Source organism: Nicotiana attenuata, unplaced genomic scaffold (assembly GCF_001879085.1).
Source record: "Nicotiana attenuata strain UT unplaced genomic scaffold, NIATTr2, whole genome shotgun sequence".
Classification (NCBI taxonomy): Eukaryota; Viridiplantae; Streptophyta; class Magnoliopsida; order Solanales; family Solanaceae; genus Nicotiana; species Nicotiana attenuata.
The window spans coordinates 62,941-135,029 of record NW_017671833.1 but is presented as its reverse complement, the minus strand read 5'-3'; the positions used below and the strand labels follow the sequence as shown (position 1 = coordinate 135,029).

Sequence of the window (72,089 nt, the reverse complement as noted above, 5' to 3'; positions counted from 1 at the left end):
ATGGGGGTGGCGATTGGCGACAGTCCTCGAGTCATCGAGGGTTTCTTGGCTCGGGAGCCATTACTTGTAAACTTGGTGTTGCCTCATTGAGGGCTTACGATTTCGGAGTTTTCCGACCCGGGGGTCATGTGAACTTGAGTTTTTCGATGCTAGTCCCCGAGTGTTCGGGATGTTTTTGGCTCTGGAGGTGTTTTGTGATCTTTGAGTTGCCTCATCGATGGCTTACGAGTTTGGAGATCCGACCCGGGGGTCGCATTGTTTCGAGTTGTAGATGCCAGTCCCCGAGTGTTCGGGACGTTTTTGACAGAGTAGCCGTTTTTGCAAAAATATTGAGCTTCTTTGAAGCGCAAATGCTTTTTTGAGTATACATGTCTTTGCTGTTGAGGGCTCAGTAATTATATGCGGGCACGGTTTGTTCGACCGCTTGGCCCGGTACATTGTTTTCCTATCGAGACCCTCTTCAGCGCATCCTGACTTCTCTGAGTAAGTGACCTTCCAGTGGGATGCCCCCCGGTATTCGAGGTTGATTGCAAAAGAATCCTTGAGTACTTGTTGAGTTTCCCTTAGGTAGCATATAAATGTTGCTTCGTTAAAAACCTTGCCGGTAAAACCCTTATTAGGATAGAACCCGGTCGAAGGAAAAGAGTGCAACGCATGCTTTTGTAACCTAAGACCTTCGAGTTGGAAAAAGCTTCAGCTATTTCGACCGGATACCTGCACTTAGGTTAGTATAAGATGTAATTGACAAAGGGAGGTGATCATACCTTAGTGCTGACGACGCTTTGGCCCCCGATATGTTTCGATCGTTTGCTACGAGGATGCGGTACGGTCCTTTGCTTTATTCCGTCGGATTTAGCCGAGGGTGTATCTTGTTTTCGCTATTTTACTGTTTGCTTATCCTTTGGCTCTTTCAAAGGTGGAGGTACTGGTATCAGCGCTACGTCGTGTACCGCGAACATTTCTCTTGCCACATGTTGTTCCCTGTAGACGGTTTTTATCCCATCCTTTATCGGGAACTTCATCATTTGATGAAGGGTTGATGGTATCGCTATCATGCAGTGTATCCATGGCCTTCCGAGCAAGGCATTGTATCTCATGTCTCCTTCGATGATATGGAATTTGGCATTTTGGGTTGCGCTAGCCACGTTGACTGGGAGGGTGATTTCCCCTTTTGTTGTTTCGCTCGCCATGTTGAACCCGTTGAGGACTCGAGAGGCGGGCACGATTTGGTCAAGCAGCCCGAGCTGCTCTACCAGCCTCGATCTGATAATGTTGACCGAGCTACCTGGATCCACAAGTACACCTTTAATTTGAAATGTATTTACAAGGAAAAAGATTACCAGTCATCGTTGTGAGGTTGAGACAAGGTCTCGATTTCCTCGTCGTTGAACGTGAGAGAATCCTCGGGTATGTAACCTCGAGTTCGCTTTTCTCTGGTGATGGATATTTGTGTCCTACTGATCGTGGGTTCCTGTGGGGCATCGATGCCTTCCAGGATCATGTGATAACATGTTGTGGCTCATTTGTTTCGTTCTTCTTGGTCGCCTCTCTTTCCCGGAACTGGTTTTTGCCGGGTCGCTGAGGAATTCTCGGAGATGACCTTTGCTCAGTAGTCGGGCTACCTCTTCCCGGAGTTAATGGCAATCTTCGGTTCTGTGACCCTGCGTGTTGTGGAATTCACACACCAAGTTATGATTTCTTTGCGACGGGTCTGATTGTACAGGCCTTGGCCACCTGGTGTCTCTGATTTTACTGATGGCGAATACGATGTCCGAAACATCAACATTGAAGTTGTATTCCGACATGCGGGGTGCCTCTGTCGGCCCTGCGCGCCTATCGAACCCTACTCTGCTGACGAGTCCTCGAGGGTTCTCCCCTCGGCCCGTTCTTCGATCATTCCGGGGTATGTCACGCCTCGGGACGTTCCTCCTGTCCTCGGTGTATGGCTGGTACCTTTCTTTTTTTGGCTTTGTTCCTTCGCCAGAAGCCTGCAAGGATATACCGAGCTCGAGGGGGCTCCAAGTTGGTCTTCTTTGACCCTGATCATTGATTGTTATCGGATGTGGACGTCCGACCAAGTCACGATCGGGTATTCGACTAGGTTCTGCTTCAGCTGTTTCGAAGCCACCGAGCTTCGTTCATTCAGACCTGCACTGCCCAGTCGTCGGAGACCGGTGGCAGTTCCATTCGTTCCATTTAAAAGCGAGATATGAACTCTTGCAGCATCCCATTCTCCCTCTACTTGATTTTGAAGACGTCGAATTTCCTTGTTGCTACTTTGATGGCACCACCATGTGCCTATATGAAAGAATCTGCCAGCATGGCAAATGAATCTATCGAGTTTGAGGCCAGGTTGTGATACCATATCATTGCCCCTTTTGAAAGCGTTTCTCCGAACTTCTTCAGTAGTACGGACTCGATCTCGTCGTCCTTTAGGTCGTTGCCCTTCACTGCACAAGTGTAAGCAGTAACATGTCCATTGGGGTCTGAGGTTCGTTGTATTTCGGAAGGTCGGGCATCCTGAACTTCTTTGGAATGGGTTTTGGAGCAGCTTCATGTGGGAGTGACTTTTGTACGAACTTCTTTGAATCCACACCTTTCAGGATCGGGGGTGCGCCCAGAATCTGGTCGACCCTGGAATTGTAGGTCTCGACCTTTTTGTCGTTGGCTTCTATCTTCTTCTCGCCCGACTTGATCCTCCTTGTAAGGTCCTCGAGAATCTTTACGATGGCGGGGTCAGCCGCCGACCCGTTGTTGCTCGATCTCTCTGGTACCTGCTCGACCAGAGGAGTCGTCCCCGGTGCTATCGTGCTGGGAGTTTTCTGGTGACTTTGCAGCTGAGCGATCGCCAGCTATTGTGCCTGTAACATTTCAAAAATAACATGAAGGCTAACCTCCTGTTCCTCCCCGACCGGGGTTTTCTGAGCTTCTTGTTGGTCTCCTTGGCGCACGCTCCTGTTAGTGTGGGAGCTTATATCGATGTGTTGGGCATCGCGCGAGACCATGTTGATACCCAATTTTTTCTTATATATTTTTAATATGCAAAAGCATTTGCATGCATATACAAGTATGTCCAAATGTTTTACAATTTTTTCTTAATTTTTAAAGATTTTTTAATCAATTTATTGCCCTATTTTATCCAGAAAAAATCCAATAATTATTCCCAAAATTATCATTTTGGTAGTTCATTTATTGGATTCTCATATTTATGCAAAAATATAGCTAAGATAATTTTTACATATTTTTACAAATTTATTTAGTATTTTTAAAGCTAAATTGCATATAATTGCAATATTAGCCTCTTTAGATTTAATTACGTTTATATCTATAAAAATTAAGTCCAGTATTTTTAATTTTGATAATTATGTACTATTAGTCATTTTAGTACCTTTAATTTATTTACAGAAATTATTTTACTATTTTTATAAATCAAATAGGGAAAAGTGGCTATTTAAATGCTAGCCCATTTTCATTTCAATTTTAGCCTGATTTGGCACCCCAATTAAACCCAATCTGAGGCCCAATTACCCTGACCCAATCCCCGTTTAATCTGACCCAAGCCCGTCTTCATAACCCACCCACTCGCCCGCTTTAATCCAAGCCGTTGATCATTCAGATCAACGGCCAACAACAATCCTTACCTTTTTTAATTCAAACGACCCCTAACCCTAACCCCATTTCATACACTCTGCCGCCTCTGAATCCCCTTCTCTCTAAAACCCCTCTCAAACCCTAGCCGCCGCCCTCAACTACAACCCTAAAATCTCCCAAATCAATGGCATCCAAGGTCATCGGAGGCCTATATCCACCTCCTATAGCTTCTACATGCCCGATTATCATGGTTTCAAGGCTATATCCTGGAAAGGTTTGGTCCAGACCTTGGTCGTTTTCAGTTTATGACTGTTCTCCGGTCGTCTATGACCTTTCTCCGACCAGCCATGGCTATTCGAGTCTGACTCTTGACTCTCTTGCTTAGATCGATGGTTTTCAAAGTCTTTCTCACCACTTGGGGTTCCTCTGAAACCCTAACCTTTAAGGTTCTTCCGATTTCTTTTAGATCTATTTTAGATCTGTGTTTTCTCTAAACTTCTAAACGTTTTTCTCAAAGTTTCTTCTAAAACTCTACCTTCAAAACCCCTTATCTTTTTCAATTAGGGTTTTAGCTAAGTTATTTCGAAGCTTTCTCTGATTTTTGACATGTTCTGTTGTGTTTCCTTGTGTCGTTCTTCTACTGGAGTTTGCATGTTAAAAGCCTTAATTTCTTTTGAGGTTTCTGAATCTATTTTTTGTTAATAGTTGTTTGATTTATTTGTTTTTCATCCCTAGACTCGATTGGGGTTGAAAACCCTAAGTTTGGGTTCATTCGAGTTTCTGAGACTATTTGTTGTGTGATTTACTTGTTCGTCATCTTTGATTTCGATTGGTTCCAAAAACCCTAATTTCTTTGGGGCCTATTCGAGCTTCTGAAGCTGCTTGTGCAACTCATCTGTTTGAAGTTGCTCGACTGGATTTGAAATCTTTTTGTTTCAGCATTTATTTCTTTATGTGATTTTGACTTCCTTCTATCATTGAAACTCGACTATACTTTTTCAGAAGGGCCTTTTTACTTGACCCTTTGCATGCTTCTGATACTCCCTCTTTTCTTTATTACTAAGTTAATGAAGTTGACCTATGTGACTACCATGTTTCGATAGTTCACTGTCTACTGACTATGTGATTGTTATTGCATGTTGCGTCCCTTTGCCATAGTTTGGCCTCGCATGCCTAATGTTTATGCACTCTATTTATCTGCTGAATTCCCCTCTTAAATGACCTTCAATTTCTGACTGATTTCAAACCATCCCTTGTGAAATTCTGATTGCACTCGTGTCAAGTAATTGATTCTTTCCTTGTTTCGCCTTACTGATTTCTCTGTTTCTTGGTCTAATTTGGATACTTTCCTTTGAACCTTCGATCCCTACTTTTCTACTCAATTTGATTAATTCCCTTACCTTGGTTACATTGGTATTTGATTCTTACCGGCATTTCCTTGATTAGAATCTGATGAACCTAGTCTCTATTACATATTGTGTACTTGTACTATGCTGAAAATATTTCCTTATTTGTTATATTCAGCCTTATGTGATTTCCTTTCTTATTTAGTATTTGCATGTTACCGTTTAAATTTAACTCCTTAATTAAAGGAAGTACTTATACTGATTTGATTTTAATTAGCACATAGTTCCATAATTACTGCTAAACTATGATTCTTGCCTTATTTTCTACCTGTTTTCAAACTATAAGTACCTTGCTCTCTCATTAACACAAACACACGAACACTCTTAATTCTGAACTCACACTTACACTCAAACGCTCTCTCTTGCTTTACTACTTGTACTGTGGCCTGTTTAGCTGGCTGAAAGCCAAAGCTATATTTCAAGTCCTGCTGCCTTTCTTTACTGCATTTTGCTTCTTTAAACTAGTATGTTCTAATTAAACTTACAGCATCAACAACAACATGGTTACTTAATGATCTTGCATTCTTGTCTGCCTACTGCTTGTATCTATTTCAGTACCTTTATGTAGCATGCTGTAATTTCTTTTCTCCTGTTCTGAATTAATGTTTTGTGAACCTTAAATCCCTATCACCAATGTGTTTGGTATGGGGCATGGCAGTATTGAACATTGCTGTCCATGACTCAAACTTGATCCCCCTGGGATCATAACCTCTATGTTTTCTCTAGTGTTGTGTGTTCTGGTGGGCTTATAGGCATGCCAGCATCTTCTATTGTTGTGCATGCCCAAAGCTGACCCTTGCCTAAGTACATAGGCTCTTTGCAATTCCCAACCCCTGAACCCCTTTTGTATGAAGTTATCAACTCTATAACTGTTTCCCTACCACCTTTTACCCCTCTCCTTTATTCCCTTAGCTCTTAGAACTCTGTTTCTGCACTTGCACTATCTTCTTAGACTTAAGTTCTGCCCCCCTCGTGTGAGCCTTGCCTTGGGACCCATGAGCTCCCTCTGAACTTAGACACATGAGGGCTGGCACTTCCACACTGCACTTGTCCCTATTCTGGATATGAAACTTGGGTGTGAGCACTGCCCAGGGTCCTATTGAGGCCCTTAGGGAACTCTGACACACTCAAGTCTGAGAAAGGCTTTGGATCAGTGGTCTTTGAGTTGGTTTATCTCATAACTCAGAGAGGAAGTCAAGAATCAGGCTTCCTCTGGTTGTAATTTTTCTTTGTACTTTTTCTGATGTAATTTATTATTCCTGGTTTGTAATAATTTGTAATGAACATTTGGGGCTGGCTAGTGAAAAGGGTTGGGTAATTATGCATGCAAGGGTAGAAAATATGTCTATAGGACTTCTTTTAATTCTGCACTTTCAAACTACATTAGAAAATATGTCTATAGGACTTCTTTTAATTCTGCACTTTCAAATCGCATTCGAAAATATGTCTATAGGACTTCTTTTAATTCTGCACTTTCAAACTGCATTAGAAATCATGTCTCTAGGACTTATACTAAATCCTGCTTGTTCAGTTTCACACCTAGATAACCTGCCTATAGGTCGTATTCGAATTCTGCACGCCACTTAAATATCATGCTTTAGGTTCTAAACGGCTATAAATAAGTATCACATTCGTAATTTTGAAATCATTAACATATAGAAATCATGCCTGCATGGATTCTTAAATAAAATCTTACTCGTTTCATTCCCATTAAATATTAGATATCCTGTTCATAGGGATTGAAAATCAGTAATAGTAGATACTATCACCTGCAGAACCTGTAACTAGTCTAATTTAATTTTGTCCCTTCTGAACCTCTTTTAATAATCTAATCCCCTTACTTAACAAGGTTTAGCAAGCATGCCTATAGGATTTCAAATAATTTATTTTGAGTTTTTACTGTCTCATCACCTTCTGAATTGAAAAGACATCATGCCTATAGGACTCCGTCTAAGCACTCAGGCAAGCCCTAGGATAAAAATTGTAAAACTAAATCCGCTTTGTTAATTGCTACAACCAGGAGGCAGGCCTGATTCGGACTTCTTATCTGAGTTATGTAATAAACTAAGCTGCCTCAACAATTAACTTCCCTCGTCTTTGTGTGCTTTAAATCAGACCTAAAAAGTATGTGCAAGTCATGCTATTTATGTGCTTTTGTTTGAGGAGGTTTACTTGAGCCTCATATGCTTATGTGTTTCCCCCTTTAATGTGCAGTCTTTATATGTTTTGTATGTCGCCTTAGAATTTTTACCTTTGAAACTTCAAATAAGCCTAATACCCCTCCCTTTTAGGATTAGTAGTCCTAAATGCCTCCGGGACTGATAGGAATGGGACGGGTAATAGCATGCAATAAGTAATCAAGACCAATCCGCACTTTTATACCTTAACGGGGTGGGAAGGGTAGATATGGATATGATGACCACGCGATAATGTCATGTGTAGCCCCTCATTGAGGAGTGATTACCGGACATTGTGTGGGGTGGTCCATATTTTTAATAAACTTAGGACCCCCCCCCCCTTTCCTTTATTCTTTATTCTTTTTCAGCATTGTAACTCCCTATTTAAAAAATGAGCTCTTTGATTGTTCTTTCAAATTTGTTTACTTTCAAACCATTATGTATTGAAATCCCCTCTTACTTGAGCCTTATCTGCTTACATGTTAATTGTACCCCAAATTCACAATAATTGTCTGGCCGGGAACCACACTAGTGGATCATGAGGGGTGCCTAACACCTTCCCCTTAGGATAATTTCAAGCCCTTACCCAATCTCTGGTTATTCAAACAAGCTTAGAGTTGAATCTCTATTGGTGTCCTAATGCACCTTAATCATTAGGTGGAGACTCTTCAAATGCAAACCCAGTTCCCAAAAGGAACGAGTTGTCCCTCCAAATGTCATAAACCCGATTTCGCGAGAAAAAGGGGGTGCGACAACCGCGTCCACGGGAATTGGTTCCAATGCATTCTCAGGGTTTCGTGGTGGTACACCAACACCTGAGACGCCAACACTATTTTCTCCATGGTATTCAAGATTGACGTTTTCACGAGCGTTTGCCGAGTTAGACATTTCGACCTGAAATCAAAGATCTTGAACAAGAAAAAGTGTGAAAGATAACTTGCTTTACGTAGCAAACCAGCAAGAAAATAATCACTATTATTTTTAGCCCCACGGTGGGCGCCAAACTTTCTACCGTGAAAATGGTAACTACGATTAAATTTGATTTTGTGGTTCTAAAAATAGGTGATCTATTTTTATGCTGGTTGTTAAGCAATGGATGCTAGCGAGAGATTAGAAGATGAGATAAGAGCTTGAAAACAAGGAGATAACCAAACCAATGGGCTGATGAGCGGGGCCTCGAGCTTGCTCATTCGGGCCTCGAGGTCGAGCCTTATACCCTGCCGTGGGCAGTCGATGGAGGGGCTAACAGTTATAATAGATTCAATTACGGCTCTTTATGATCAATGATAAGAAATAAATGAAGAACAATAAACAGAACACAATGGATAAAAGCAATAAATGGAAATAATGAGTTCAACAGAGTATGTTAGAGAGCAGAGAGAATGTTCTTGCGTATTTAGTATTGAGCATCAGATCCTCTACGTACAAAATGACAAGGATTCCCCTTTATATGTGAGGGGGAACATAATATAAAAATGCATTAATTACAAAGATATGAGGCGGGTATAGCCTCTTAATGCCCTGATACGGGTCAGAGCTAGACCTCTAGACTTTGTCAGCCCTAGTCGTGCGCCTAGAAAACTTCCCACTTTTCTACCATAACCGTCGACTTGCGACGCCTCGAGGTTGGACACCGATGACCCTGGGGATAAACCTTGACCGTAGTCTTGAGCCTTTGGAAAGCTGCTCACGAAGCGTTGTAATGACCGAAAATTGGATCCTCCGAATTTACCGTGTACACACCAATTGCCCTAAGCATTATTAAAGACGAAGAAAATTGTATCACCAATTGCCCTAAACATTATTAAAGACTTTATTTTCTGCAAATTAGTTGATTAAACTCTAGTAACATCTTTATTTCTTTTTAACGGATAACTCAAAACACCAGTTGAAAGGAAATAAACAATTGAAAATGAAAGGGACTAAAGTAATGTCTTGGAAAGATACTACAAAAAATTAAAAAATAAAATAAAAATAAAGGGAAAATCTCACTTTATACCCATTAAATTCAAATTATGTTACCCTTAAATACCCATACCTAAACTATTTACTTTTCCTACCTATGCAATAAATACTATTTACCCGCCCACATTAGATTCTTTGGAGTTGTTAGCTATTCGTTTTTTTCTTCCTTTTTAATACAGATTTTTAGTGTCGTCTTTACCTTTTAATATAGAGTGGTGGACATGGGATATTCTTTTGTAATAAGTGCAGTTTTTTTATACTTGCCTGGTGCTTATATTTTGTACTCGTAGAAGGACAAATTAGTAAAATTGCAGTTTCATTAGGAGATAATTCCATCTTGTATTACTTTTGCGTGTTAGCATACAGGGAAAAAAAATAGTAAGCAGGTGTGTTATTATAAGCAGGTGTGCTGAATCAAATCGATCCTGCACTGCAAGAATCAAATCGATCCAGCACTACTCCATTGGTCTCCAATTAAATGTAGCTAATATTATTCTTTGATGTGTAGATTGTACCTTTGATGCTGGATTTTGGAGATTTATTGTACAAAAATTTAAATCCACCATTGACGGACCTTAAAGCTTGAAACTCAGAACTTGGTTTGTTTGAGTTTTTAATTGTTTTGATCCGATCCTGTATGGGTTAGTTTGAAAAGTTGATTGGAGGTTGTAGCTAAAGTTTTAGTCAATTTGGTGGAGATTTTGTAGTAAATTTTAGAAATTTGGGTTGAAATATAGTTTAACCAGAGAAAAAGACGAATTTGTATTGTATACCCAAATAGTATAAAAATATACCATTTTAGTATACAATTCATTCCAACTATATACCCTATTAGTATAGCTATATACTATATTGGTATCATATGCTAGTTGAATTATTTTTTGGTTGTATTAGCTGCATTTAATTGGTACGATATTTGATTTTCTTTTAGTAATAGTAATATAGTACAATATCTTGAAATACCTTATTATATTAATATGTGGTACACTATTTTTTTATTTTTCTGTTTATGCATGTGTGTTATGTAATAGTAGTATAGTCATATAGTTGCCGGAAATTAACTAGTAAAACTGTATACCATGTTGGTATAGTTATATGCCATATTGGTATCATATGGTAGTTTGAACATTATTTTGGTTGTTTTAGCTGCATTTTAAGTGAATTCTATTATGAAATTATTTATATCAACATGAGTTGCAATAATGCTGGAATTTTGTGTGCCGATGGACATAAATTATGTGTATTAATAGTTTTTATAGTCATAGGCAATTGTTGGAACGACCCCATACAACTATATACCCTCTTAGTATACGAAATGAGCAAGTTGTTTTGCGAATATTTAGCTTGCAATACGAGCATGTAATTTTCTCATACTTTTATTGCGTCCTTTAATATTTTGGTAGAATAGTATAGTCGCAGATAGTTTTGCAATATTCTAGAGAAATCATATGCTCTGTTGGTATACATATATACCATATTGGTATCACATGGTACTAGAAGTCTTTTTCGCTACTTATACTTTTGTTCTATTTTTTAATATTTTATTATCATTTTTATTCTAACTAGTATATATGGAGATTTGGTTACCGTAGATTATGTTTCTTGCTCTATAACTGGTTGTATTACTGCTAATGGTAGAGTGTGTATTGATATTTATAGGGAAGGAGATCAAGGTTTGCATGGCAATCACGTGTTGATTCTTAGAATTTGATTATGTAATTTATGGTGCTCAACAGCAGTCAATGTGATATTCAGTGTATTAGATCAAGTGACAACTGATATTATTTCAGTTTAATAATTGAATTTAAAAAATGAGAAAGAAAAATAAAATAAAAGGTATATTGTACTAGTTATATTAAAAAAAGGTGAACAAATATTTACTATATCAATTATTTTTCTTATTGTATAAAAAAAGAATAATAAAAAAATAGCGAAAACGGTAAATGAAATTAGATTATGAAGAGAAAAAAAATATAAAAAAAAGAAGTTAAATGAAATTAGAAAAGGAAAAAAGAAAAAAATAAGAAGAAAACGAGAAAAAAGAAAAGCAGAAAAGAAAAAAAAGAAAAAAAAGAAGAAAAGAAGCATAGAAATAAAAAGGAATTGGAGAATAAAGAAAAAATCCCCTACAAAAACTACTATGGGTAGGAAATGTAATTAGTTTATGGGTATAAAAACAAATGAATAGACAAGGGTAAATAGTTTTATTTTTGTGGGTACCTGTGTCAAAACCCCAAAAATAAAAGAAAGAAATATACTACGTACAAATTTTCTGCCAAGGGGCCCCAATTGACAATGGAAGGCCCATTATCGCCCGATGACCCAAGAAATTTTGGCTGTTCATTTCCCCATTTGAGATTTTAACATGGCATGATACCACCACAAATCAAACCCAATCAAGAAGAATTTAACCTAAACAGCCACTCATACAATCGCTTAAATTAAAAATACTTGGTAAATATATAATATATATGTATAATCTGTGTAATAGATGTATACAATCATATATAAATAATGTATAATTTATGTATATTGATAAGAAATAGTAAACAAAAAATCCAGTGGGGTATTTGTGTAAGGATATCACAATTCAATGTGTACATGTTGTCTTGACCCTTATTAGTTTTCGCTAAACACATTTTGGTGTTAATCCAGTTAACACCCTATGATAAACCTCCAAATTCGAGTACCTATTAACCAGATCACACCCTGACCCTGCTTTATATGGTGTCACGCTTCTATTTCGATGTACTTTCCTTTCACTCTTAGTTGTTCCTTTTTTACTTTTCACGCCATAAATAGGAGATTGCGTACCTTTGCTTTCTCGAACCAGGACCGCACTTACTGCTACTTCGGAGACGACGAGGTAGACGAGGAGGTGTTCCCCGGGTTCAGGCTTCGAGAGTAGAGGTGGTGATGATAGATATGCCTTTAGTTCTCGCAAAGCTCGTACGTAATTGGGCATCCACTCAAGGCCGTTATCCTTTTTTTAGTACGCCAAAAAATCTGTGACATCTATCGAACGACCGCGAGATAAATCTCGATAGGGTGGTGATTCGACAAGTCAGCCTTTGGACCTGCTTCTTAGTAGTCAGTTGTCCAGCTATCCCATCGATAGCCTTGATATAATCTGGGTTGACTTCAATCCCTCGTTGTGACACTAAGAAACCCAAAAAAATTCCCGAGGCTATGCCAAAGGCGCATTTCTCTAGGTTTAGTTTCATCTCGTACATTCTTAGTATGTCGAAAGCTTCCTTCAAGTGGTCGATATGGTCTTCTGTCCTCACGGATTTGACCAACATATCGTCGATATACACCTCTGTGGTCTTACCGAGTTGATCTTTGAAAATTCTTGTGACCAATCTTTGATAGGGGCCCTTGCGTTCTTTAACCCAAATGGCATGACCCTGTAACAATATGTTCCTCGGTGGGTGATGAATGTGGTCTTCTCCTAGTCCTCTTCTTCCATGAGTATCTGGTTATAACGCGAGTATGCAACTAGGAAACTCAATAGTTCGTGCCCAGCCGTTGCGTCGATGAGTTGGTCGATATGTGGTAATGGAATGAATCTTTCGGGCATGCTTTGTTTAGGTCTTTGAAATCTACATACATCCTCCATTTTCCGTTTTTCTTTTTGACCACCACCACGCTGGCTATCCACTTGGGTTACTTCAACTCCCTGATGGAGCCATTTTCCAATAGCTTTTTTACCACCTCGTGGACGACATCGTTGATTGTGGGATTGAATTTTCGTCGGACCTGCCTCATAGGGGGATATAATGGGTCGACATTCAATTTCTGTGTGGCGATCTCCTTGGGGATGCCCGACATATCTACATGGCTGCAAGCAAACAAATTTGTGCTAGTTATTAAGAATTGAATAAATTTACCTGGTTCTCGGAGTTTGCGGCCGATGTAGACTTTTTTGCTGGGGTCACTGGGATCTAATTGTAGGCGGATGTAGGCCTTTTTGCTATGCTTCTTTTTCCATATCTTTCTTTTGTTGAGTTATCGTGCTATCCATGGCGAATTTCTTCAGCAAAATGGAGGACACTTATTCCTTAGTGAGGTCATTTCCCTTCATGGCGGTGACGTAATGAGTCACATGGTCTTCGGGTCGGTTGTCCAGTTGTATATCCTGAGGTATGGTGGCATTCTGAAGGTCTTTGGTATGACATGTAGGGCCGCTTCCTCGCTAAATGGCTGCTCTCAAACCTGCCGTTGTCCTTTTCGACAGTAGCTTATGGGCGCCCAGTATCTTGTCGACTCGTTCTTGGTGTTCATTCATTTGGTCTTTGAGCGTTTTGTTCTCATGCTCCATTTCTTCCATTCTTTTCAAAACAGCAGCGAGGACGGAGTCACCTGCACTGTTAGTAACATTGTGAGTTATACCGAGCATTGGAGGGTCTGGTTGATCGCCTTGTTCGTCTCCTTGTTGTACCGTGTGGGTTCTCGTGGTTTCTATAGTCGTGCATGGAGCTTGTTTGTTGAGTATGCTTACTAAGGTATTGGTCAGCCATGCTTCGAGGAGCTTTTATGGCAGGCAACGTCCCTTCTCCTGCGAACGTAGAAGCCCCTTTTCCATTTGGTTTTGTTGTGCTTCCATGAGGGGGAGGCATCCTCTCGCGCCTGGGAGAGGCAGTGGGTGTCACGTCATCGCCTAGTGTTTCATAGCTCTTGTTGATAGCGTTCATGAGGTTACCGGGGATGTCACTTGTCTCCCTCGTTCTGTTTCCTTGGTTACCTGCCATGGAAATTTCTATACGAGCAGAAAAGAGAAAATCTTTGTAGCTCGTTAGGTTAACAAGTCACGTGGGTTGTTGATCTAATGGAAACTAAAGGATTAGCTAAGAAAATTCCCACATACGACGCCAAACTGTTTGACCCAAAATTTAGATCTAGGTTTAAACAATTAGATTTTCTAGTAAAATAGAGTTAATCTTAGCCAATATTAATATCCAAAAGATGTATTAAACGATTTTGCATGGCAAGATAATAAGAGTAGGATCTAATTTGCAATAAATGATAATAAAATGTGGTATTCAATGATCCAAAAATAAAGGAGATAGCATTAAATAGTAATAAATTGCAAAGAATGACATTTAAGTAAATAAAGGCATGTGAGTCACCCGAAAAGGGTGAAGTTCTTTAGTATTTTTTCTGACAATGATGAATTATTGATGAGCCTTTGAATATTCGGATTCTCCTTGGATCGTGGGAGAAAAGTTAGACAAGATAAAAAAAAAAGTATATTTTGTATGTATATAATAAAGCAAGAATCTTCAGAGAATGTCAATGTGTTCTCTTACAAGTGGGGGGACATTGATGTCCCCCATCACTATGTTTCTTTCTATTTATAAGGAGACATATAGCACAAAACCCTAATAGTACAGATCTAGAAAATATTCCTAGGAATATTCTCTCTAAAGTCTTATCTAAATCTAGCCGTTATTACTTGTATTTAAGAGGAGTGCTCGTCCTCGACCTCGATCAATGGTTACCCCTCGACCAAATCCTTCATTCTCGCTTGATCATTCCGACCTCGAATTCGCCTCTTGCTGATGTCACACTGATGACACGTGGAGGCTCTCGAAGGCTCTCTTAATGGTGACTTGGTCTAAATACAGCTAAGTTAACTTCTAGCCCATACAGGAAGAATGACCTATCTTAAATCAACATACATAGCTGCACCATTATCTAATATTCTCCGCTACAACCGCTTTCTGGAAATAAAACAACAATAAGCTGCTAACTAAATGCTTGTCTTTTAAACTATAGAATGCATATTTTTCCACTTGGAGATCTCTATATAAATAAAGGTGGAGCCATGGTTTGAAGTTATTGGGTCTGAAATTTTAACTCTTTTATGTTACTGGATTCTAAAGTAAGAATTTCTACCTATTCAATGCATTTTTCAAGACAAATATAAGGTTTGGACTAAAGCTACTGAGTTCGGCCAAACTATTATCGAAGCTTTAGTTCCGCCCCTGTATATAATTATATATATAGCTGTTTAAATTGTTAAAAATTTCAACAACCTTAACCGACTTATTATTAGGAAGTTTGAATTTGGATTATAATCTCTTAAATTCGAAAGTCAAAAATCCATTTATATCCAATACGAACCAAGGAACGTCCGACCATACTTGTTATCGGAAACTATAACGACAAATCAAACAAAACTAAACATGGTTCCAGAAGGTGGCAGGCAGAAATAATAAAGTGTTACCCAAGTGGACTGACAGTAATTTATAATATATACACATGTTGTCCTATGATTGGTTCCAGAAGATTATCATGATCATATCATTTACGTATAGAATTGAGAAGCTCTAGTAGTGTGAAGGTAATATAGGTTTGGAAGAGAGAAAAGGGTAAAAACACACCCAAAAAAAAACAAGAGGATATATAAGCCAACTGAGGGATGAAAAGAGACATATAAGGAATTCCTCTGCAAGAAGACGAATAGACGATTATAAAAGTAGTGGGACCAACTTGTTTAACCAAAAAGTGTTAAGCTTTTTTGTTAAACTAATTAAATAAGATGATAACGGGTAAATTTTAGTTAAATATAATAAACCCTAGATCTGAAATTGGTAGATATGGATAACGTAAAATTGCTTAAAGATATTTAATGCCAAGAGGGTGTTTGATGGTAGTGTTATGAATGTGTGAGGGAGTAATGACAAGCAATAAATATGTTAAATGGCAATAATGTAAATAGAGAGAACGATTCATCCAAATATTCAATGGGGTGGATGATTCTCCCTCTGACAATGATGTAAGACAAACAAATGTGGGAATATAGAAAGCTTTCTCGGATTTGATGTGAGAAAGTTTGAGACAACAACAAATCGAATCTTTTTGTGAAGACAATGTTTGTAATTTACTTGAGAGTCAACTTTTCAAGAGAGAGCTTATCATATAAAATATTACATGCCTCCTTTCTTCTCTCTCTACTCCTACTTATATGGGACATATCCCTTACCTAACTGAAAGTACTAGTGCAGAGTATATTCTGTAGAATATTCCTCTAAATATCTTATTACTAAACTAGCCGTTTGGGCTGATTTGAGTGCTTGACCTCGACACTAGCTACTCAGCTCGCCAATATGTTACTTCTTACGCACGACCTCGGCCTAATCGGCTCTTTGTTATCCTCTCTTAGACAAGATATCCTTGATCAGATTTTGACCCATACACGACCGAATATTAAGAATGATACCATAGAAGTCGACATCAAATTGATTATAATTGTTTGTTATAATGTTATTGTATTATTTATGATCATTGTTTGTGGCAAAATAATTATTCTTTCTCTATCTGTTGAAATTTGATCGTTGTTCTGGGAAAAGCGGTTTCGAATCTTATTCGTCATAAAATTATATTGTCCCGTCCCGTCCCGTCTCGACCCACTTCAATTTAAACGGGATGGGCCAATATTAAACGTGATACGGGATGGGTCCCGTACCGTCCCGCCTGTTCTGTTGGATTTTTTGTTTTGAATTCTAGCCGTTGGGCAACGGCTTCAATTGCAAAAATAGCCGTTCCCAATGGCCAAAAACGATCAAAAATGGCCTCCACCGCCCCAAAACACCCCCCACCCCCTAACTTTTAATATAACCCCTAAATTTATTAAATTACACTTTGGCCCTATTTTCTACTATAAATACCCCACATCCTTCTTCATTTTTTCCCAATAAAAATCAATCATCCTCTCTCAAATCTTTTACATTCTATCTATATTATTCTCTCAATTTTGTTACTATCAACTATCAAGTGATAAGTTTCAAGTATTTGGGCAAATTTTTGGAGCAACTTTCAAGCTTCAAATTAAATCTCAAGTATATGGAGCAATATTTGGGCAATTTCTTCAAGTTTCAATATTTAATCACGGTGCACTCGTTCCATCTCCTAATTTTAATATATAATTTTTGCGTATCATTTTAGTGCTTAATTTTTGTGTTTACTTTACATATTTTATTTTCGTATTTTATTTTTGTGTTTAATATTTGTGTTAACTTTTTTTAATTTAATTTTGTATTTAAATTATGGCACCTAAAAATGTATTTGGCATGTTTAAAAAAAGTAGTAATAAAAATAGTAAAGGTGAAAGTAGTAGTAATCCTAATCCTGACCCTTCTCCTAAAATTAGAAAACATATAGATGAAATGACTCATGTTGATGAAACTTCATTTTCCCAACCCCCCGCATGTTGTAATGTTAATTTCGGAGAACAACAACTTTACAAAGACAATTTGGCAATGATATTTTTTTTAGGACGAAGAAAATGAGGAAGAAGAAAATGAGGAAGAAGAATTAGATGAAACACCCACTAGTCCCGCAACACAAGCTCCAACTCAGAGTCAATTTCGGTCTGCAGCTTTACCCCCTGTACCCCCTGTAAGGGGTAAGCCTAAGGCTGAACGTCCCAAAATATTAGTTGTATGGAAATTTCTTAAACATGATAAAGTCAATCATCATGCTATATGTGAAAAATGTAATCAACAATTTGCACACACAAAAAGTGATGGAATAGGGGGTTTAACCAGACATTTACTTAAGGATCACAAACCTTTATGGATACAAGCTAACATAGAAGCTGGAAAAATTATAGATCCTACCACCGGTACTAGCACTCCTAGTGGATCTGGCGGGGGTTCTAATTTTGTACAACAACAGCTTGACCCTACTTCTGGTACTGTTTTACGCGCCCCTATAACAAAGATAGAGATCGTGAGAACTTAGCAAAAATGGTGGTTGTTTGTGGCTTACCTTTTACTTTTCCTTCTCACCCTGCTTTTGTGCATTATATACGAGAAACTTTTAACCCTTCTTTTCAAGGTTTTCCTAAGACCACGGTTAGAAATGATGTTTTTAAATTTCAAACCGAATATCTTCAGTATATTCGTTGTGTATTTTTTCACTTAGATTGTAAAGTGTCTATCACATCCGATATAGGTCGTAGTCCTAATAGTTGCGATTATTTAACTGTTACATGTCATTGAGTTGATCATCACTGGAACATGCTAAAACGTAGTATGGGTTATAAATTTGTTGATTAAAAATACACTGTAGCATATACTGCAACTACTGTTCTACAAATACTTGATTTTTGTGGACTCATTGATAAAGTTTTAACTATCACCTTAGATAATGCTTCTGCTAACACAACAGCAGCAAATAGCTTAAAAATTAGACTTTGTCCAATTAATCCAGCAATTTTTCATGTTAGATGTGCATGCCATATTTTTAACTTGTTTGTAAAAGTTGGTCTTAATTTATTTTCTGATGCTTGTAGTAAAATACAACATGCTTGCGCCTATATTTTTCGTGCTAATAAAGCGATTTGAATTCGTGAATTTGCTCAACAATGTGCTAGCGCTAACCTTCCATTTAGAAAATTTCCAAAAGATGTTTGTACTAGGTTGAATTCTACTTATGAAATGCTTAAAGTTGCTTATGATTATCGGGTGCCTATTCAAAAGGTATTAAATATGCATAATGGTATCCCCGCTGATCAAATTGCTGATTCTGATTGGGATGAGATCAAAGAGCTTACTAAATTTTTAGAAATATTTTGTTATGCTACAAAATAATTTTCTGGTATATATTATCCTACTGTTACACAAATATTATGGTATATTTGTGGAATTTCTGTTGTATTTGGTAAGTATAAAATAAATCCAACTTATGCACCGGCCATTAATGAAATAATTTCAAAATTTAAAAAGTTTTTTTCCCTATTCCCGAAGTTTATTTAATTTCTATTCTACTTAACCCATCTTTAAAACTAAGAGGTGCAAAGAGACTTGTTCATAAAATTTATGAGAATTAGCAATTCAAGAAAATGAACAACCATCTCTCGAAGACTGCCAAGCTAGCATATATTCTTATGCTAGATCAATGTTTGATAAATATAAATCTATGAAAACAACAGGTTGTGAAACTGCTCCTTCTACTTCTAAGTCTAGAGCAGAAGTTTTATGAGAATATATGGATGATATAATAGGTTTTGATTCCTCTATTGATGATGAACTTGATTCTTATCTTAATCAAGGATTGGAAAGTATTAAAGACGAAGAAGTCAACGAACAACTTTTGGCATGGTGGAGGGAGCGTGGCAAGGATTTTCCAACACTTTCAATAATGGCCCAAGATATCCTGGCTATTCAAGCATCATTAGTAGCATCGGAGAGTGCTTTTAGCGCGGCAAGATTTCAAATTGGAGATCATAGACATGTATTAGCGGAGGACAGTCTAGAGATTTCCGTATTATTCAGAGATTGGATTAATTCAGAAAGAAGAAATCTTGGTTTTGAAAAATTAACCACTAGGGAAGAAGAAGAATACAATGAGATACTTAGCACTGGGAGCGATGACGGCATGGAGCTCATGGAACATCAATCAACATTGCCAATTCCAGAACAATGTTCGAGAGACATTATTGATAAGTAACAAAGAAGCTATATAGGAGCTTACAAATATTAGTATGATAATTTGTAATTGGCTACTAAGAGGCCTAGTTCAAACAGAACTGTTCCTAGAAGGTGGCTGCGTAGATTAGGTGTTCTTCAAAAGAATTATATTTTGTATGTGAGATTTGAAAGTTCTATTAATAAAGTAAAAGGCTCTAAGCGTTGAATTTTTTTTCTGATTTGTCTTAGTTACTTAATACTTTGAAATTATATTAAATAAATTATAACTCTATTATAATTACTAGAATATTTCATTACAAATCTTTTGTTTTAATATTTTATAATTCTTTACTTAGTTTTCTGATTTTCGTTTTAACATTTAAGTTTATTAAATAAGTCAAAAATCTAGCCGTTGCAAACTTTAAAAACATAGCAATTTTCAAAAAATTATACATTTTTTTAAAAAAAAATACACTTAAGGCCCGCGAACCCGTCCCGTCCTATCCGTTTGTTAGCGGGACGGGATGGGCCGACCATTTCGTCCCGTTTGTCCCATCCCGTTTCCTCTCGTCCCGCCACCGTCCCGCCTAAATGTCATTCTATCCCATCCCGTCCCGTTAATTTTGTTCCGTCCCGTCCCGTTAGACAGCCATATGTATAATTGAATGAGAATTTTTTTAATTTTTCTTAATCAAAATTCTACTTCAGCTATTGGTTCGGTCAAACTCTGTCTACCTTTCATGCTTAATGAAAATAGTTCCCTAAATAGCGGCCTCCGTGACACTAATAAAATATGAGAGTATGCATCTATTTACTCTCTACGTATTGTATAGGTTCAAATTTGGACGACCACGACCATTGCCGAGTGCGGCGAGGAACGAGGTCCTTACGATATAGCGTCCTTTGGGCGTTATAAAGGGTGACAACCAATAATGGTTAAGCGAACGCACGACGTCTACAGTGGTGTTAGCGTAGTAGGAGACAGTAGGAATATGCTTTTCGAATATTGTTTGTGTTGTACCTTTTTAGGGGTTGAAAGGGGATTGTCCCTTATAAATAGGAGGAAAACGCTCCGTAAAAGAGGAGAAAAAAGTGAATACAAAAAAAGACAACTTTGCTTACTAAATACAGATCTGAAATCCTTACATCATCTTATTTTGGTCAATTGCATTCATTGCAACATTTTTCTGCATTTGGAGTTATCATATTTATGAGTAATCATTTGGTTCCGACATACAAGGAAGCATCGTTCATCTTGTTCTTCTCTTACATCATTTAACCTAGATTTATTATAGTTGGCTGAGATTTACCTCTTCATCTTCATTGATTGATTTAACCAAAAAGGTTTCAATATCTTTTGGTCGAACAATTTGGTGCCGTCTGTGGGGAGTTCTTCAGCCAAGATCTTAGTTTCATCTAGATCATAAAAAGGGATAGTCACCTCTTCCTAGCTATGCACAAACTAACAATGGCAGGGAAAGGAGATGCAAGGCAAAAAGAAATAGTAGGTGTCAAACGAACCACCTGAACACCATCAATGAAGACAGCAGGGAAGATAACGAAAACGGGACCCCAAACACCACACCCAGGGGAGACGCTTTACCTCCCTCGCACGAAAGCGTAACTGCTCCACGCAAGAAGGAAGCCTCCACATCTACAACAGGAGAGGCACCGCCGGCAGTGAGAAGACTGCTGGAAGAATAGCTAACAAGTATTCTGAACAACATACTTGGAAAACCCGCCCAAAGGGTTAACGGAAATATTGCACACGTAGATGTCACGACGATCGTTGATGAGCAAGGTATCCCCCGTACAGGTAACACTCATATTGCTGATGATGCAGGTAATGACACGCTCGCAGCCGTTTTAAAGAAAATGGAAGAGATAGAAAATGAGAACAGGGAACTCCGTGACCAGATGAAGGAGCACCAAGAGAGGGTTGACAAAATACCGGGCGCCCCAAAGTTGTTGCCAAAACGGGACGTTGGCCGATTCATCGAACAACCATACAATAAAGAAGAGGCCCCCTACGCCATTCCAAAGACCTTCAAAATGCCACCTTACCTAAAGATATATGTCGGTGCCACCGACCCAGAAGATCATATCATCCACTACATTACAGCCGTAAAAGGTAACGGTCTTTCGAAAGAACAGGTTCCATCGGTGCTACTAAAAAAGTTCGGCGAAACCCTAACAGGGGGAGCCTTGACCAGGTACTCCCAACTACCGGCACGATCGGTAGCAACGTTTGAATAAATGGCAGACAAGTTTGTCACCGCCTATGCAGGAGCCAAAAAGGCAGAAGCCAGAGTAAATGACATATTTTCCGTTAGGCAGATGCACGACGAGGGACTCAGGAACTTCTTAGCTCGGTTCAATAGGGTAAGAATGAGCTTGCCAATTGTGTCAGAGGGAATGGTAGTAGCCTTCCAGAACGGACTAAACAGGAATGGGTCGAGAGCAACCAGAAAATTACTAAGCAGGCTCATGAAATAACCTCCAACCACTTGGGAAGAAATCCACAACTCATACTGCGCTGAAGTGAGAGCCGATGAGGATGACCTCAACGGTTGACGTTAGTTCAAATCGAAGCAAGGAGAGATCGTTGCAACAATGGTAGAAGAGATCAGTCGGGACCCCGTCTCGGCCGAGAAAGGCATCAGCCCTACATCAGGACATCTATCCCACTTCCCCCACGGCACACAGATGCTCGACATGCAGCGCCACATTGACATGAAAAAGGTATGCCTCCGCTCCTATCTGCTCACAATTTTTGTGTCTCTCCTTCAGAAATAGTGTACGCACTGGAGAAACTCGGTACCAAGGTACAATGGCCGCAAAAGATGAAGTCCGAACCAAGCACTCGAAAAGCGAATGCTCTCTGTGAATTCCACCAAGAAAGGGGTCACAAAACCGAAGATTGCATAGGACTACGACAGGAGGTAGTGAGAATGCTAAATCAGGGACACCTGAAAGAATTGCTGAGCGATCGAGGACGGGCTAACTTTGCCCGCGGATGTGAACAACCCCAGGGACCTCCAAAACTGCCTTCTCCCGCTCACACTATACAGATGATCATTGGCGGGGGCGACGACACAACAATCAATCATGTAAAGTTCACCACCACACATAAACTCAAACGGTCGATCACTCATGAACGGTATGATGACCTCGAAGATAGCATCGTCTTCGATAAGTCGGATACCGACGGTTTGTCTTTCCCTCACTACGATGCTCTTGTTATCAATTTATGTATTGCAGATACTGACGTAAAAAGAATAATGGTAGATGACGGGAGCGGCGCATGTATTATCCATCCTCGAGCGAGTCCTCGTACAGATGAGACTCGAAGATAAAATAATACCGCATTGTATAATACTAACAGGTTTTAATAATGCAGTCGAGCGGACTTCTGGAGAGATAGTGCTACCCGTCCTGGTCGGAGGAGTCACCCTGGAAACAACGTTTCACGTCATGGACCAAGATACAACCTACAACACTATCATAGGGCGCCCGTGGATACACGCCATGCGATCAGTCTTGCCCAGTCTCTATCAAGTAATCAAGTTTCCTACTCCATGGGGAGTATTCAGCATCCGGGGCAAACAACGCACCGCACAGGAATGCTATTGCATCGCCCAAGATTGCACCCACACCCACCAGCTAAAAGGGGCAAGTGCAGAAGCCTAGCAATCAGCGATGTCGGGAATCAAGCTTGATGTACGGACAAACATTATCGAGGATCCCGACATCGTGAAAGCATCCGAGTCGACAATAGAGGATCTCGATCCCATCCTACTAGATGAAAATGACAACACGAAAAAGGCTTATATCGGGCACAACCTCTCGGAACCAGGTAAGTTTCATAAATTCTTAACTGACAATGCCGATCTGTTTTCCTTCTCCCATGCAGATATGCCAGGTATCCCGAAAGACATCGCCACGCACAAACTGAATGTTAACCCCCTCTACCCGCCCGTGCGGCAAATAAAAAGGAAGTTCAACACCGCAATCAACAAAGCCATCAGCGAAGAAGTCGATAAGTTGCTCGCAAATGGCTCCATCCGAGAGTCAAAATATCCCTAGTGGGTCGCCAATGTGGTTATGGTAAAGAAGAAAAATGGAAAGTGGCGGATGTGTGTAGATTTCATAGATCTAAACAAGGCCTGCCCAAAAGACTCCTTTCCATTGCCACACATCGACCAGCTCATCGACGCAACAACAGGACACGAGTTGCTAAGATTCTTAGATGCCTACTCTGGTTACAACCAAATCCTCATGGAGGAAGAAGACCAGGAGAAAACTACTTTCATCACTCACCAAGGAACGTACTGCTATAAGGTCATGCCGTTCGGACTAAAGAATGCAGGAGCGACGTATCAGAGATTGGTCACCAAGATGTTCAAAGACCAACTCAGCAAAACAATGGAAGTCTACATTGACGACATGCTGGTTAAGTCTAAGAGGAAAGAAGATCATATCGATCATCTGAAGGAAGCCTTCGACATATTAAGGCAGTATGGCATGAAGCTAAACCCCAAAAAATGTGCCTTCGACATAACCTCAGGCAAGTTCCTCGGTTTCCTGGTATCGCAAAGAGGCATCGAGGTCAACCCAGATCATATTAAGGCCATCAAAGGAATACCGGAAATGTTAACCAGCAAGAAATAGGTACAAAAACTAACAAGTCAGATAGCCGCCCTGTCAAGATTCATCTCACGATCGTCAGATAGGTGTCATAAGTTTTTCACTGTGCTGAAGAAAGACAACGGGCTTCAGGGAATTAAGAGTGTGTCGATGCCCTGAGAAAACTGAAAACCTACTTGTCCTCACTACCATTACTCGCCAAGGCAGAACCAGGCGAATGCCTCCTTGTCTATCTAGCCGTCTCCGAAATCGCGGTAAGCGCGGTTTTGGTCCGTGAGAGCAAAGGTACGCAATCTCCGATTTACTATATCAGCAAAACTTTAGTTGATACCGAAACGAGGTATCCCCACCTCGAAAAATTGGCTCTGGCATTGGTCGTAGCTTCACGAAAGCTTAGACCATATTTTCAGTGCCACCCCATAAAGGTGGTGACGACTTTTCCCCTTAGGAGCATCTTGCATAAACTCGAGTTGTCGGGTAGATTGGCCAAATGGGCCATAGAATTGAGGGAACACAATATAACATACCAACCGCGAACTACGATAAAATCACAAGTACTCGCCGACTTCGTCGCTGACTTCAGTGCGGAAATACTGTCGGAAGTCGAACAAGAAGCGCTTCGCGTCTCTCCTGCGCAACCCGACCTTTGGGTCCTCTACACCGACGGCGCATCCAATGCGTCGGGATCTGGATTGGGACTCGTACTCGAAGTCCCAACGGGCAAAGTGATTCGCCAATCCATACGGTGCCCTGAAATGACTAACAATGAGGCCGAGTATGAGGTCGTAATTGCAGGACTAAAATTGGCCCTCAAATATGGTGCACGACGAGTCGTCCTCCACTGTGACTCTCAACTTGTCATAAACCAAGTTACTAGGACTTTCCAGATCAAGGAGCAGAGGCTACAGAAATACCAGCCCGAAATCCACAAGCTACTACCAGAATTCGATGCGGACTCGACCAAATACCACGAGCGCAAAATATCGAAGCAGACGATCTCGCCAAGCTGGCAGCAGCAACTAAAAATATCACCAAGGAGAACGTGGTCACCCTCCTCCACTCATCAATAGACCAAGCCGAGGTACATTCTATAAAATTAACTTGGGACTGGAGCAACCGCATTGTACCATATTTGCAGGAGGGAACACTCCCACAAGATAAAAAGAAGCCAAGAAGCTTCGAATACAAGCAGCCAGTTATAGCCTCATAAACCACGACCTTTACAAAAGGACGTTCGGCGGTCCCTTGGCCAAATGCCTTGGACCAAATCAAACAAGGCGTGTGCTCGAAGAGGTACACGAGGGCCACTCCGGCGCCCATACAGGTAACCGGGCGCTCGTCAGATGTCTTATTCGTGTAGGATACTACTGGCCCACTATGAAAAAAGAGGCCACAGACTACGTCAAGAAATGTGAGTAATGCCAAAAATACGCCCCTATGATACACCAGGCGGTCGAACTCTTGCACTCTGTCACTTCTCCATGGTCGTTTAGAAAATGGGGGATGGATATTGTCGGACCCCTCCCAGCAGGGCGAGGTAAGATACGCTTCCTTTTGGTTTTATCTGATTACTTTTTCAAATGGGTGGAAGCAGGTGTATTCACTCAAATACGCGAACAGGAAGTCATCGCGTTCATCAGGAAAAACATCATATGCCGATTCGGCATCCCCAAAGAAATCAGTTGCGACAACGGACCTCAGTTCACCGGGAAAAAGACGACTGAATTCTTCGAAAAATGGCATATCAAGCGGATACTCACCACACCATATCACCCCGCCGGCAACGGTCAAGTGGAGTCCTCCAACAAGACAATATTAAATATATTAAAGAAAAATCTCGAGGACGCCAAAGGGCTATGGCCGGAACTGCTACCAGAGGTGTTATGGGCCTACCGCACAACGCCAAAAACCAGCACGGGTGAGACACCGTATTCACTGGTTTACGGTACCGACACAGTCATACCCGTCGAGGTCTGTGAACCCAGCCTGAGGTACTCCAATGAGAGTGGACCGAGCAACGACAAAAATAGAATACAAGACCTGGACGAGGTTGAAGAACGAAGGGACATGGCTCACATAAGAATGATAGCCCAAAAACAACAAGCAGAAAGGTATTACAACAAAAAGGCCAAAGTACGATCACTCAAAGTCGGGGAATACGTCCTCAAAGCCAAAACACAGGCAACAAAAGACCCGAACGAAGGAAAATTAGGAACAAATTGGGACGGGCCATAAAAAATCACAGTCGCAGCAAGCAAAGGAACATTCCAGTTGGAAACAATGGAAGGAAAACTACTACAAAACAACTAGAATGTCGCCCACCTCAAATATTTCCACTTCTAACAAATGACGCCACCTAGGTCGCACTCTTTTTCCCTCACCCGAGTTTTGTCCCAATCGGGTTTTCTCGGGGAGGTTTTTAACGAGGCGACGAGGGAGACGTCTTGATGTTCAAAGTATAATTCATCGCCCAGCCTACCGATAGCATCTCCAGGCCGAGCAATGAAGGGACTAGATACAAGGATATTACTCCGTTGAATGTACCAAATCGATATGTATCTCCAACACATGAATGAAATTACTCCAACGAATGTATGAAACCGACAAGTATCTCCAATGTATGAATGAAATAGGCACACAAGATACCCCATGGCTAAGGCCGTCGCCACGAAAAGAGTTCGACACCACTCGAACCACGACGAGTTAACATTTTAACACTAGTCGAAATAAACCCCCATGGCTAAGGCCATCTCCACGAAAAGAGTTCGACACCACTCGAACCACGACGGGTTAACATTTCGACACTAAGTCGAAATAACACCCCATGGCTAAGGCCATTGCCACGAAAGTAGTTCGACTTCACTCGAACCACGATGGGATACTGCTTCGGCACCAGCTCGAAAGTAACATCCCAATGGCTAAGGCCATCGTCAAAAATAAAAAGAGTTCGACATTGATAAACTACGACGGGATACTACTTCGGTATCATCTTGAAAGTAACATCCCTAGAATCGAGTCCGTTGCTAATGAAAAAAGTTTAAATTAAACTCACAACATAACAGGGTTAGCATTTCAACAGGGATTCGGAATAACATGACCGCGGCAAAGGTCATCGTCGAATAAACCAAAAAAAAGGAAACAACTCAGAGGTACACGACAAAATAATTTTCATTACAGCAAATATATTACAAAAGTGCTCGTTTTTTACAATGGGCTCAAAGATGCCCTCACAAAAATGGTGAAGCAAAAGTAAATACAACCGAATACTACGCCACATCATTCCCTGTGGCATACACCTCATCGTACCAAGAATCGGAGGCAAGTTTGTCCGCATCATCAGAATTAATATCATTCTCGCCAGGCGTGACGGGGTCGTACCCGCATGCCTCACGAGCTGCACGGGCCTTGGCATGCACATACCGAAGCTCTGCCTCGGACGCCCTCCCATCAGCATAAAGAGCCTTATACACATCGAGCCGGGCTTCAGCGTGAACCCACAGCTTATACAAGTGGCGAGGCACGACAGGATCAGCTGAAGCATGGGATGTAAAGGGCTGCGCATTTTCAAAGAGGCCACCTGTTCATTTAACGCGGACAAGTCCACCTCTAAATCTTGAATACACCCCTCAAGTACCGCTACCTTAAGCGCAGACGCCTCCACCTCCTTGTCCCGCTCCAATTTACAAACACGGAGGGCATCTTCTAAAGCCGCTGCCTCAGAGACGGCAGTTGCCCTATCCCTTTTGGCGTAGGCCAATTCAGCGGCATTTGCGCTCAATTCACTCTTAAGGTCAACGACCTCCGCTGCCTTTGTGTCCAGTTCGGCAGTTAAATGGGCCACCTTTGCTTGGAGGTCAGCATTTTCGGCCATTAATCCCTTGTTTAGCTCAAGCTCATCTTCCCTGACCTTAAGGGCCGCCTCAAGCTCACTACAACGGGCAATGGCCTTCACAAGGTCCTCATCTCACTCTTTCAGTTCTTCGACCTTACACGCTAATTGATCCTCCTTCTACTTAAGCCCACCGCAAAACAGCTGAAAGTCGCGATCCTGAGTGAAAATATCGGCCATAGATGGTTGTCCTCCTCCTTTCCCGACGCTCGCGCTCGATCTCCATGATAAGGGTCTAATATGAAAAACAAAGTTAGAACAAAAGGATGGGCCAAGAATCGTAAAAAAGATCAAACGACGAAAAGAAAAGAGAAGCATTTACCCGTAGAGCCATGCTGGAAACGCTCCATGACAACTCTGCATCACTCATCGCTCTAAGTGCCTCACTCTCAGGAGCAGCACATAAAGTGGCAAAAACAGACGCCGCCTGTCACAGTTTGACAGTAAGTCGTAGCCCCCGGGGACGACTATGTGTCGATCAGAACCCTCCGTTCTAACCTCTACGCGAGTGTGATGCTCCAAAAATTCTCGAACATCCCCTGGGTCGACGTCCGAACCCGAGCTGTCGCCCTCAGCGCGTAAGCCCCCTCCGACAGTAGATGATGCACAACCCTCAGCGGAACGCACAGACACCCCTCCTTGGTATACCCCTTCTGTTCGGGGAGACCACCCCGCCAAGATAGCGTCCGCCATAAATGCGGGCACAGGTGCCGTCTCCGACGCACCCGTCCTGCTCTTGCCAGTATCAACAGCCACCTCTTTCCCGAGCTCTACCCTCCTCTTTTTTCTCAATGAAGGTTCGTCCCCGTAAGAGGACTCATCCACGAGGTGATAGATCGGTAAAGAGGAGGTCTCTCCCCTCACAACCATATCACGAGAGGAGTCTCCCGCCTGCACCAGCTGAGCACGACCCTCTCAGACGGATTCCTCCAAAGTAAATTGCATTATCGCTGAGGCGACGGCCGGGCGAAACGCAGGGACTGGGGCCCTCCGCCTAGAAGCTCCACAACCTGTCATCACAAAGAGTTGTATCAATAGATAATGGCAAATAGCCGAAGAGCGGTACAGAGGAAGACACTTACCGGATGAGACCTTCAGCCCAAAATGTTTCACAAAAGCAGGCCAGTCTTGGGTCTCCACTGCGTGAAGCAGTAAACGGGCTACCCAGTCCCTTATACCAGCAATAGGACGGGGTGCACGCCCCATAGCTACAAAAGAAAGCTGCAGATAAATACTAAGTTGAACACAACAAAGAAAAAAGAGAGAGTGAACAAGTTGCGACACCTACGATTATCATTCCACCGCTCCGGGAATCCAGCGGGGTCCAACACAATGTATTCAGTTCTGACGAAGAAATACTTGTGCCAAAACTTACGGCTTGCCCGGTCATCAGTCCCGACCACCAGCCCTTTGGTCCCACGGTGCCTCAAATGTACCATAGTACCCCTGTGAAAACTAGGGGAAAACAAGTGCAAGAGGTGGTGGATGTCAACTTCGCACCCCGCCAACTCCGCGTATTTTGTCAACACCAAAAATATTATATACGTGTACGGTGAAAGCTGTGCCGGGAAAACCTGATAAAAGTCGAAAGAATTCTTCCTCTAACGGGAGAATGGGGAAGGAATGGCCAATTACAAATGGGTATTGGTAAAAAACACAATACCCCGGTCTATGGACCTCCACGAAGTCCCTCCCTCCGGAAGCATCTCGACATAGGGAGGAATGCTATACTTAGTGCGGAGGGCATCTATATGGGCCTGCTCGGTTTTAGACACTACCGGAATGGGATTAGGAGCAGGATCTTTAAGAAAGTCACTTCGAGACATAGGGTGTCTCGGTAACAACTCATCTATGGTGGGAAAACTGCACCCCTCCCCCGCCATTGTGTCCTCACCGCCAGAAGGAAGCGCCATGGATAACGGGGTGGCGTCAGAAATCCCTTCACGTGACCGGTGTGTTCTAGGCATATTTATGGCGGAAGATGTGCTAATGAAACAAAAGAAACCAAGAACAATGAACGGAAGAGAGGAAGTTAAGAAATCGCAAAACAAAGCTAAAGATACGAGAAGGAATAACCAGAGGAGAAATGACCAAGAGTTTTTGAAAAAACAAACCCTTTACCTATTTATAGGGTTGGGTGGCACCAGAATCGAAGCGAAAGGCTGCCCATGGCACCAAAATCGAAGCGACAAGCCCTTAGTCTCTGTCTCGGGAAGACGCGTAATGATGACGCACGTGGAAGTGACGTCATTTCCCGATAGGACACACAACCCAGGATATTGCGAAGCGCACTGCTCTTCCGTCATTGGTCAAACCGTTATGATTCACAAACCAAATTTCTCCGCAGGTATGGGTGATGTCCGCTTATCAAGGATGCGTCGGGCCGCAGCCTCGACAAGCGGAGGGACTAACTGTATATGTCCAAATTTGGACGACCACGACCATTGCCGAGTGCGGCGAGGAACGAGGTCCTTACGATATAGCGTCCTTTGGGTGTTATAAAGGGTGACGACCAACAGTGGTTAAGCGAATGCACGACGTCTGCAGTGGTGTTAGCATAGTAGGAGACAGTATGAATATGCTTTTCGAATATTCTTTGTGGTGTACCTTTTTAGGGTTTGAAAGGCGATTGTCCATTATAAATAGGAGAAAAATGCTCTGCGAAAGAGGAGAAAAAAGTGAATACAAAAGCGACAACTTTGCTTACTAAATATAGATCTGAAATCCTTGCATCATCTTATTTTGGTCAATCGCATTCATTGCAACATTTTTCTGCATTTGGAGTTATCATATTTATGAGTAATCATTTGGTTCCAATATACAAGGAAGCATCGTTCATCTTGTTCTTCTCTTACATCATTTAATCTAGATTTTATTATACTTGGATGAGATTTACCTCTTCATCTTCGTTGATTAATTTAACCAAAAAGGTTTCAATATCTTTTAGTCAAACACGTATCATTTCTAAAAAAAATTCATCGATGGGAATTTCTTTCTTGCATTCAGTTATTGAAATGTAAATTTTGACAACGATATACAAGTAGAAATAAAATAATTGGAAGTAATCATGCAAGAAAATTACACCCACTTAGCATTCATTTCCTATTCCCAAATCACTATATTCGCTGCTTGCTTTAACTTTTTTTTAATGGAATAAAGAGGGACTATTGTAATTAAAGATGCAGACGTACGACTTATCATACTATATGGTATCTTTATATATAGGCTAACTTGTCTATTGCTTGATTATTCAACTTGCCATTTGTATGGGTCAAAATTCGACAATTACGGAAACAGATAAACGAGACTTGGGATGGAGTCATTACCATACAATGACTAACGGTCGTTGTGGCAAAGGATGACGACCAGAGGCGGGCAGTCGAAGTGAAACAGTTTCAGCAGTCCAAATTCAGAAAAAGATAGGAAGAATATGCCTTTGGAATATTCTTTATATTATACTTTCTAGGGTTTTTTTGGAAAAAGGTCTCTTATAAATAGGGAGGGTTAGAAAATAAAGGGGGGGAGGGGGGAGGGGTGGACTGCCACTTTTCAAAGAAAGAGAAAATATTGTAAAAAAGAGAGAAGTTATATACGAAAAAACTGTCTTATTCTCTCGACTCAAGCACATGTTGTTTAACTTTCATTCATAAACCTCAAGATTCTACATTCATATCTGCTGCATACCCTTTCATATCGTTAGAAAGAGGAGATGCTCAATCACACAATCATTGGGTGACAATACCTTTATACTAAAACTCTTGTCATTTCTTGTATTTATTGCATTTTAAGGTATTATATATCTCGCCAACTATATTGTATTGCATATACTATTTAGCACCCCTATACTGCTCTCACTGTATCGAAATCTCGTTCCATTTGATCTAGAGATTATTAAGTTCAACTGAAATTCATCCTATTATTCTGTTATTAATTAGTTTAGCAAATTATTTGCTCAAACAATTTGGCGCCGTCTGTGGGCAGTTTTCAGTTGAAATTATAATTCTTTCTAGATCATAAAAAAAATACCTCTTCTTCGTTTGCACCAACTAGCCATGGCAGGGAAAGGAGATGCGAGATTGAAAACGATAACAGGTGTCACTACCGACATCTTGAACACCATCAACGAAGATGGCAGGGAAGACAATGAAAACGTGACGCCAAATGTTACGCCTAGGCGTAATGCTTCTCATCCCCCCTCCCCCCGCGAAAAGGAAGCCTCCACGTCAATTACGGAAGAAGCGCCACCGGCGGTAAAAAGGCTACTGGAAGAATGGCTAACAAGCACTCTGAACAAGATTCTTGATAAACCCACCCAAAGGGAGAACAGAGATGCTGCACACGTAGAAATCACAACAGCTACCGGCGAGCTAGATGCCCCCCGAAGTGGTAACACTCACACTAATGTTGATGCAGGTAATGACGCACTCGCAGCCGTTCTAAAGAAAATGGAGGAAATGGAAAACGAAAATAAGGCGCTCCGTGACCAGATGAAGGAGCATCAAGAAAGGGTCGATAAGATACTGGGCGCCTCGAAGTTGTTACCGAAACGAGATGTTGGTCGATTCATGGAGCAACCATACAACGAAGAAGCAGTCCCCCCATGCCATTCCTAAAACCTTCAAAATACCACCGTACCTGAAGATATATGACGGTACTACAAACCCAGAAGATCATATTGTTCACTATGTCACAGCAGTAAAAGGCAACAATCTTTCAAAAGAACAAGTACCATCAGTGCTACTGAAAAAGTTCGGCGAAACCCTAACAGGAGGAGCCCTAACCTGGTACTCACAACTAGCGGCGCGGTCAATAGCAACATTCAAAGAAATGACGGATAAGTTTGTCACCGCTCATGCAGGGGCTAAGAAGGCGGAAGCTAGAGTAAACGACATATTCACCGTTAGGCAAACACCTGGCGAGGGACTCAGGGACTTCCTAGCCCGGTTCAACATGGTGAGGATGAGCCTACCAAATGTATCAGAGGGGATGGCAGTAGCGGCCTTCCAGAACAGGTTGAGCAGGAACGGGTCGAGCAACCAGAAAGCTATTAAGCAGGCTCATGAAATACCCTCCCACCGCTTGGGAAGAAATCCATAACGCCTACTGCAAGGGCCGACGAGGACGATCTCAATGGCCCGATCCAACGGCTGACGTCAGTTCAAGCAGAAACAAGGAAGGATCGTTGCAATGATGGTCGAAAGGATCAGTTGGGCCCCTGTCTCGGCCGAGAAAGGCATCAGCCTTACATCAGAACAGCCATCCCACCTCCCCCGTGGCACACGGATGGCCCTCCTCGGCATACCGCGGCACAGCAAAACGAAAGAGGTATGCCTCCGCTCTTATCTGCTCACAATTTTTATGTTTCCCCTTCAGAAATAGTGTACGCACTGGAGAAGCTCGGCACGAAGGTACAATGGCCGCAAAAGATGAAGTCCAATCTAAATACTTGGAAGTCGAACACCCTCTGCGAATTTCACCAGGAACGGGGTCACAAAATCGAGGACTGCATAGGTCTGCGGCAGGAGGTAGTGAGAATGCTAAATTAGGGACACCTGAGAGAATTGATGAGCGACCGAGGGTGAGCCAACTTTGCCTGCGGACGCGGACAACCCAAGGACCTCCAAAGCCGCCCTCTCCCGCTCGTAACATACAAATGATCATCGGTGGAGGTGACAGGACAGCAAGCAACCGTGTGAAATTCACTACTACACACAAGCTCAAACGGTCGATACTCATGAACAGTATGATGACCTCGAAGATAGTATCGTCTTCAATAAGTCGGATACCGGCGGTTTGTCTTTCCCTCATTACGATGCTCTTGTTATTACTTTACGTATTGCAGATACTGATCTAAAAAGAATAATGGTGGACGACGGAAGCGGCGCGTGTATTATCCATCCTTGAGTCCTCGTATAGATGAGGCTCGAAGATAAAATAATACTGCATTGCATAACACTAACGGGTTTTAATAATGCAGTCGAGCGAACTTCTGGAGAAATAGTGCTACCCGTTCTAGCCGGAGGAGTCACCCTGGAAACAACATTTCACATCATGGACCAAGACACAGCCTACAACGCCATCATAGGGCGACCGTGGATACACGCCATGCGAGCCATCCCGTCAAGTCTCTACCAAGTAATCAAGTTCCCTACTCCATGGGGAATATTCAGCATCCAGGGCGAACAACACACCGCACAAGAATGTTATCGCATCGCTAGGATTGCACACACACCCAACAAGTAAAGGGAGCAAATGCAGAAGCATAGCAATTAGTAATGTCGGGAACCAAACCCAACTCACAGACAGGCGTTATCAAGGATCCCGACATCGTGGAAGCCGCTGAGTCGACCATAGAAGATCTCGATCCCATCCAACTAGACAACAACGACAGCAGAAAAAAGGCTTATATCGGGCACAACCTCTCAGAATCAAGTAAGTTCCATAAATTCTTAACTGACAGTGCCGATTTGTTTGCCTTCTCCCATTCAAAAATACTGGGCATCCCGAAGGACATCGCCACGCACAAGTTGAATGTTGACCCCCTCTATCCACCAGTGCGGCAAATAAGGAGAAAATTTAGTGTTGCATTCAACGAGGCCGTCATCGAAAAAGTTAATAAGCTGCTTGCCAACGGCTACGTCTGAAAGTCAAAATATCCCCAATGGGTCGCCAATGTGGTCATGGTAATGAAGAAAAACGAAAAATGGCGGATGTGTGTAGATTTTACAGACCTAAACAAGGCATGTCCAAAAGACTCCTTTCCATTACCACATATCGACTAGCTCATCGACAAAACAGCAGGACACGAGTTTCTAAGCTTCTTGGATGCCTACTCGTGCTACAACCAAATCCTCATGGAGGAAGAGGACCAAGAGAAAACTACTTTCATCACTCACCAGGGAATGTACTGCTACAGAGTCATGCCTTTTGGATTAAAGAATGCGGGGGCGACATACCAAAGGTTGCTCACCAAAATGTTCAAAGACCAACTCAGAAAAACGATGAAGGATTACATCGACAACATGTTGGTCAAATCCAAAAGGAAAGAGGACCACATCGACCACCTTACAGAGGCCTTCAACATATTAAGACAATATAGAATGAAGCTAAATCCCGAAAAGTGTTCCTTCGGCGTAACCTCAGGCAAATTCCTCGGTTTCTTGGTATCACAAAAAGGCATTGAGGTCAATCCGGAACAAATCAAGGCCATCGAAGGAATACCTAAGATATTAACCAGCAAAAAATAGGTACAAAAACTGACGGGCCGGATAGCCGCCATGTCGAGGTTCATCTCACGGTCATCCGACATATGCCATAAATTTTTTAACGTACAGAAGAAAGACAACGGGCTCTAGTGGCATTCAGATTGCATCGAGGCCCTGAGAAAACTAAAAGCATACTTGTCCTCATCGCCACTACTCGCTACGGCAGATCCCGACGAACGCCTCCTAATCTACCTAGCCGTCTCAGAAGTCGTGGTAAGCGTAGTTTCGGTCCGCAAAAACAAAGGTACGCAATCCCCGATTTATTATATCAGCAAAACTTTGGTTGATGCTGAAATGAGGTATCCCCACCTCAAAAAACTAGCTCTAGCGTTGGTCATAGCTTCACGAAAGCTCAGACCATATTTTCAATGTCACCCTATATCGGTGGTGATGACTTTCCCCCTCAGGAGCATCTTGCATAAACCCGAGTTGTCGGGAAGGTTGGCCAAATGGGCCATAGAACAGAGCGAGCACGATATAACCTATCAACCGCGAACGGGGATAAAGTCACAGGTACTCGCTAACTTCGTCGCCGACTTCAGTGCCAAAATACTGTCCGAAGTTGAGAAAGAAGCACTTCGCGCCTCCCCCGGGCAATCCTACCTCTGGGTCCTATACACCGATGACGCATCTAATGCGTTAGGATCTGGACTAGGACTCGTACTTGAAGTCCCAAGAGGCAAAGTAATTCGCTAGTCCATACGATGCCCCAAAATGACTAACAACGAGGCCGAGTACGAGGCCGTAATTGCAGGACTGAAACTGGCCCTCAAATATGGTGCACGACGAGTCGTTCTCAAGTGCGACTCATAGCTCGTCGTCAACCAAGTTACTGGGACTTTCCAAATCAAGGAACAAAGGCTACAGAAATATCGGACAGAAATCTATAAACTACTGCCAGAATTCGATGAATGCCGACTCGACCAAATATCCCGGGCGCAAAATATCGAAGCAGATGGCCTCGCCAAACTGGCAGCGGAACCCAAAAATATCACCAAGGAGAATGTGGTCACCCTCCTCCACTCGTCAATAGACCAAGTCGAGGTACATTCTATAAATTTAAATTGGGATTGGCGCAACCGCATCATAACATATTTGCAGGAGGGAACACTCCCGCAAGAAAAAAAAGGAAGCCAAAAAGCATCGAATACAGGCGGCCAGGTACAGCCTCATGAATCACGACCTTTATAAAAGGACGTTCGGTTGTCCTTTGGCAAAATGCCTAGGACCAAATCAAACAAGGCGTGTGCTCGAGACGAGGGTCACTGTGGTGCCCATACAGGCAACAGAGCCCTCGTCAGATGCCTCATTCGGGCATGATACTACTGGCCCACTATGAAAAGAGAAGTCGCGGATCACGTCAAGAAATATGAGCAATGCCAAAAGTATGCACCTATGATACACCAAGCGGGAGAACTCCTGTACTCCGTCACTTCGCCATGGCCATTCATCAAATGGGGAATGGACATCGTCGGACCCCTCCCAGTAGGGCGAGGTAAGGCACGTTTCCTTTTAGTTTTAACTGACTACTTTTCCAAATGGGTGGAAGCAGGTGTGTTCGCCCAAATACGCGAACAGGCAGTCATCACATTCATATGGAAAAACATCATATGCCGCTTCGGCATCCCCAAAAAAATTAGCTGCGACAGTGGACCTCAGTTCATCGAAAAAAGACGACCGAGTTCTTCGAAAAATGGCGTATCAAGCGAATACTCTCCACGCCATACCATCCCGCTGGCAACGATCAAGCAGAATCCTCCAACGAAACAATATTGAATATACAAAAGAAAAAGCTCGAGGATGCCAAAAGGGCTATGGCCAGAACTGCTACCAGAGGTATTATGGGCCTACCGCACCACACCAAAAACCAGCACAAGTGAAACGCCATACTCATTAGTCTACAGGACTGACGGCGTTATACCCATTGAGATCGGGGAACCTAGCCTGAGATACTCTAATGAAAGTGGACAAAACAATGACGAGAATAGAATACTAGATCTCGATGAAGTAGAAGAACGGAGAGATATGGCTCATGTAAGGATGGTAGCCCAAAAATAACAAGCGGAAAGGTACTACAACAAGAAGGCCAAAATACGACCACTCAAAGTCGGAGACTATGTCCTCAAAGCCAAAGCACAAGCGACCAAAGATCCAAAAGAAGGAAAACTGGGAACCAATTGGGACGGGCCGTAAAATCATAGCGTCGACAAGCAAAGGGGCATTCCAACTAGAAACGATGGAGGGAAAACTACTACAAAACAACTGGAATGTCGCCCACCTCAAATACTTCCACTTCTGAAAAATGACGCCATCCAAGTCGTACTCTTTTCCCTCACCCGAGTTTTGTCCCAATTGGGTTTTCTCGGGGAGGTTTTTAACGAGGCGACGAGGGGGACGTCTCGAAGTTCGAAGTATAGTTCATCGCCCCGCCTACCGATGACATCTCCAGGTCGAACGATGAAGGGAGTAGATACAAGGAAACTTCTCCAATATGTGTATGAAACCGACATGTACAATCTCCAGTAAATGAAATAAAGCAACATTTTACTCAACATTGATCTTCTTTCACAATATAAAGTTCGACATCGCTCGAATTACGACGGGTTAACATTTCGACCAACTCGAAATAACACCCCTACGGTAAAGGCCATCACCAATGAAAAGAGTTCGACATTGCTCGAATTACGACGGGTTAACATTTCGACCGACTCGAAATAACACCCCTATGGCAAAGGCCATCACCAATAAAAAGAGTTCGACATGCTCGACTTACGATGGATTAAAATTTCGACCAACTAGAAATAACACCCCTACGTCAAAGGCCATCGCCAATGAAAAGAGTTCGACATTGCTCGAATTAAGATGGGTTAACATTTCGACCAACTCGAAATAACACCCCACGGCAAAGGCCATCGACAATAAAAAGAGTTCAGCGTCGCTCGAATTACGACGGGTTAACATTTCGATCAACTCGAAATAACACCCCCACGACAAAGATTGTCGTCAAACGAAGGGTTCGACCTCGATCGAATCATTTAATACTCGACATCGCACGGATTACTTGACATCCGACACTGCCCGAGTCGCTTTATACAACCTTGTTCGAGTTATTAAGTTCCGCAATCACCTACGACAAAAACATCACACGAGGCTGGAAAGCCCGGTGCACACCCCCCCGCATCAAACAAAAATAACAACTTAGAGGTACATAACAAAAAGTAACCGTTCTATTACAACTGTATATTACAAAAGTTTTTTACGAGGGGCTCAAGAACGCCCTCAGAAAAATAGCAAAGCAAAAATAAATACTACAAACTCCTAAGCCACATCATCCCCCGTGGCATACTCCTCATTATACCAAGAATCGGAGGCGAGCCTGTCCGAATCATCATCAACAATACCATCTCCATCAGACGTACCGGGGTCATAGCCGCAAGCCTCACGAGCTGCACGTGCTTTAACATGCACATCCCAAAGTCCTGCCTCGGAAACCTTTCCATTGCTTGAAGGGACTTGTACACGTCTAGTCGAGCTTCGGCATGGACCCACATCTCGTATAAATCCTGCGGCACGACAGGATCAGCCGAAGCATGAGATGTAGAGGGTTGCGACTGCCATCGCACATCCTCCGCCTTCAAAGAAGTAACTTTTTCGTTTAACAAGGACAACTCCGCCTCCAGATCTTGGATACGTCCCTCAAACTTCGCCACCTTGAGCGCAGACGTCTCCACCTCATTGTCTCGTTCAGATCTACAAACGCGAATGGCGTCTTCCAAAGCCACTACCTCGGAGATGGCAGTCACCCTATCCCTTTCAGCACGATCCAATTCATCAGCCTGAACACTCAGCTCGTCCCTCAGGTCGACAGCCTCCGCCACCCTCTTGTCAAGCTCAGTAGTTAAGGTAGCCATCCACACTTGAAGGTCGGCGTTCTCGGCCATCACCCCCTTGCTCATCTCAAGTTCATCTTCCTTGACCTTAAGAGCCGCCTCAAGTTCACTACATCGGGCAATGGCCTTCATTAGGTCTTCGTCCCGCTATTTCAGCTCTTCGACCTTTTGCGCCAACTGTTTCTCCTTCTACTTGAGCCCATCACAAAACAGCTGAAAATCTTTGTCTTGAGTAAAGAGATCGGCCAATGCACGATGTTTGGTGTGGTACTCCTTATATTTGGAGGTCACTTTCCCAAAAATGGTCGTCTTCCGCCTATCCCTCCGATCGCGCTCAGTCTCCATGGTGAGGGTCTAGCATGCAAAACAAATTCAAAACGAGGAGTGGGTTAAGTATACAAAACAACTCCAAAAACAAAAAGAAAAGAGAGAAACACTTACCCGCAATGCCATCCCGGAAATTCTCCGCGACAGCTCTACATCACTCATCGCCTTAAGCACCGCGCTCTCGGACGTAGCGTACAAAGGGGCAAACGCTGATGCTGCCTGCTCGCAATTCGCCAACAAGTCATAATCCACAGGGATGACTATGTGTCGATCAGGACCCTCCGTCCTCACTTCCACGCGAGTATGTCACTCCAAGAAAGCTCGTACATTTTCGGGGTTGACGTCCGAACCTGAACCGTCGTCCTCGACATGCACAACTCCACCTCCTCCGAAATCAAATGACGCGCCACCCTCGGCGGATCGTACAGATAACCCGCCCTGATATATTCCTTCGGCCCTAGGGAACCTCCCTGCCAAAATGGTATCCGCCATAAAAACGAGACCTGTGCCTGACCCAGGCAGAGACACCGCTCCCGAAGCACCAATTTTGTTCTTTCCAATATCGGTGGCGACGGTCTTCCCAAGTTCTACCCTCCTCCTTTTCCTCGACGGTGATTCATTCCCGTTGGAGGGCTCGTCCATGAGGTGGTAGATGGGTCGAGAAGAGATCTCATCCCGTACAATGACGTCATGAGAAGAGTCTCTACCCGGTACATTCTGAGCACGATCTCCTCAGATGGATTCAGACAAGGCAAATTGCATCCCCACCAACGCGACGGCCTAGCGAAATGCGGGATTGGGGCCTTCTTCTTGGAAGCCCTACGACCTATCATCGCAAAGAGGTCGTATCAACAAACGACAGCAAACAGTCAAAGGCCAAAGCAAAAGGAACACTTACCAGATGGAACTTTCGGCCCAAAGCGTTGGAGGAAGGCGGACCAATCTCGAATCCCTGCCACATAAGGTAGTATGCGAGCTACCCAGTCCTCAATACTGACAGCGGGAAAAGGCGCACGCCTCTTAGCTGTACAAAAAAGTCACAAATAAATACAAATTAGAAAGAACGAAAGTAAACAACAAGTACCAACACCTACGGTTATGATTCCACTGTTCTGGAAATCCAGCGGGGTCCGACACCAGGTGCTCAATTTTGATGAAGAACTATTTATGCCAAAATTTGCGGCTCGCCCGGTCGTCTATCCCGACCACCAACCCCCTGGTCTCACGATGTCGCAAGTGTATCATGGTGCCCCTATGAAAACTTGGAGAAAATTAATGTAAAAGATGATGAAGGCTAACTTCACACCCGGCCAACTCCGCATATTTCGTTAACACTAGAAAGATTTTATACGTATACGGAGATAGTTGTGCCGGGCAGACTTCATAGAACCGACAGAATTCCTCCGCCAGCGGAAGAAGAGGGAGGGTGTGACCGATCACAAAAGGATACACATAGAAATCACAATATCCCGGTCTATGGACCTCCACAAGGTCCTTTCCAGCCGAAACTATCTCGATATGAGGAGGAATGTTGTACGTAGATCGGAGTTCATTTATGTGAGCCGACTCAGTTTCAGAGACCACCAGAACGGGGGAAGGGGCAGGTTCCTTGTGGAAATCATTCCTAGACATAGGGTTTCTTGGTAGTATTTCCTCTACGGCGGGAAAACTATCCCCCTCCTCAACCACTCTATCCTCGCCATTGGAAGGAAGGGTCATGGATAACGGAGTGGCGTCGGAAACTTCTTCGTGTGTCCGATGTGTTCTGGGCATTTTTGTAATAGAGGATGTGTTGCTAAAACTTAAAATGAGGAACGGTGATCGAACGGAAAATATGAGAAGCAAAACCGCGAAAACTGGGATAAAGAACTAAGAAAGATGATCAATAGTGAAAATGTGTACACAAAGAAATGGCTAAAAGTTTCTAAAAAAACAAAATCTTCACCTATTTATACGGTTGGATGGCGCAGGAATCGAAGCAGAAGACTGCCAAGGGCGCTAGAACCAAAGCGACAAGCAATCAGATGCTGTCTGGGAAGGTGCGGAATGATAACGCGCGTAGGAGTGACATCACATCCCGATAGCTATATCGATTAGGGTTCCGTGGGACGTGTCGACCTCGGCCAAACCGGCACGACTCAATAGCCAAATTCTGCAACGGGAACGAATGATATCCGCTCATCAAGGACGTGCAGGGCCACGACCTCAACAAGCGGAGGGACTAACTGTATGAGTCCAAATTCAGCAACCACAGAAACAGATAAACGAGACTTGGGATGGAGTCATTACCATACAACGACTAACGGTCGTTGTGGCAAAGGATGACAACCAGAGGCGGGCAGTCGAAGTGAAATAGTTTCGGCAGTCCAAATTCAGAAAAGGACAGGAAGAATATGCCTTTGGAATATTCTTTATATTATACTTTCTAGGGTTTTTTGGAAAAAGGTCCCTTATAAATAGGGAGGGTTAGAAAATAAAGGGGGGGGGGGGGGGTAGGGTGCCACTTTTCAAAGAAAGAGAAGATATTGTAAAAAAGATAGAAGTTATATACGAAAGAACTGTCTTATTCTCTTGACTCAAGCACATGTTGTTTAACTTTCATTCATAAATCTCAAGATTCTACGTTCATATCTGCTGCATACCCTTTCATATCGTCAGAAAAAGGAGATGCTCAATCACACAATCATTGGATAACAATACCTTTATACTATAACTCTTGTCATTTCTTGCATTTATTGCATTTTTAAGGTATTATATATCTCGCCAACTATATCGTATTGCATATACTATTTAGCACCCCTATACTGCTCTCACTGTATCGAAATCTCGTTCCATTTGATCTAGAGATTATTAAGTTCAACGAAGATTCATCCTATTAATATGTTATTAATTAGTTTAGCAAATTATTTGCTCAAACACCATTGAATTTCGCTATATTCACTCTTGGATGCAACTTGCACATTATTCGCTTTTCATGTTGGCACGAGATGAAAAACTATTTAGGGAATAGAAAAAAAAGAAAATAATAAACACGTGACGTGCAACTCATCATTTGCCCGCTTCTGTCCTGAGATAAGGAGCAAAACAGCATCAGTTCCCTGGTGGCTCCAACCATCCAAGATAAATAAATTATTGTAAAAAGAAAAAAAGAGCAAAACCCACTTCAACTCTTCTACCATACCACAATCAAAGAATCTCTCTTTTTTTTCTCCTTTTCATTTTTCCTTCCAATCAAAGCATCTCAATCTCACAATAATTTACAATATTAATGGGTATGGTGGTAAAACGGATTAAAAAATTTATTATTATTCACATCAGATAATAAGCTTTTTAAAGATGGATTAAATATGGATAAAATCTATATTATCCACTTAAAAAATAATAACCAATGAGTTTAGCTTTTACATTAATAAAAATTCAAATTGAGGGTTCCTCAAATTTAGAAGACTAGAAATTGTCCCAAAAATAGTCACATTCAAGAAGCCATGGATATCTGTCGATTAACCCATTTTCTCTTCATATTAAATATGATCGGATCAAATAATTTATTCTTTTTGCCTTATCTGTTTTAGACTCAGACCATATCCGACCCGCTTATTTGGCACCCCTATTCATAAGTTAAGATATCTATTAAACTTCCAACATCGGGAGGAAAATTAAATCAGGGCATGGGCATGCAGATGGGACAGATGACTGCTGGAATACGGACTAATGTTTAATGTCACTAGTAATTCATGAATGAATGGCTCACCTAAATCCCGTCAACTTGCATTAACGCCGTTACGTTACTTCCCCAGAAGTCAGTCCCCCACTCAATTCCCACTCTTTACTCCACTCACTTCACTTCCCTCTCCCAGCTCCACTCCTTCCTCATCCATGTCTACCCTTTCTTCTTCAAAATTATTGTAACTTTTAGTTGAATCACTGAGCAAATATTTGGAGATTCATGGCATTTTCCATCAAATACTTTGCAGTTGTAATCTTAGTGATTTTGAGCCCTGTTATAGGGACTTCAATCGGCGTAAACTACGGTCAGATAGCAGATAACCTTCCTCCGCCGGAGAAAGTGGTTCCGTTAGTGAAGTCCATGGGCGCAACTAGACTGAAGCTGTACGACGCAGATCCACGTGTACTCAAAGCCTTTGCAAATACTAACGTTGAGTTCATTGTTAGCATCGGCAATGAGTACCTCGCCGATATGAACGATCCTGCCAAAGCTCAGGCTTGGGTTAAAACCAACGTCCAAGCCTTTTTACCGGCGACTAAAATCACTTGTATCGCCGTCGGAAATGAGGTCCTCACGTTTAACGACACTTCGCTTTCCAACAATCTCCTCCCGGCGATGGAAAGCGTTTACACTGCGCTTGTTAGTCTTCACCTTGACCAACAAGTAAGCGTTAGCACCGCACATTCCCTTGCAATTCTAGAAACTTCCTACCCGCCGTCCGCCGGAGCTTTTCGCCGGGATTTGGTCGACTGTATTACTCAGGTGTTGGATTTCCATTGTAAAACAGGCTCGCCTTTTCAGATTAATGCTTATCCTTATTTTGCCTACAAGGCAAATCCGAAGCAAGTGCCGCTCGATTACGTGCTCTTTCAGCCTAATCCAGGGAATGTCGATCCTGTGACGAATCTCCACTACGATAATATGCTTTACGCTCAGATCGATGCAGTTCACTCTGCTTTAGCTTCAATTGGCTACAAAAATGTGTGCGTTCAGATCTCGGAGACTGGTTGGCCGTCGAAGGGAGACGGCGACGAGGTCGGAGCCACGCCGGATAATGCGAGGAAATACAATTGCAATCTCATCAAACTCGTGAGTCAAAAGAAGGGAACTCCATTGAGACCTAACACCAATTTGAACATTTACGTCTTTGCCTTGTTTAACGAGAACTTGAAGCCCGGCCCAACGTCGGAGCGCAATTACGGCCTTTTCAAGCCCGACGGATCACCTTCTTATCCCTTAGGATTCGCCGGAATCAACGCTGTCGGGACTAATAGCAGCAGCTCGAGTAGTCCTGCAACTGGCACCGGTTCTTCAACATCCACGTCGTCGTCAACGCCGGCCTGGAGGTCCCCGGACGGCTATCTATCCATTACTTCTGATTCGGTGAGCCTTTCAGCAATCTCTTTTATATAAAAAAATATCTAGATATCATTTTATAATATATTAAATTATCTTCTCAAAACAAAAAAACTTGGTGTAATCAATGTCATTTTATATTATTTTATTTCAGGGAAGAATCCAGTTTTGCTGGAAATCCTTGGTTCTGCGACTGCACATAGTGGGTTTAATTTCACTGCTCTTTTCCCAACTTTAACTACATGGAATTGCTTGAACCGTCATTTGCTGTGAGGTCCGATCCGCCATTGCAAAAGCCATTTGGCTCTTGGCTATTGCCTTAGACCAGGTAGTACTATTGGATTCTTTGATTGTTGTCATATTCTTTTCTTTTTCTCTCCGCAACTAATAATAGGCGGCTGCTTTATTCTGCTGATGAGATTCGACCCGCCGGAAAGTCGACAAGATGACAGCTACTCCCCCACTTTATAGCTGGTTCGATGTTACCTTTTTCCCTTGTCAAAATAATTATATTCGGCTTCTGTATTCTAAACTTAATTTATTCTAGTTTTAGACTGCCATTGATCAATTCATTCAATTGGTAATTTGGTAACGGTAGTTTGTATATTCTATCGGTACAATAATTTGTACTACATGTCTTTTTTTTATCTTAGCTACATGTCTTAACAAAGCTTCGTGAACTCTTTCTTAATCCAACTGCAGAGAAGGCCTCCCCCTCCCCCTCCCCCTACCCCCCCCCCCAAAACCCCAATATTGCATTTAACTTTTTTTTTTTTTTTGGACTTATCCGGTTTCGGTATATGCATTGGAGCTCGATTAGATTCACGCGTCAGAAAGTCCAATATTTGAGTAAAGCGTCCTCTAACAAAAGCAACTCCATACTCAAGATTCGAAACCGTAACAAAAGCAACTCCATACTCAAGATTCGAAACCGAAACCTCTAGTGTACAACTGGAGAGAAGCCCCCTCCCCCCTCCCAATCCCAATATTGCATTTGGCTTCCTTTGATGTAAGAGGTTTGAACTATGATTAAAAAGTTTGACTTTTTAATTTTTGAAAGAAAAATATGTTTTCAACCCTATACCAAGATAAAAGCCTCAAAGTTAATTAGTTTCTTTCAATTGTTGCAAAAATTGAAAACAAATTTATTTGGCATTATTTGGTTTAAGAACCATTTTCGCAAAAAAAGTTCCCTAAAAACTCGTTTTAAAATTATCAAGCAAACGTCAATATGAATTGTTGCTGAAGAATTTAGGAAAATAATTCCCACAAATAATACTAACATTATACATTAAGTTATACAAAAATAGTATAGAACATAGTATTACCCTAATAGCTTGTTTGGATGGTTGTTACCTATCCTATTGTATCTTTCAGATACAATGTTATTTTTGATTGTTACTTAAATTTTATTGTATTGTATCGTTAAATTCGTCGTTACGTAACAACGGAAAGTGCCACTTATGAAACGACGGATTTGGTGTGATGGCGTCGTTACTTTTCTCTGATATTGACCTTCCTTATTATTAAGTAATCATATTTTATCCTATAACCTACTTTTTTATATAACTAGTTTCTCTACACATGCATTGCACGTATATACGCAATTATATAGTATACGATTTGTAAAATAAAACCAATATATTGTTGAAACAGAAATCAAGATAATTTAATGAATGATAAACGTGAATTGTCGATTGTTGAGAATCAAGATGATTGGATTTCGTCAAGATGATTATTATTCTCGTAATATACATCTACTGGGAAATGTGTTGGAAATACTTTGGTATGTCGCACATACCAAAAATATTTACAGTTAGGAGTACTCATTCATCTTTTGAAAGGTGAAAGGTGCATAATTAATAGAGTTAAATCATTCCTCTAAATATGACATTGGCTTCGAACTGTTATGAAACAATAAAAGAAAAAGAAGAGTATTGCAGAGAAAAATAAGGAGAGAGAATTCTTATTGATTTTGGGATGAATTACAATGGAATAGAACCTCTATTTATAGGGAGAGGGTGACTTAGCCACCAAGTAATAAACCCTAAAATCTCTCTAAATATACACATTCACCATAAATAAAATTGTATTTATAACACTCCTCCTTGAATGTCTATTCAACAGATAATGTGCCTCGCTAAAACCTTAACTAAAATAAAACCCAGTGGGAAAAAAAATTTTAGAGAAGGAAAAAGAGTACACATATCTAATAATATGCATTTTGGTTGCCTCGTTAAAAACCTTGCAAGGAAAACCCAGTGGGACAAAACCTTGTGAGGGAAAAAGAGTGCAACGCGCATTAACTCCCCCTGATGAGAGCATCAATTCACACCCTTGAGCCTTGGCATCCCAATCTTGTGCACTAGCTTCTTGAAGGTTGACGTCGGCAAAGATTTGGTGAATAAATCTGCCATGTTAACTCCAATGAATATGTTTCACCTTGAAAATCCTCGCTATCACATTATCATGCTTATAGTTATAGCAAGATACCTTTGTGCATAAATTGCACTTAGGATGTGGTCATTCATGACCAAAAAATTCTCCGAGAATTGCATATGCTGTCAGCATTTTAAGTCGTTCATGGATTGCCATATAAGTATAGTCAATAAGCCATATAAATAGAGTTTAGATTTACATCAAGTTTTCATGTCATGCCAGACATATAAGATACATAAAGGTGATAGCACACACCATTGACTTTATACTTTTAAGTGTTTGAACTGCAGGTCCAAAACTACTTGTCTTTCATATGAAACCAAATTCTACTTGATATGTTTCTCCAGACTTAAGATCCTCATATATATATATATATATATATATATATATATATATATAGTGCTATCATAGATGTCGTCGACAAACATTTTATATCAGTTTCAATATTTTTTCATAAAGATATAACATAGAGATCTCTTCATTCATATATTCAGGTACCTGAATCTCTCTTTAGATTTTATAAAGTGTTATGTCATGTGATCTTCTAGATCACTTGCCTCCTTTATTATGATCATTTTGATCATTTGTTCATCTTCTTTATCAAGGATTTTATTTGAAACCGATTTGTCTATACGCTTTAAGCGTACCATAGACTTTGTCCTTCTAGGACTTATTCTAATATGCGCATTTGCAGTGAGAATATAGTTACTTTCTTTGGGTCAACAAGCATACTTTGCAATATATTGCAGATGAATTTTCCTTTTATGAACTTCAAGTTCATATTATCGTATTCGAGGATCTAGATATACAAATGATAATTCATTCCACGTAGCTTTTTCTCAACTATTTATCTTGTCTCCCCCTCATGTTATAAAAACTAACTTGCTTCGTCAACTTTGAAAGCTCATCTTTGTGCGTTATGGTGTTAATCAAAATATTCACCGCACATCAATAATAATGAGATGGAATTATTTGGTTCCTGACCCTGAAACCACGTGTGAGGGGAGAATATAATATACTTTCGTATATAACGTATATAAAACTGATATATATATATATATATATATATATATATATATATATATATATATATATATATATATTTATTTTTATATATATATATATNAATATACTTTCGTATATAACGTATATAAAACTGATATATATATATATATATATATATATATATATATATATATATAACTTTGTTCTCATAAGCAATAGTTTAGATATTAAGTAGAGGCACTCAATAAATCATTTTGCTAAACCAACTGTGATGTAAACCAAATTATCAAGAAGAACTATCTTGAATAAAAAATCTGGAAATTATGCTCTATATTAAATTATTGAGCAAGTTACCTCGCAAACACCAGGTTGCGGGTCAATAATAATCGCACATGTAACCATCTCATAGATGCATCTTATGTGATATACATGGTAGGTAAATGGGTCCATATTCACCTTTGATATTTCCAGCATTCATATGATTCAATCCCAATTTTAGTTGGTATATTAATTAATAAGAACAAGCAACATAAGAGAATTCGTAAAGAACTTTCTAGTTCTTTTATATTTACCCATGTGAATTCTCTTTTATTTTTGCACATCATACTTAAATTAATATGGGTAAACCAATTTTGCCAACTGAATAAATTATCAATATTGATAAACTTCAGATTTACGCCATTACGTGTGCAATTATCAATAAACTCCAAGTTTATTATGATATGAGTTTTTATATCAATAAATATCCACTTTATTGTGGTATTCTTTTATTTGTGTTGTACAAACTGGAGAATAAAGCGGGTAGCTTTTCACATACATATTACCCAGCTACAAGTTGTAGTAATAGAAGATATTAAATCTATCCTTTATTCATAGTCTCAATATAATCAACCGCTTTCGCGTATACTTTGGAAACTGAATAAGTTTGGTAATCAATTGTTTTTCTCCAAAATAGTATAATTGGCTCTTGCAGAGTTCTCAATTAATTTTGTACTATCACATATTCATCAACATCCATATGGTAAATATCTCTTAAAGAGAAAGTTATACCATTATGGTTATGGTCAAAATCATTATAGGCAAGATATGTTGCTTCTATTACTTTTGCCATGTAGTAATCGCATTGCCATAATATTTTGGTTAATCATAATATGTACGTGACCAATAACCATTCATGCCATAATAATGACATTATTTTCTTATGTCATCTCAAACCTCCTTCTAGAGGTGAGTGTGATATATTCACTACTACTAGCACGTTCATATTCTTCCAAGAATGAATATGTATCCATAAATCAGATATTGTCACATTCACATCATGAATGGACCATAATCATCTATATGTGCTTTATAAAATCTCATGTCAAATCAATGACAAATATTACTTTCATAGAGTGAAGGATTATTTTGAGAATCCTTATTATTCTCATTATCACGATGATGGCGATTATAATTTCGTCTATTACCATATCCACATCCATTGATACCTTCACGATAATAATTTTGTCTTCTTTCAGACTTATCTCATATTGCTACCACATTCTCTTAAGAGAATGTGAATGAAGCAAATTCAATGGGACGGGTTTCTACTTCTTGTGCTCACGGTCATACATGACTTTGATCATGGCAAGACATAGAAATTTTATCACTTCGAGTGATTATAATTTCTTACTAACTCCATTAGAGTTGTAACCAAAATTTATTTTATTTTCTTGTATTTAAAATCAAATTATAGAATAAAAGAGAAAAACACGGGAAAATACATACCTTAAATTCAGAATTTAATCATGAAGGAAGTTCATGGAACAATTGACAATCATTATGCTCAATCACAAAGCTTCTACTCAATTGGTTAGAGTCTTGTGCTGATAACGTGTTATGAAACAATAAAAGAAAAAGAAGAGTATTGCAGAGAAAAATAGCGAGAGAGAATTCTTATTGATTTTGGGATGAATTACAATGGAATAGAACACTCTATTTATAGGGAGAGGGTGACTTAGCCACCAAATAATAAACCCTAGAACTCTCTAAATATAGACATTCATCATAAATAAAATTCTATTTATAACACGAACTTTATTGTCTAAGAATCTAAAATTTATACGGTGATAAATATTCGAACTCAAATACCAAAAATAAATAAATAGTGAAAGCACACACCTATTTACATTAGTTCTGTCTTTTGTAAGACAATATCTATTCGCTCTTCAAATTAATTTATTGTCTTTCTCCTGTCACGACCCGGATTTTCCACCCTCGGGAGTCGTGATGGCGCCTACTCGTAGAAGCTAGGCAAGCCAAATTTAATTACCTTTCGTTTACAACGTAGTCCCTTTTATCAATTTATGGCAACAATATCAAAATAACGAAATTTAATAGTAGCGGAAGTCTTAATTATAGAAACTGAATCAAAATGCGGAATAGTCAATACAAGTCTCTACCCAAGAATGGTGTCACAATACTCACGAACTGCTAAGAAATATTAAATACAAATGTCTGAAAGAACACATAAGCTGTTTGTCTCGAATACAAGGAGGCAACAGACTAAAAGAGAGAATAAGGGAGACGCCGGGCCTGCGGACGCCTGCAAGGCTACCTCGGGTCTCGCTGGACTGAAGGCCTGCTCCCGTACTAATGCTGCTGCTGCTACTGCTCGAAACCTGGACCTGTGCAAATAGCACAGAGTGTAGCATCAGCACAACCGACCCCATGTGCTGGTAAGTGTCTAGCCTAACCCCGGCGAAGTAGTGACGATGCTAGACTGGACTACCACATAAACCTGTACCATTATATATATACAGCGGAAATCGAAAANNNNCGGCGTGCAACCCGATCCATATCATTTAGCATTGTTGCGGCGCGCAACCCGATCCACAATTATCATTCAATGCATGGCATCACCCTTCGTGCATTAACACTCTTCCTCACCCAATCAACAATCACTGACAAAGGTAAGGAAAATAATAAAACAAGAATAGAAGCCCCGGCAAGGGTACACAAACCAACAAATAAAAAAACCCGGCAAGGGTACAACATCAATAATTACAACGTCCCGGCAAGGGAATAAATCATTAACTCTTCTCTTTCTTTCACTTTCATCTCATATTTCACATTATCACTTGAGCCAAGCTCCAAGGAATTACTTATCTCATATACCTTCCCAATTTGTATTTCAAGCCGAGCCAATGCTCCACGAAGTTCCAAGATTACAATTTCTTTCACAAGGTTTTTACAACATATAGGAGTCATCAATTAAACATGGAAGGCATAACAACAACCAAACTATCCGCAAATAAGGACTCACGGTCATGCTAGATACCAATGTATAGATACTCGTCACCATGCCTATACATCGTACTCGATCAATTAGCAAGTAGCAAACAAGACTCAACTCCTATTCCCTCAAGCTAGGGTTAAACCAAACACTTACCTCGATGCCTTGAACTCAACTCAAGCCTCAACTATGGCTTTACCCCGTAATTCCACCTCCAATCCGCTCGAATCTAGGGACAAATTACTTAATTACATTAATAAACACTAAATGAATCAATTTGAATGCATAAAAATGAATTTCCCAAAGTTTTTCCCAAAAATTCCAAAATCGCCCCCGGGCCCACGTGGTCAAAACCCGAGGTTCAAACCAAAACCCGATTACCCATTCCCCCACGAACTCAAATATATAATTTGTTTTGAAATCGGACCTCAAATTGAGGTCCAAAACCCCAATTTTTGAAAAATCTAGGTCTACCCAAAACCCCCAATTTCACCCATGGAAATTCTTGATTTTAAGTGGAAAACATGTTAAAGGATGTTAATGATTGAAGGAAATGAGTAAAAATCAACTTACAAATGATTTGGAAGAAGTCTTGCTCTTGGAAAATCGCCTAAGGAGTTGTGTTTTGAAAATGGGGTGAAAAATGATTTAAAATTCGACTAAGTATGGAAAAATGCAGGTTGCAGATATGGGAATTGCGAACCCCGACCAAATATGGGAAATGCGAACCAGGGTTCGCATTTGCGAACCCTCATGAAAAACCCAGACTTCGCATTTGCGACATAGCCCACTTTTGCATTTGCGAACCTAACGGTCGCATTTGCGACCCAAGGCAGGATTCCCCCTCCTCGCATTTGCGATAAAAGGCTCGCATTTGCGAGAACTTCTTCGCAAATGCGAAGATACCAGAACTGAAGATACCAGATTTTTCAAAAATGCAAAAATGCAATCCGAGACATATCCAAAACTCACCCGAGCCCTCGGGGCTCCAAACCAAATATGCACACAACCTCATTAATATCCTACGGACTTACTCGTGCGATCAAATCGCCAAAATAACGTAAAAAACAACGGATCAAGCCTCAAAACTCATGATTTCTTCCAAATTTTCATAAAACATCAATTTTCCATTTTAAGTCCGAAACACGTTAAACGACGTCCGATTTTAACCAAACTTTACCGAAAGCGTTTTAAACCACATATAAGACTTGTACCGGGCGCCGGAACCAAAATACGGGCCTGATACCACAGTCTTTTAATCAAATTTCATTTTCATTTTCCTTGATCATTTTCAGAAAACAATTCCACAAAAAAATTCATTTCTCGGGCTTGGGACCTCGGGATTCGATTCCGGGCATACGCTCAAGTCCCATATTTTCCTACGGACCCTCCGGGACCGTCAAATCACGGGTCCGTTTACCCAAAATGTTGACCGAAGTCAAATTTATTCAATTTAATATCAAAATTTAGCATTTTTCTCACAGAATTCATATTTAAGTTTCCGGCTAGGCGCCCGGACTGCGCACGCAAATCGAGGCAACCCCAAATGAGGTTTTCAAAGCCTCGGAAGCACGGAATAAATAAGAAAACAGGTGATGACTCATTGGGCCGTCACATTCTCCACCTTTAAAACAACCGTTCGTCCTCGAACGGACAAAAGAAAGAAGTACCTGAGTCGGGGAAAAGATGGGGATATCGGCTCCGCATATCAGACTTGAACTCCCAGGTCGATGCCTCAGGAAGCTGACCTCTCCACTGGACACGAACAGAAGGAAAACTCTTGGATCTCAACTGCCGAACCTGCCGGTCCAGAATAGCTACTGGCTCCTTGTCCAACTGCACAGTGCTGAAATCTAACACGTGGGCTGGATCGCCGTGATACCTCCGAAGCATGGATACATGAAAAACTGGATGTACGGCTGATAAGCTAGGCGGCAATGCAAGTCTATAAGCCACCTCTCCCACCCGATCAAGAATCTCAAATGGACCAATGAATCTAGGGCTAAGCTTGCCCTTCTCCCCAAACCTCATCACGCCCTTCATAGGCGACACTCGGAGCAATACCCGCTCACCAACCATGAAAGCTACATCTCGAACCTTACGATCTGCATAGCTCTTTTGCTTGGACTGAGCTGAACGAAGCCTATCCTGAATGATCTTGACCTTGTCCAAGGCCTCCTGAACCAAATCCGTACCTATCAACCGAGCCTCTCCCGGCTCAAACCATCCAATTGGAGACCGACACCGCCTACCATACAAAGCCTCATAAGGAGCCATCTGGATGCTCGACTGGTAGCTGTTGTTGTAGGCAAACTCCGCTAAAGGCAAGAACTGATCCCACGAACCTCCAAAGTCAATAACACATGCTCGAAGCATATCCTACAAAATCTGAATAGTCCGCTCAGACTGACCGTCCGTCTGGGGATGAAATGCTGTGCTCAACTCAACTCGTGTGCCCAACTCTCGCTGAACTGCTCTTCAGAAGCGCGAGGTAAACTGCGTACCCCGGTCCGAAATGATAGATGCCGGCACACCATGAAGGCGAACAATCTCCCGGATATAAATCTCAGCTAATCTCTCGGATGAATAGGAGACTGCCACAGGAATAAAATGCGCTGACTTGGTCAGCCTATCCACAATGACCCAAACTGCATCGAACTTCTTCCGAGTCAACGGAAGTCCGGTAACAAAGTCCATAGTGATCCTCTCCCACTTCCACTCGGGAAGCTCAATCCTCTGAAATAAACCACCGGGCCTCTGATGCTCATACTTAACCTACTGGAAATTCAAACACCGAGCCACATATGCAACAATATCCTTCTTCATTCTACGCCACCAATAATGCTGCCGCAAATCCTGATACATCTTCGCGGCGCCTGGATGAATAGAGTACCGGGAACTATGGGCCTCCTCTAAGATCAACTCTCGAAGTCCATCCACATTGGGCACACAAACTCGCCCCTGCAATCTCAAAACTCCATCCGCATCTAAGGTAACATGCCTGGCGCCTCCGCGCTGCACCGTGTCTCTAAGGACATACAAATGGGGATCATCAAACTGCCGATCACGGACACGCTCCAATAATGAAGAACGAGGGACTGTGCAAGCCAACACACGACTGGGCTCAGAAACATCCAGTCTTACGAACTGATTGGCCAAAGCCTGAACATCCAAAGCAAGCGGCCTCTGACTGACTGGAATATAAGCAAGACTGCCCATACTGGCTGACTTCCTACTCAAAGCATCGGCCACCACATTGGCCTTCTCCGGATGATATAAAATGGTGACATCATAATCCTTCAACAACTCCAACCATCTCCTCTGCCTCAAATTCAACTTCTTTTGCTTGAACAAGTACTGAAGACTCTTGTGATCAGTGAACACCTCACACGCCACGCCATACAAATAATGCCTCCAAATCTTCAATGCGTGAACTATGGCTGCCAACTCCAAATCATGCACTGCATAGTTCTTCTCATGAATCTTCAACTGCCTCGAAGCATAGGCAATGACCTTGCCATGCTGCATCAACACTGCACCAAGCCCAATACGGGAAGGATCACAATAGACTATATAAGGCCCTGATCCTGTGGGCAAAACCAACAACGGTGCTGTAGTCAGAGCTGTCTTGAGCTTCTGAAAGCTCGCCTCACACTCATCCGACCATCTGAACTGGGCACCCTTCTGGGTCAATCTGGTCATCGGGGCTGCAATAGATGAAAATCCCTCCACGAACCGTCTGTAGTAGCCTGCCAACCCCAAGAAACTCTGAATCTCTGTAGCTGATGCTGGTCTAGGCCAGTTCTTGACTGCCTCTATTTTCTTTGGGTCCACCTGAATACCCTCAGCTGATACAACGTGACCCATAAATGCAACTGAACTTAGCCAGAACTCACACTTGGAGAACTTGGCATATAACTGACTATCCCTCAGAGTCTGGAGAACCACTCTAAGGTGCTGCTCGTGCTCCTCCTGGCTGCATGAGTACACCAAAATATCATCAATAAAGACTATCACGAACATGTCCAGATATGGCTTGAACACTCGATTCATCAACTTCATAAATGCTGCTGGGGCATTGGTCAACCCAAATGACATGACTAAGAACTCATAATGCCCATACCGAGTACGGAAAGCTGTCTTAGGGACATCGGATGCCCTAATCCTCAACTGATGGTAGCCAGATCGCAAGTCAATCTTGGAGAATACCCTGGCACCCTGAAGCTGGTCGAACAAATCATCAATCCTCGGTAGTGGATACTTGTTCTTAATCGTTACCTTGTTAAATTGCCGGTAATCTATGCACATCCTCATCGATCCGTCCTTCTTCTTGACAAATAACACTGGCGCGCCCCAAGGAGAAACACTGGGTCTAATGAAACCCTTCTCTAGCAAATCCTGCAACCGGTCCTTTAAATCCTTCAGCTCCGGCGGGGCCATACGATATGGCAGGATAGAAATAGGCTGGGTGCCCGGAGCCAAATTAATACAGAAATCAATGTCCCTGTCGGGTGGCATACCCGGCAGGTCTGAAGGGAAAACATCTGGAAACTCCCGGACAATAGGCACAGAATCTATAGGAGGAACCTCAGCATTGGAATCACGAACATAGGCCAAATAGGACAGACACCCCTTCTCGACCATACGTCGAGCCTTCACAACGAAATGACGTTGCGGGTAGAATAACCTGGAGTGCCTCTCCACTCTAAACGAGGCATACTTGGCAATGCTAAGGTCACAGTCTTGGCATGGCAGTCCAAGATAGCGTGATAGGGTGATAGCCAATCCATACCCAATATGATATCGAAGTCAACCATATCTAAGAGCAACAAGTCTACACGGGTCTCAAGGCCCCCAATCACCATAACACACGAACGATGGACTCGGTCGACCACGATAGAGTCACCCACCAGTGTAGACACATATACAGGAATACCCAAAACATCACTAGGCATGACCAAGCATGGTGCGAAATAAGATGAAACATATGAATACGTAGACCCTGGGTCAAATAGTACCGAACAATCTCGATCACAAACTAGAACCGTACCTGTGATGACTGCATATGAAGCCTCCGCCTCGGGCCTGGCCTGAAGAGCATAACAACGGGGCTGGGCCCCACCACCCTGAACCGTATCCTTAGGTCGATCTGCTGCTAGCTGACCTCCACTCCTGGCGGTCTGAGCTCCACCTCTATGACCTCTACCTCCACCTGTGGCACCTCTACCCCCACCTTTAGGTGGCTGCGGAGCATCTGGTGCCTGAATCATAGGACGGGGACCCTGCTGCTGCGACTAAGTACCCCTCAATCTCGGGCAAGCCCTCCTGATATGACCATACTCACCACACTCATAACATCCCTCCGAACGCTGTGGCTGAGGAAACTGTGGCTGGCCCTAGCGACCTGAATGACCTCCACGGAAACTCTGAAGTGGCGGTGTGCTGATAGGAGCTGGCGGTGCACTGAATGACTGCTGATCAGAATAGTGTGCCTGAGAATCACGGCCACCTGATGTACCGTGAGAAACCTGGAGAGCTGACTGAAAGGGCCTAGGAGGATGGCCTCTACTATATGAATCTCTACCTCCAGATGAGGTACCACTGAATTTGCCGGAATGACGGGCTCTCTTGTCTCCACCGTGACCACCCCCCTGTGACAGAACCATCTCAACTCGGCGGGCCACATTGGCCGCCTCCTGAAAGCTGATCTCACTGCCAGTCTCCCTAGCCATCTGGAGACGAATCGGTTGAATCAAACCATCAATAAACCTCCTCACCCTCTCTCTCTCGGTGGGAAGTATGACAAGAGCATGGCGAGCTAGATCAATAAACCAGGTCTCATATTGAGTGACCGTCATAGAACCCTGCTGGAGGCGCTCAAACTGCCTCCGATAAGCATCTCTCTGAGTAACAGGGAGAAACTTCTCCAGAAACAACTCTGAAAACTGATCCCAAGTCAAAGACGGCGACCCTGCTGGTCTGGCTAAACAGAAATCCCTCCACCAAGTCTTGGCGGATCCACATAGGCGAAATGCAGCAAAATCAACTCCACCGGACTCAACAATTCCCATGTTCCGAAGAACCTCGTGGCAGCTATATAAGAAATCCTGGGGGTCCTCAGAAGAAGCACCGCTGAATGTAGTAGTGAAGAGCTTGGTGAACCTATCCAGCCTCCACAAAGCATCTGCGGACATAGCCGCTCCATCGCCGGTCTGAGTAACTACCCCCGGCTGAACTGCCATAGCTGGCTGAACCACTGGAACCTGACCCTGGGGAGCTACCTGCTCCGGAGTACGTGTAGCAGGAGTCTGGGCTCCTCCTCCAGCCTGAAAGGTGGCTGGTGCTACAGGAAGCAATCCTGCTCGGGTGACACTCTCCATGAGGCCTACCAAACGGACGAGAGCGTCCTGAAGAACTGGGGTAGCAATAAACCCCTCTAGGACCTAAGCTAGGCCCACCGGGACTGCTGCGGTTGGGGCCGGAACCTCTTCCTCAAAGTCAACCTGAGGCTCCGCCGCTGGTGCTGCTGCTCGGGGCTGAGCTCTGCCCCTACCTCGGCCTCTAGCACGGCCTCGTCCCCTGCCCCTAGCGGGAGCTGCCTGGGGCTCGGACTGCTGATCGGTAGATGAGGAAGTGCGTGTTCTCGCCATCTGCGAAAGAACAAAGTAGAAATTCAATCAGCATTGAGAAACCAAATCGCATGACAAGAAAGAACATATGTAAAACTTTTCCTAACTCTGTAGCCTCTGGGGATAAATACAGACGTCTCCGTACCGATCCCTCAGACTCTACTAAGTTTGTCCGTGAGCTGTGAGACCTATGTAACCTAGTGCTCTGATACCAACTTATCACGACCCGAATTTTTCACCCTCGGGAGTCGTGATGGCGCCTACTCGTAGAATCTTGGCAAGCCAAATTTAATTACCTTTCGTTTACAACGTAGTCCCTTTTATAAATTTATGGCAACAATATCAAGATAACGAAATTTAATAGTAGCGGAAGTCTTAATTATAGAAACTGAATCAAAATGCGGAATAGTCAATACAAAACTCTACCCAAGAATGGTGTCACAATACTCACGAACTGCTAAGAAATACTAAATACAAATGTCTGAAAGAACACATAAGTTGTTTGTCTCGAATACAAGGAGGCAGCATACTAAAAGAGAGAATAAGGGAGACGCCGGGCCTGCGGACGCCTGCAAGGCTACTTCGGGTCTCGCTGGATTGAAGGCCTGCTCCCGTACTAATGCTGCTGCTGCTGTTGCTCGAAACCTGGACCTGTGCAAATAGCACAGAGTGTAGCATCAGCACAACCGACCCCATGTGCTGGTAAGTGTCTAGACTAACCCCGGCGAAGTAGTGACGAGGCTAGACCAGACTACCACATAAACCTGTGCAATTTCATATATATATATATATATATATGTATATATATACACACACAGTGGAATCGAAACAGAAAACAGATAAACAATATGGGAGGGGAAGCATGCTGTGGGGAGTATAACAATTTCCAAATAAGAGTCGTCCATCAATAAAGGAAAACAACACAACTCAATAGTATGTAATGAAACAGAATTCAACCAGTGCAAGGCATCACCATTCGTGCTTTTACTCTCGTACTCACCAAGCAATAACATGTGCACGGCATCACCCTTCGTGCTTTTACTCTCATTCCTCACATATATCAATAGAATCGGCACGGAATGGTACATCGTGCGGCACGGCATCACCCTTCGTGCTTTTAACACTCTTTCTCATAATAAGCAAACAATGCACGACATCACCCTTCGTGCTTTACACTCTTTCCTTACCATAAACAAACAATGCACGGCATCACCCTTCGTGCTTTACACTCATCCTCACCCAAAATAATCACAGACAAAAGNTCATCACTTGAGCCAATGCTCCAGAGATTTACTTATCTCATAAAATCTCACAAATTGTATTTCAACTCGAGCCAACGCTCCACAAAATTTAAAGATCACAATTTCCTTTCTCATACTCTTGCAACATATAGGAGTCATCAATAAACATGGAAGGCATAACAACAACCAAACTATCCGCAAATAAGGACTCACGGTCATGCTAGACACCAATGTATAGATACTCGTCACCATGCCTATGCATCGTACTCGATCAATTAGCAAATAGCAAACAAGACTCAACTCCTATTCCCTCAAGCTGGGGTTAAACCAAACACTTACCTCGATGCCTTGAACTCAACTCAAGCCTCAACTTTGGCTTTACCCCATAATTCCACCTCCAATCTGCTCGAATCTAGCCACAAATTACTTAATTACATTAATAAACACTAAATGAATCAATTTGAATGCATAAAAGTGAATTTCCCAAAGTTTTTCCCAAAAATTCCAAAATCGCCCCCGGGCCCACATGGTCAAGGCCCGAGGTTCGAACCATAACCCGGTTACCCATTCTCCCACGAACTCAAATATGTAATTTGTTTTGAAATCGGACCTCAAATTGAGGTCCAAACCCCCAATTTTTGAAAAACCTAGGTTCTATCCAAAGCCCCCAATTTCACCCATGGAAATCCTTGATTTTAAGTGGAAAACATGTTAAATGATGTTAATGATTGACGGAAATGAGTAAAAATCAACTTACAGATGATTTGGAAGAAGTCTTGCTCTTGGAAAATCGCCTAAGGAGTTGTGTTTTGAAAATGGGGTGAAAAATGATTCAAAATTCGACTAAGTATGGAAAAATGCAGGTTGCAGATATGGGAATTGCGAACCCCGACCAAATATGGGAAATGCGAACCAGGGTTCGCATTTGCGAACCCTCATGAAAAACCCAGACTTCGCATTTGCGAGCAAAAAGTCGCATTTGCGACATGGCCCACTTTCGCATTTGCGAACCAAACGATCGCATTTGCGACCCAAGGCAGGATTCCCCCTCCTCGCATTTGCGATCAAAGGCTCGCATTTGCGAGCTCGCATTTGCGAGAACTTCTTCGCGAATGCGAAGATACCAGAACTGAAGATACCAGATTTTTCAAAAATGCAAAAATGCAATCCGAGACCTATCCAAAACTCACCCGAGCCCTCGGGGCTCCAAACCAAATATGCACACAACCTCATTAACATCCTACGGAATTACTCGTTCTATCAAATCGCCAAAAAAAATATCAAAAATAACGGATCAAGCCTCAAAACTCATGATTCCTTCCAAATTTTCATAAAACATCAATTTTCCATTTTAAGTCCGAAACACGTCAAACGACGTCCGATTTCAACCAAACTTTACCGAAAGTGTTTAAACCACATATAAGACTTGTACCGGGCGCCGGAACCAAAATACGGGCCCGATACCACAGTCTTTTAATCAAATTTCATTTTTATTTTTCTTAATCATTTCCAGAAAATAATTTCACACAAAAATTCATTTCTCGGGCTTGGGACCTCGGAATTCGATTCCGGGCATACACCCAAGTCCCATATTTTCCTACGGACCCTCCGGGATCGTCAAATTACGGGTCCGGGTCCGTTTACCCAAAATGTTGACCGAAGTCAAATTTATTCAATTTAATATCAAAATTTAGCATTTTTCTCACAGAATTCATATTTAAGCTTTCCGGCTACGCGCCCAGACCGCGCAAGCAAATCGAGGCAACCCCAAATGAGGTTTTCAAGGCCTCGGAAGCACGGAATGAATAAGAAAACAGGTGATGACCCTTTGGGCCGTCACATCTCCTTCCTATGACTTTTATGCCACAAGATGTGCAGTACTTAATCCCTTTTAAGCATGTAATAATTTTTTATTCGATAAATTGTTCAATAGATGTTTTTTAATTATTTGATGTGAATGATATAATACTCTCTTCAAAAAGTTAAAATTTAATTTTTCACATGCACCTTCACAAATATTTTTTCAATATTTCTCTACATTATCAAGGAACGTTGATGCAACTCTACTGATTGATTGTAATTTATCCGTATGTAATTATTTAAAAAATTATACGTTTCACAATTTTACATAAACAGTAAGCATGTTACTACTTTTTCAAGAAACTAAGAAGCCAAAATTAGCAAACATATCTGATATTCTATCATACTAAATGGAAAAAAAATGTGCAATAGATATTGCGAAAATACGTTACTTAGCAATGAGTGCGATAAATAGCCACAAATCTTTCGGATGAAGTCATAGATTTCCTTCAATGTGATAAATGGTAAATGCCTCCTACTTCTCATAAATGCAAGATTGTACGGCTCTATCATTATAGACAAAATTGGAGAACATAGTATCTAGTTTATTAATATGAAAAAGTAATTTGGCATAAGAAACTTTCAGGAAAATATAAAAAAAAGTATTAAACAAAGAGTTTATCGAACAGTTTAATACGCTCGTTTATCTCTATACCTCATCTTCATTACATTACATTATGATGAGTCTTATCTATCAAATGGAACCCACCAATTATGGAATTCCAAGAAAGCATGAATTTCGGACTTTATTCTTGAAATAACATTTTTGAACTAATCACAAACACAAAAACAGAAGGAACTTAATTAAACATAGATAAGAAAGTTGCACGATTTGTACCTTTAATTCTTCATCTCATGATGATATTGAAAGGCTTGACTTAAAGAGAAGTAAGCAGTAACACTAACTTTAATATAGCAACTAATCTGAAAGACACTCCTCCTTCAAATAAAATTAAAATAACACCCCTTCAAACAAATTTGATAGTTTTATTTATTCATTTTTAATAATTAGGATACTTAAGTTAATAAGAAGGATATCTTGTAATTTAAAATTTTAATATAGAGCTTTCTTGCCACGTACGTTGCACGTGTATGCCATGTCAAAAGGTACAAAATTTTGTAAAGTTATATCAACATGCCAAGTCAAGAACTTCAAGATTTTATAAAGTAATACAATATTAATAACATAAATTTCTTAGTAAATAACTATACATGAAATAATAAAATACAAATTAATGTGAATAAAAATGTATTGTCATAGCGTGACTTGTTTGTCGAGATAAAAATAATTGAATATCACGTGAATCTATAAAGAAGAAGAATCAAAGTTTAATTAAATATTTGTGATCATAAACCTCAACAAATTTATTAGAAAATAGTTACAAGTGCAAGTAGATATATATGGTGGTTTTAGTGTCTTCTAAAATAGAAGAATAGTTTTCTGCCATGGTGCGGTTCTTTGGGTTCGCGGGTTACAACACACTAACCTTATATCATATCACATTTGTGTGGACTCTACAATAATGTAAAAATACTCTCGTTTTCGTTTTGTTCCACTGTTTTGTCCTACCTAGCTACCATCCATCTGTACATCTAAAACTTAATCTAAACATGAATCCTACTCAATCCCAACTGCAAAATCAACAACAGCACTGAACCACTTGGCATAGGATCTATGCAAATAGATGATACCAACACATCTACTCAAACAAAAACCTTCCTTCAAACCCTTTTACATGATAAACACCTTTCACCAAGTCTAGAAAGTCACAGTAACACCATCCCTACAACTGACCTAACTGATGAACTCATCCTACACGCTGATAATGAGGAAAATTTTATTCCAATTAGTGCGAATGACAAATCACGTTTATATGAACCTTGGAAATAATCAGTTATAATAAAGTTGTTTGGAAGAAAGATTAACCATCATATTCTGAGAAACAAGCTCCTAGATCTTTGGAAGCCAACTGAGGAACTTCCTATTCTTGATTTAGGATCTGATTTCTTTCTTATAAAATATCAAAAGAAAGAGAATATGATGAAGGCTCTTCATGGTGGCCCATGGTCCATACTGAGCCATTTTCTGTCTGTTCGTCGATGGGAACCAAAATTCATAGCATCATCTACACAACTTACGTACTCGGCTTTATGGGTGAGGCTTCCTGAATTTTCGATTGAATTTTATGATCTGGAAATTCTCCAAAGAGTTGGGTCGAAACTGGGAAAATTACTAAAGATAGATTCATGCACTTCGTCTACTACTAGGGGAAGATATGCACGAATATGTATTGAGGTACCTCTGGAAAAGCCTTTGAAAACTCATGTGAATATAGGTCACCATAGGCAAACAATTCAATATGAGGGCCTAAACCTACTATGTATGAATTGCGGAAATTTTGTACATGCAAAACAAAACTGTATGTTTGCTACTTCTTCATCTATGGAGGCAACAACATCATTTCCTACTCTTCATGATGATGGGACACAGGAAAGTGAATGGAAAATCGTCAACTTTGCAAGAAAATCTAACTACACTACCAGGAACTCCACAGCCTCCATCGACAAGGCGGTTGCAGTATCAACACCACCACGTCAGCAGCTTGGCCCAGGTACGTACCCTAACCCTATTAGGCCACATTTGGGCTGGATGACTACTGACAAATTCATACCCAATAAGCCCAACAAGGACGGCCAAAACAAGTTTGCTTGTCTAACCGACTTGGACCCAAGTAGGGGAGGGCAGGATAGATTTGGTGCAAGCCCAAAATACAAGGACAAAAAAATGGATAGTATTTCACAGCTAACCCCAACTCCAATGCAGCTACACCCTCCTGACCAATCCATGCCAACCATAGGCTCAGAACCTTCTATTTCTAACAAGCAAGTTGCTACACAAATAATTACTGCCTTAGATTTACCATACCACTCTTTACCATGCATAGATAACAATAACACGTTACTTAACCCAACATTACCACATCAGCAACTTCCTCCACGTGGTATTCCAGTCACCGCCCAAGACCAATCTTTCTTAGACAAATCCCTCTTGTCTTCACCTCTAATGGACACATCTCTACCAGTAGCAAGCCAAAACCAAACGATCCTGCATGCTACAGTAACCTCAGATATCTTAAATGAAGAACACACTCAACCGCCATGCAAACATAATCATTACAAACCATGTGAGGAACAACATGACTCCACTCACCTTACCCACACGTTGATATCTTCCTCACCATCTACTTCTACTCAATCTTTTTTAGATAACTATCATATTCCCTCCCGAATATAGGAACACCCACAGAATACTCTCAATATTCCTAAAGATGCAGAGGCCATCCTTTCCAAACACAAACCACTATATGTCTCTGCAGGAGAACATTCAAACCAACAGTCAGCTCTTTCATCTACCCAGGCTAATCATGCAGGGGCCACAGATGCCACACATCAAAACCTCGATGATTTACACTTGTCAAAACATGACAATGGACCTGCCGCTTCAGTCTTGGTTGGAGATGGGTTTGCTGGGCTATGCGCTGATATTCACTATGGAGATGAACGATCAAGAGGTTGTTCTCCTCATTAAGAATCCTATACACCTAGCGGAGATTGTAACAGAGGGAATGCGACTAGGAATGGAAGCCTATACCCAGAACCAGTGGTTCACCACCCAAACATCTTTAGTGCTAGAAAATCAAGCCTCAACTTCGAATCAACATCACTGGGCCTATCGTATGAACCCAGCAAATCTGCACGGGAACCCAGTAATCAACATGATGCCATTTTACACTCCACACCATATGGGTCAGGTGTTTGCTCCTTGGTTCCTGTCACTCCACTCTTTCAATCCACTCTCCCCATATGCAAGCCCACTGAGTCCACAAGACAGCTTCAACTTTCAGGAGAGTCCGCCACAAACACCACCACCCTCACCACACGTACTAGACAGTGCAACAAGGCAGGAGTTGTCAGAAATACTAGCGGAGATGAGAGAAACAAGAACAGAGTTCTAGTGGCTAAAGGGGATTCTACTTTACGACCTAAAAGAACAGTACAAAAAAAAGTTTGTTCTGAAATGTCCACCAGATCTAGAAGCTTGCGGTCTCAACTTTCGTCTAACAACAAATCCAAAAGTGGGGAAATATGCCATGGTCATTATACCTACACTTCATCAGACTACTCAGTCAGTGAGCCTGGAGCAGATGACATCTCTTGTCACTCCGATGACTCCAGTTCCAATAGGCAGACCCAAAATCCTAATTCCTACATGAACTTCTTAGTTTGGAATTGCCGGGGATCGCATAATCCTGAGTTTAGGCGTCACTTTAGGTCTTTGTTAGATAACCATAGACCAGTGTTAACAATTCTGCTTGAAACGCACATGAATGACCATACAAGACTCCGTGATGATTTCAACTTTACTAACATGTCGCAAGTAGCTGCCAATGGTCTGATAGGTGGATTAGTGGTACTATAGAATGAGGAGGGTATCAAGGTGACAGAGATGAGGATTTCTAAGCAAGAGATACACTGCATGGTCCAGGTATGTTCCAATAAACCACCTTGGATGTTCTCTGCCATTTATGTTAGTACCCACTATAATTTACACAATATGCTTTGGGACAACTTGATTAATTTACAAAATATTGTTGGTATGCCTTGGTTATTAGGAGGTAATTTTAATGAAGTTTTAGAATCTAAGGAGAAATCTGGTGGCCTACCTATAAGTAATAATAGAGTAGATAAATTTGTTAACTGTCTAAATTACTGCAAATTAATAGGCCTAGGTTTTCATGGTAGCCGTTTCACTTGGACTAACAAACGTAGACATGGTAATACTATTTTAGAAAGGCTTGATCGCTTTTTAGCAAATTATGACTGGACAAATTTGTATCCAGAAGTTGTGGTAAAGCATCTCCCACGAACTTATTCATATCATTGTCCCCTCTTAATTACATTAGAACCCACTCCTAGGATACAACAAAAAATTTTCCGTTTTGAAACTATGTGGGCATCTCACCTACAGTTCCCAGAATTAGTTCGTAAAGTTTGGTCGGGGGACCAACCTTTGCTTCAGACAACAAAACAATTCCAGGCAGTAGTTACTCTATGGAATAAACAGCAGTTTGGGAATATTTTCCAACGAAAAAGAAATTTATTAGCTAGACTAGCAGGATTCAAGCTTCAATTCATTATCCTACAAGTATATTCCTACAAAATTTGGAAACAAATCTTTCTATGAAATACAATAATATATTACGTTTAGAGGAGGAATTTTGGAAACTAAAATCTCGCATCAATTGGTTAAATGAAGGTGATGCGAACACAAAATTCTTCCATATGTCTACTATTCATAGACGTAGACGAAATAGAATAGATGGTTTAAGAGATTCGTTTGGTAACTGGATTTTCGATCCAGTTGAACTAAAACAGCATATTCTAGTCTTTTATCAAACTCTATTCACAACTGATAAGTTAAGTTCTCATAAAAAATACAATGACTTAATTAACTATAGACTTTCTGTATATGAAAATCAGCTTTTAGAGGAGCCTCTTGGACAAAAGAAGGTTAAATGTGCTCTATTTAGTTTTAAACCCTATAAATCACCTGGTCCGGACGGGCTTCATCCTTTCTTCGACCAAAAAGTTTGGACAGATGTCGGCAGTAAAGCCACTCTATTTTGTCAGGACATCTTTAATACTAAGACCATGCCTAAAGAATTAAATCAAACCTTCATATGTCTTATTCCTAAGGTGAAAAACCCTGCTACTATTCAGCAATATCGTCCTATAAGCTTATGCAATACCTTGTATAAGTTGGTTGCTAAGCTACTTGTCAATACACTAAAACCTGTCGTTACTAAAATAATAGGACCTACCCAAACTAGTTTCCAACAAGGTAAATGAGCTTCATATAATGCGATCATAGTAAAGGAAGCTTTAAATTATTTTAGGAAAATGAAGGGCAAATCCTCCTACATGCTATTAAAATTAGACTTGAAAAAGGCGTTTGATAGGTTAGAATGGTCTTTTATTCGGAGGACACTTATATATTTCAATATTCCTACATCTCTGATAACTTTAATTATATCCTATGTTACAACGACTTCTGTCTCTATTTTAATCAATGGTAGTAGGACTCAATATTTGTTGGCCCAAGTAAAGGTTAGTTTTGAAGATTGACAAAGGAACTCAGGATGAACCAGGTCCACCACTCAGGTGCACAGCAACGGGCAGATTTGAGCATGTGGGTTTCACGTGAAGGAGATAAGCTTAACTTGGTGTATTTAATATCTCCTGATCGAAAAGGTTGCATAATTGATAAGGAGAACGAGTCCTTAGTCAAAGAGAACACAATTCAAGATAGGGAAGGAGTTAGAAGTTGAAATCAACTAGAACTCTTCCACCAAGGAAGAGTTGCTTCAAAACTCTAGTTATTTCTTCATCTACTAACTCTATAAATTGCAGGATGTTCTCACATTAAAGTGTTGCACAAAAACGCAGAAGTTAAACGTGAATTGAGAGCAAAATAGCAAGGCTTTTTGCAAGCAGTTCGTGTGTGATTCAAGTGTGCAAACCAGAAGCTACAAGAACCAGATTGAAGAACCAGCTCCATAAAGAGTTTTATGTCTCTTTCTTTTATTCTAGTTCAATTGTAGTAGGTGTTTTAATATTGTACCTTTCAGCTTTCATAGAAGCAATTGTAATAGGTACTTTGAGTATTCAAGTTAGAGTTAACTTGAAGTTGTCGCAACAGTTAGAGGCTGGTTGCTACAACGGGATTAGAGGTAATCCTTAGGTTTACAAAGAGTTTTGTAAATGCTGTTTGGCTCAGTGATTTTAGTGGAAGTTTGGGAAAATCCTACTGAGTAGTAGGTCGTGGTTTTTTCACCTTTTGAGCCAGGTGTTTTCCACGTAAAATCTCTGTGTTCTTTATTTTATGTACTTTTAATTCCGCAAACAGTAGTAATAAGTACACCTAGAAGAACCAGGTCCTTCCAGAAGCAGTTTAAGCGAAAAATTGAGTACCACACAAATCACCCCCCCTCTTGTGTGGTATTGACGTTTAGAACATCATTGGTATCAGAGCAGGTTATCCTTGAAGAGGCTAACACCTTAGGAAATGATCAACATGAGTGCACCACTTGGGAACTGGGAAGGGCAATCCACTTATAGGCCTCCACTCTTTAATGGCCACTACTACTCTTGGTGGAAAAACAGGATGAGGGATCACATCATTGGAGAAGATTATGAACTCTGGGACATAGTCACTGATGGTCCCTTAGCAACTACAAAGAAGAATGCTGAAGGAGTGGACGTGCCAAAGACAAGGGCTGACTGCACTGCTGAAACCTGAAGAAGTGGGAGAAAAATTATAAAGCCAAGAAATGGCTTGTATGTGGACTAGGTCCAGATGAGTACAGCGGATCCAAAGTTGTACCACTCCTAAGGAAATCTGGGACACTTTGCAAGTGGCTCATGAAGGAACACCTCAAGTGAAGAGGTCCAGAGGAACACTGCTGTATTCTCAATATGAGAATTTTACTATGAAGGAAGGAGAAACTATCCAAGAGATGTATACTAGGTTCACTACACTGACAAATGAACTTAAGTCTCTTGGAAGGGTTATTCTTGAAGAAGACAAAGTTGAGAAGATTTTGACAAGGGTACTGCCAATCTCTTGGGAAAGCAAAATCACAGCTATTCAGGAATCAAAGAACATTGCCACTCTTAAGTTGGATGAGCTAATTGGAAATCACATTACTTATGAACTTAGAAGGCAAACCATGAAGATGGATGCACCCAAGAAGGAAAGGAGCATGGCATTCAGAATCACTGAAGGTGCTGATCTAGAGGAGGATGAAATTACCATGATCACAAAGGACTTCAAGAAGTACCTAATGAGAGAAAATGGTCCTTCAAGAAGTGGAAGCTACATCAAACCAAGGGTTCCTGAAAAACAAACCAATGAGGGGTGTTACAAGTGTGGGAAGACTGATCACCACATCAAAAACTTCCCTCAATGGGAAATTGAATGGAAGAAGGAAAGAGTTGAACGAAGGAATAGGAAGAAGGAACAGGTTCATCACAAGAAGAACAAAGGATCAACAAAGGCTATGGTTGCTGCTTGGGGTGAAAGCTCAGATGATGATTCAGAGGATGTAGATGGAGATGAACAAGCACTTATGGCAATTGGAGAATCCGATGAGGAATCTGAGGTAAGTATAATTCATCTCAAAGATAAGATTAAATTTTTGTCTAAAGAAAGGCTATCTGAGTTATTCCTGGATTTCATTGATGAATCTGAGGATCTAAACAATGAAAACAAACAGCTGTCTAAGGAGTGTGTGATTTTGAAAGCTAAGTGCATAAACCTGGAACTTAGGGCTAGTGAAAGTGATAGTAAAAATGCTGAGTTGAAGAACCAGGTTCATGAACTTGACACCACAGTCCTAGAGCTTAAATCTGAAAATCTAAAATTGAAATTAGGAACTAGTAAAAAGAAATCTGATCACACACAATTCACTTTAGAAGAAAATGTAGGAAAAATGAAAGATGAGTTTTACAAAAGAGATGAGCAGATAAGAGTCCTTAAGGAGGATCTATACAAGGTTAAGCACGAGCTAGATAGAACCTGTAAATGGAATAGATCCTCCGATGCACTTTCATGGCTACATGAACACCATAGTAGCAATAAGAGAGGACTTGGATACGGGACCCCTGCACCTAAGTGGGATCCCAAAAGCAAGTACCTCACACTTCCTGAGAACAAAATTTGCACACACTGTGGTAAAACTGGTCACTGTAAATCTGAATGTATTGCAAAAGAAAAGGCTAGTAAGAAGAATAAAGAATTTGTTCAAGGGAAAAATAGGCTGCCAGGTTGGGCTAAAAAGAATCTGATTCACCCTTTTGCCTATAGAAAGGGACCCAAACTAGTTTGGGTTCCTAAGACTAACCCCTGATTTCCTTTTATGGGTCCAAGTGAAAGGGAGCAGCCAAATATGGTACATGGATAGTGGCTGCTCAAAGCATATGACAGGAAGCGAGAACCAGTTCCTTTCACTTGAGGACCTCAAAGGAGGTAATGTCTCCTTTGGAAATGGGAAGAAAGGTGAGATCATTGGGGTTGGAAAGATAGGTAAGACTGTTTATCACTCTATTGAGAATGTCTACTTGATAGATGGCCTAAAGTAAAGTCTAATCAGTGTATCACAATTATGTGATAAAGGTAACTTGGTAGCATTCACCACTACCAAATATCTTGTGATTAATATTACCACTGACAAGATTGTTTTGCAGGGAAAAAGAGTAAACAATACATGCATTATAGATTTGTCCACACTTTCAGAAGATGAACTCACTTGCTTAAGTGTGTTGGACAATGATCCCCTCCTTTGGCACAAGAGACTTGGACATGCAAGTCTGAGTCAACTCAACAAATTAGTCTCCAAGGATCTGGTGATAGGGATTCCTAACATCAAGTTCAAGGAAGACAAAGTTTGTGAGGCTTGTGCAAGGGGGAAGCAGGTAAGATCCTTCTTTTAAATGCAAGAAAGTGGTAAGCACCACCAGAATGATGGAACTGGTCCATATGGATCTCTGTGGTCCAATGAGAACATTAAGCAGAGGTGGTAAAAGATATGTGATGGTGCTTGTTGATGATTGCTCTAGGTTTACTTGGACATTATTTTTAACATCTAAAGATGAAGCATTTGACATGTTTACTTCTTTTGTTAGAAAAACTCAGAAACAACTAGGTAATCAATTTGCATCAATTAGGTCTATCATGGAACTGAATTCGAAAATGCTAAGTTTGCTGAATTTTTGCATGCTACATCATAAATAAGTGCATGACTAGACCTCTTGTTAAGAAGATTCCCTATGAGTCACTTAAAGGGAGAAAGCTAAATATATCCCATCTTAGGGCATTTATATGCAAGTGCCTTGTGCACAATAATGGCAAAGACTCCCTAGGTAAGTATGATCCCAGAAGTGATGAGGGAGTATTCTTGGGATATTCTTCACATAGTAAAGCTTATAAGATATACAATAAAAGAACTATGTGTGCAGAAAAATGTATATGTTATTTTTTTTAAACTAACAGTCTTTCTGAGAGGCAGGAAGTAGATAATGAAGATATTGGGCTGATAAGAAATTCAAATGGTGAAACCACAGTCCAGCCTGAAGATGCATCACAGGAAGGAACAGGTGATGGAACAGGTCCCTCCACCCAGGGCAACATGACAGGGGGAACTGACTAGAGAGAAACTGATCCTCTAACCTCGAGGGAACCTGTCCATGAACCTATTCCTCAGTAACAAAACCAGGAAGGAACATCCAAAGAAATTGACAATCCTATTGCAACATCCACGAAATAGGATATAGATGAACCTGGTTCATCTGTTGATCAAAAGTTGTATAGGGGAATGATTGGTTCTCTTTTATATCTCACTACTAGTAGACCTGACATTATGTGTAGTGTAGGTCTTTGTGCTCGATTTCAGGCAAATTCAAAGGAGTCCCACTAGACTAATGTAAAGAGAATATTGAGATACTTGAAAGGCACCACTGGCCTTTGCCTTTGGTATCCAAAAGGTAGTAATTTTAACCTAGTGGGATATGTTGATGCTGATTATGCAGGTTTCCTAGTGGATAGGAAGAGCACCTCAGGTATGGCACACTTCCTTGGTTCATGTCTTGTGTCATGGGCTACTAAAAAGCAAAATTTAGTGGCCATATTACTACTGAAGCTAAGTATGTTGCTGCTGCTTCATGATTGTGCTCAATTGTTGTGGATCAAGTAGCAATTGATGGATTTTGGTATTGAAGTTGGCTGCATTCCTATTTTCTGTGATAACACTAGTGCTATTAGTATGACTAAGAATCCGGTTCATCATAAGAGAACTAAGCACATAGATGTTAGACACCATTTTTTGAGGGACAACTATGAGAAAGGCTTGATCACTATGGAGTTTT

General features: G+C 41.3%; 1 protein-coding gene across 1 annotated transcript; it reads left to right on the top strand.

Moving 5' to 3' along the window:
• Positions 1-43,088: 43,088 nt before the first annotated feature.
• Positions 43,089-45,310, top strand: LOC109210457 (glucan endo-1,3-beta-glucosidase 11-like). Its single transcript, XM_019373875.1, has 2 exons — positions 43,089-44,685; positions 44,813-45,310. The coding sequence occupies exons 1-2, from the start codon at positions 43,522-43,524 to the stop codon at positions 44,894-44,896; spliced, it is 1,248 nt and encodes a 415-aa protein (XP_019229420.1). The 5' UTR covers positions 43,089-43,521; the 3' UTR covers positions 44,897-45,310.
• Positions 45,311-72,089: the final 26,779 nt, after the last annotated feature.

Coding starts and splice junctions, on each gene's coding strand:
- LOC109210457 (XM_019373875.1), top strand. CDS start 43,522: ATGGCATTTTCCATCAAATACTTTGCAGTTGTAATCTTAGTGATTTTG. Junction 44,686..44,812: donor TATCCATTACTTCTGATTCG/GTGAGCCTTTCA, acceptor ATTTTATTTCAG/GGAAGAATCCAGTTTTGCTG.